The following is a 72,089-nucleotide window of genomic DNA, read 5'->3' on the forward strand; positions in this document are numbered from 1 at the left end:
GTGAGTGTGGGCCAATGGACCGGACAGGTCAGACACAGGTGTACAGCCCATGGCTGGTTGTGATCGTGCTGCGAATGAGGTCAGGCAACTGACTCATGCATCCACAGGACTGATACACATAACACTTGGCATGCATATGCCAATACCCCGAGCGGTCTTGCGCTCCTACATGTCCCCATACGGTCGGGTCTGCCCTCCTGGTGCATGCCACACTGCAACATCGACTACTGTGGCCCTGGTGGCGACAACACCCCAACACAGAGACACACTTACCGCACTTCCTGTCCAAGGCCAGGTCTGAGCCACGCCCTGCTCCCCCTCCCGAATCAGCACACCCCTGACTGACCTGACGTACGCCGGACCAGCACACGCCGCTTGTGCATGCAGGGGGGTGCGTGCACAGCTACATGTCCAGGGCCACTGCCAATGCTGAGGTGACATGGTAACGTCCAATGAAGACAGCACACTGTGATTAGGGGTGGGCGAGAATTTCCGTTCCGCTCACGGAATTTGCGACATTTCGACATTTTCGCGTTCCGCGCGGAACGCGAAAATGTCGAAACTTCCGCGATCCGCGACCGGAACGGACATATGCAGGTGCAGGACAGGATTCATTCTGGCACGATGCTCCTGTCACAAAAATTAAACCTCAACAGGAAGCACTTACAGATATAAATAAAGCAGGTGCCCGAGTTGGAGCTCAAATTCAGTAACGCATTAATCAGCACAAAACATTCGGGAGTAGCTAGGTCGAGGTTGGGCAGGTGTGCTTTTCTCCCCACATCTACCGTCAAAAATTAGCTGTGATCCTCGATGGAGCTCTGTGCATCCACGACTTTCTCGAACTCAAACCCCCGTGTAGCTCCTGACGCCAGGAGGTTCTGTCTCCTCGTCTGCTGCTCTGATCGGTCTCTGGCCCTTTATAAACAAGCGGCATGTGAACTGCATGGAAGCCTCGCTACACACACCAGCGGTGGGCATCGTCTTTCCGCCCTTTCCCCCACTATGATGGACAGCTGACTCACGGAACCCCGGGGCCCGTCGGCGCAGTGGCAACATTAAAGACACACATGGTCACTGTAGACAACTCTTCTGGCCCTTTACGCAGCTGTAGTGTAGGAAAAGCACTATACATTTACCCAACGAGGTAGCACTTACTGATTAGCCAGTAGAAAGTACTCCGAGTCCAGTTTTCTTATCTCTCCCATCAAAAATTAGCTGTGATCCTCGATGGAGCTCTGTGCATCCACGACTTTCTCGAGCGCAATCCCCGTGTAGTTCCTGACACCAGGAGGTTCTGTCTCCTCGTCTGCTGCTCTGATCGGTCTCTGGCCCTTTAAACAAGCGGCATGTGAACTGCATGGAAGCCCCGCCACACACACCAGCGGTGGGCATCGTCTTCCCGCCCTTTCCCCCACTATGACAGACAGCTGACTCGAGGGCACCCAACCGGAAGCACTAATCTCCGCGATCTCGCAAAATATCGCGAGATCGCGGAGATTTTGTGCCGTTTCGCGATATTTGGCGAAAGGCACTTCCGGTAATTCCGCCCACCCCTAACTGTGATGTTGCAGGGCCCGTGCCCATCATGCTGACTCAATGACCACACGGACATACTTGCTCAGATGGTGTGAATAGCTACTGGGCAAGTGCGCATGGCCACATTTATTAGCAGGCACACATACCGAATGACACCTGTGTTGGATGTGTGTGGAGTGGGTGCACACCAGCCAGCAAGGGCTGCCTGCTGCAGTCAGAAATCAACAACAGTGTACATTGTGAAGGACACAATCATTCAACCATGAAGGCTCCATGACTTGTGCTGCACAGAGTTAGTGGCCCCGAATGCACAGGTTCCTGCATGGGCCTACCGCCACGGGCCGCTGACTTGCAGGGCACTGGGGCTTGTCGCGGAGTGTCTCGGTGGACAGTGGAAGGTGTACCCCCAGGGCATGATGCAGAGGGCAGGATCACGCTGAAACAGTCTCTATGGTGGAGATGAATGGAACTGACACATGTGGGACACCAGGCCCGGTCCTGCCAGATGAAGATGCAGAAGACCACCAGGCCATGGACTCAGACGCCACCAAGGTCCAACCAGATGGTGTCCATGACTCACTGCGCACAGAGTTAGTGGCACCAGTGCTGTTCGGGGATACCGCCTACGTTGAGGTGTGTCCAATGGTGTGGAATCCTCCACATCTTACCGAAGACACAGTTCCACATGTGTGACCTACTGGACTGCAGTGTAGGCCTGAGGCAGCGGTCAGCACGGGCCATTCACTGAGTGTCGCCGGCTTAGGTTGGATGGCCCCACAGGCCTGCGTAGTTCAGGTTCAGTGGCACCATGGGACGCGGACTTGCGGCGAACAGGGTTGATGGCACCAGGTCAGTTGTTGATTTTTTTCGATCACCTCCGTGACTCTGATCCGGCTTTCGTCCGGTCTGAGCCGCATCTTCCTCTTACTCTTCTCCGTGCGTTCACTGCTGTGGACTCTGCCATTCATGATTTGCGACTATGTGCTGGATGTGGGACCTACTGGTCTGCAGGATATGCCTGAGCCCTCATTCACGTGCCGCTGGCTTGCGTTGAACACGGTTAGTGTCACCACGTGTCGCCGGCTTGCGTTGAACAGGGTTAGTGGCACCACGTGTTGCTGGCTTGCGTTGAACAGGGTTAGTGGCACCACGTGTCGCAGGCCTGAGATATGGAATTATGCCTCACTGATCAAAGGGAGTCTGGTGCTGTGGCCGCTGCCATACACTTGGGGTCACTGCCATTCAGGACTCAGGACACAGTTCCACATGTGGGAACAACTGGGGCAAAGGGGACGCCGGTGGAGTATGTCACTGAGAAAGGAGTAATGTCGGTCAGCATCGGGGTAGCCAGCGATGGTCTGCAGAGGCTGAAGAGGACGCAGGACTGGTGCCTTGAGCTTGCACCGGCATGTGGTGGTCCTCTCTGACACACGCTGGTGTAGACAGGTGAGTGGAGCTTTGATGATGCGCTGGGGCAGGCAAGATGGGTCTGGGGACCAGTGGCCTGGGGTGCAGCAGGAGCACAGGGACACAGGTCCTGCCACGCTCGGCGCAGGACTCGTGGCGGGCTGAGAGGCACCGCCCTTTCAGACACGTTGTCCATTCCGAATGAGAACCACTCACAGAGTGACAGGCCTTTTGTTCACACCCATATGCAGGCCTGGCATATGCAGGTCCAACCACTATGCACGCGCATGCAGGGGCGGACGTGATGTGAGACATTTCCGTGTTCTGCCCCACAGCCTGTGGGGACATGGTAGCGTCCACTGGCCACTACACTCCATGCACCAGCAGTTAATCTCCCCATGGCCATTTCCGTGGTTTGCAATCTGTGGTCTGTCCCGCACCTCCACGCCACACCTGGCAGTGGGTAGGTTCACATTCCTTAGTCACTTGCTGCTCTCGCACATGCCTGCTCCATGCCTCTCCTCACATCCTGCTATTGTGTGTCTGTGGTACTATGCCGTGTCTGGGTTGTGGGCATCGTCTAGGCAGGATTCCCAATGGAGTCGTGTTGTCGTGTTGTTGTGTCTGGTCGGTTGGCATATTGTGTGTCATGTTGTATGTCGTTGTGCTGTGAGCCCATTGAAAGTGTCGTGAGTTGCATGACTGTGGGCTGGAGGTGTGTGGTGTGTTTATTTTGGACTTACCAACGGGCACGGGCACTGCATTTCCATGTGTGCCATCCTGGGAGCGCTGGGTGATGATGGACTGTAGGGAGATGTGAGTTTCATGCACTCTATTTTTTTTTTTAACAGAGTTTTTTATAACGTGAACTTGACCCGAATCGGGTATCAGAGAGCGCTTCACATAGCATCAGTTGCGTTACATGAGGACACATTCAATTTTTGAATTTGTTTTTTAGGCACGGGGAGATTAAGTGATTTGCCCAGAATCACAGGATGTTTAGCATCATTGCCGAGACTCAAACCCAGTTCCCCAGATTCAAGGACGACCGCCCTCGCTGTTAGGCCAACTCCTCTCCCCCACTCTGCGTGGGGAGTTGGCCACGACATTGTTGAGGAGTCCCAGGCGGTCCACTATTGCCTGCACATTCATGGTATGCATGTGCTTTCTGTTGTGGTAGTTGTGTGCAGTGTGGGCAGGGGGTACGAGTTGTACATGTGTGCAGTTGTTTGTCCCTGACACGTGAGGGAATCCAGCTATGGCGTAGGGGCCTTGCTTGGTCTCCAGCTGCTCCTGCGCAATGTGGTTGATGTGGGGTTGCTGTGGTACCAGGCTGATGTTGGCATCCAGGACAGGTGTGATGATCTTGGATGGGGCTGGCTGTGTGACTCCTCCGATTCTGGCAGTTGTGGGTTGGATGGTACCAGAGGCCGGCATGTGCTGCGCAGCCGGCTGCTTTGTCTGCGGTGGGATATTGGTTGTCCGCTGGGTTGGTACCGTCAGCAGGTGGGGGATGTGGGTCAGGATGCGGGGGATGGTTGTTCTTTTGGGCATGTGGTCGGCAATGTCCTCCTCTGGCGTTGGGTCTGGGCGGCAGGTGCGTTTCAGGTGGGTTTGCTGGCTTTGTGTACGCTGCCTCTGTGGTGTTCCCAGGGGACGGGACGGGTCCTGGGGGTGGTGGCGGTCCTGGGGGTGGTGGCGGGCCTGGGGTGGTGGTGGTGGGTGTTGTGGTCCTCATGGGTATCTGCGTTGCATTATCATTGTGTCCATGGCATCTGTGGGTGTTCCGGTGTGGCTCTTGGCTGGGCTTCCTTTTATGCTGCAGGTAGTCATCCTGCTTAACACCAGCAAAAGGCAGGTATTAATTCCCTGCTGCTACCGCGGCTTATCGCCTGTTTTTGGATCGCATCGCAGATCTGGCAGTTCGTTGCGAAAGTGGTGTTGTGGTTTTTTCGTGTGTTTTTGCACGGGAATGCCTACTCTGCATCTCATTAGGGTTAGTTGGTGGTGTCCACCATGGAGATAAATTTTGGGGCAGTTATCGTCGGAATACTGCCATTGTCTTCAGTTTGCACCAGCTTGTGAATGGGGTGTTAAATATATCTCCTCTTTTGATGCGTTAAGGTGGAGACAAATTGGAGATAAGTCCTTGTGAATATCCCCCTATGTGTGGCTTACAGACACTTCACTTGACTCAGTAACTGGCAGGGAAGATGGAGGTAGCACGCCCCTTCTGTTACATATTTCTGTGTATCTATGTGCTTTTACTTCAGAGCCGTGTTTATTGTAGAGCCTGAGAGCAATTCTCCTACAGGGAATGGCCTTGGTTTATTGTTGCCTTACCTTGAAATGTGTCTGTTACTTGCTAATGGAACTGTTTATTGCGTAAAACTACGTGGCCATCTTCGGAGGTGTGGTCCAGGCTTCACAACAACAAAGTTATTCCAGTGCTGTGGTTGGCACATCACATGGGAGCTTTTCCAGAAGGAGTTTATAACTTCAATGAAGCACGGTGTAAGGCAGGTATTATTCTGGTGTCATGCAGGATGCCTCTTTAAATATAATGAATGACAAACTCGGTTTGTTCATTACTGTGCAATTTATTAATCCTGGTATAATACTGGTTTAATACTCTCTAAGTACAAAGAGAAACATGTACCTGTTGAAGATATGTACTACTTAGGAGATGTCTGCTAGGAAAAAGACGTATTGATAATAGATATGCGCCAATGCAGACGTTAAAATTGCAAGCAACATATATGCGCCAGTAATGAAATTAGTTTTAATAAACTATGGATTTCTCTTAATAGAAAATGTAGATAGGCACAAAGATTACTATAAAAAGATTTAGTAGCCTTGAAGGAATCCTTTATACATTCACAAACTGCACTTTTCTGTAAGTTTACACTTTTGAGTATTCACAAATTGACAAATGACACTTTTGTAGTAGCTTACACTTTTGTGGTAAGTCCAGCACTGTACATAGCCAACCATTGGTACTGCAACACCATAGTGTAGAAAACAATGGCTGCGGGGACTTAAAATAAAAAAATATTTGGAAAAAATGTGAAATTAAAGTATATGAGTTTAAATAAATAAAAATAGAAATAAAAATGAATGTAAAAATATAACTTGATATTAAATATTTGTTATTTCATTATAAACACCTATACCATTTTTATATGTATTTTTTACATTAATTTCAGAGGCACGTTGGATGTGGAACGCTGGGTTACACATTTTGCTTAATTTGTAAAAAAAAAAAACATTAGAGCCGGGCCCCAACATTTTTCTCAGAAGCACGTCAAAGCTATCAATGGTCAGGGCACTGGTTTAATATTCTTAGTAAGGCATCCTCTCTCGATTACCCCATTGCTGCTATAGCTTTAGACGCAGAAAAGGCGTTTGACAGAATAGGATGGGATTTTATGTTTCAGGCACTCAAATGGATAGGATTTCCTCCTAAATTAATTTCTCTTATCTCCATTTTATATTCCAGTCCTAAAGCTTCTATTTTTGTGAATGGCAAGATTTCTGATTATTTTCCTCTTTCTAGAGGAGTGCGCCAAGGCTATCCTCTCTCTCCTCTTATATTCATAATAGCGTTAGAACCCTTTTTAACCAAAATTAGACTAGATGAAAAACTAACTGGCTTCCAACTTGATACCTCTCATGTCATATTATCTGTTTATGCAGATGACATCCTTTTGTACTGTTCCAATCTGGCCACTTCCATTCCTTCCTTTTTATCTCAAGTCGATATCTTTTCTCAGTTATCTGGTTATCGTCTTAATTCAGATAAATGCGAAATTCTACCGTTATGGTGCCAATTCCGATCCGGTAAAACCCGGGTACAAATGGTCATAAGGAGCTTTTTCTCTGTCCGACTCGCACCCGGGAAAAACACCTTACAAACTTGCAAGTACGATTCGCACAGAAATACCATTTCCGTACGAGTCGTAAAAAACACTGACCGGCAAAAAAATACATACAAATCTGATTCTGGACGGCGCATACGCGACGTCCGGACGGAGTCAGGCAGCGTTTTACGGACCAGCAAGTACGATTCGTGCCTACGTCACTCCGCATGTAGCATTTTTTACAGGAGCCAAAAACTGCCGGGAAATTGAGGACGACGTGAACAAGGAGCACCGGTACGCGACGGACTGCGATGGACCCCAACCTACGCGTCATTCCGGCCCTCATAGCCTTCGACCTCGTGTTCAGAAACCGACGCAGACGCCGCAGAAGGTCAGAACAACCCCCAGCGGCAAAGGGGGGGGTGCAAGGGGCAGGAAACATAACCCACACCCCACAAAATACAAATACAACCTGCACAATAATTACCTCCATGGTCTGGTCACTTCGGCGGGCGTGTCCACCAATCCCACGTCCCGCCACAATGGAAGTGGACGCGTACCCGTCACCACCATAATGGTGGTACGGGACGTACCCATGCCCCTCAGAGCGTGGGTACGGTCCGTACCACCATTGTAGTGGTGATGTAGGGGTACGCGTGTACGGCCCGTACCCATGCCCCTCAGAGTGTGGGTACGGTCCGTACCACCATTGTAGTGGTGATGTAGGGGTACGCGTGTACGGCCCGTACCCACGCCCCCAGAGCGTGGCTACGGTCCGTACACGCGTACCCCTACATCACCACTACAATGGTGGTACGGACCGTTCCCACGCCCAGAGCATGGGTACGGTCCGTACACGCGTACCCCTACATCACCACTACAATGGTGGTACGGCCCATACCCATGCCCCCAGAGCGTGGGTACGGTCCGTACACACGTACCCCTACATCACCACTACAATGGTGGTACGGCCCGTACCCACGCCCCCAGAGCGTGGCTACGGTCCGTACACGCGTACCCCTACATCACCACTACAATGGTGGTACGGACCGTTCCCACGCCCCCAGAGCGTGGCTACGGTCCGTACACGCGTACCCCTACATCACCACTACAATGGTGGTACGGACCGTTCCCATGCCCCCAGAGCATGGGTACGGTCCGTACACGCGTACCCCTACATCACCACTACAATGGTGGTACGGACCGTACCCACGCCCCAAGAGCATGGGTACGGTCCGTACACGCGCACCCCTACATCACCACTACAATCGTGGTACGGACCGTACCAACGCACCCAGAGCATGGGTACGGTCCGTACACGCGTACCCCTACATCACCACTACAATGGTGGTAGGGACCGTACACATGCCCCCCAGAGCATGTGTACGGTCTGTACCACCATTGTAGTGGTGATGTAGGGGTACGCGTGTACGGACCGTACCCACGCCCACAGAGCGTGGGGACGGTCCATACACGCGTACCCCTGCATCACCACTACAATGGTGGTACGGCCCGTACCCACACCCACAGAGCATGGGTACGGTCTGTACACGCGTACCCCTACATCACCACTACAATGGTGGTACGGACCGTACCCACGCCCCCAGAGCGTGGGTACGGTCCGTACATGCGTACCCCTACATCACCACTACAATGGTGGTATGGACCGTACCCACGCCCCAAGAGCGTGGGTACGGTCTGTACACGCGTACCCCTACATCACCACTACAATGGTGGTACGGACCGTACCCACGCCCCCTGTGCGTGGGTACGATCCGTACACGTGTACCCCTACATCACCACTACAATGGTGGTACGGACCGTACACACGCCCCCCAGAGCCTGTGTACGGTCCGTACCACCATTGTAGTGGTGATGTAGTGGTACGCGTGTACGGACCGTACCCACGCTCTGAGGGGCGTGGGTACGGGCCGTACACGCGTACCCCTACATCACCACTACAATGGTGGTACGGACCGTACCCACGCCCCCAGAGCGTGGGTACGGTCCGTACCACCATTGTAGTGGTGATGTAGGGGTACGCGTGTACGGCCCGTACACACGCCCCTCAGAGCGTGGGTACGGTCCGTACCACCATTGTAGTGGTGATGTAGGGGTACGCGTGTACGGCCCGTACCCACGCCCCCAGATCGTGGGTACGGTCCATACACGCGTACCCCTACATCACCACTACAATGGTGGCACGGCCCGTACCCACGCCCCCAGAGCATGGGTATGGTCCGTACACGCATACCCCTACATCACCAATACAATGGTGGTACGGCCCGTACCCACGCCCCCAGAGCGTGGCTACGGTCCGTACACACGTACCCCTACATCACCACTACAATGGTGGTACGGACCGTTCCCACGCCCCCCACCATGGAGATACATTTTGGGGCAGTTATCGTGGGAATACTGGCATTGTCTTCAGTTTGCACCAGCTTGTGAATGGGGTGTTAAATATATCTCCTCTTTTGATGCGTTAAGGTGGAGACAAATTGGAGATAAGTCCTTGTGAATATCCCCCTATGTGTGGCTTACAGACACTTCACTTGACTCAGTAACTGGCAGGGAAGATGGAGGTAGCACGCCCCTTCTGTTACATATTTCTGTGTATCTCTGTGCTTTTACTTCAGAGCCGTGTTTATTGTAGAGCCTGAGAGCAATTCTCCTACCGGGAATGGCCTTGGTTTATTGTTGCCTTACCTTGAAATGTGTCTGTTACTTGCTAATGGAACTGTTTATTGCGTAAAACTACGTGGCCATCTTCGGAGGTGTGGTCCAGGCTGCACAACAACAAAGTTTTTCCAGTGCTGTGGTTGGCACATCACATGGGAGCTTTTCCAGAAGGAGTTTATAACTTCAATGAAGCACGGTGTAAGGCAGGTATTATTCTGGTGTCATGCAGGATGCCTCTTTAAATATAATGAATGACAAACTCGGTTTGTTCATTACTGTGCAATTTATTAATCCTGGTATAATATTGGTTTAATACTCTCTAAGTACAAAGAGAAACATGTACCTGTTGAAGATATGTACTACTTAGGAGATGTCTGCTAGGAAAAAGACGTATTGATAATAGATATGCGCCAATGCAGACGTTAAAATTGCAAGCAACATATATGCGCCAGTAATGAAATTAGTTTTAATAAACTATGGATTTCTCTTAATAGAAAATGTAGATAGGCACAAAGATTACTATAAAAAGATTTAGTAGCCTTGAAGGAATCCTTTATACATTCACAAACTGCACTTTTCTGTAAGTTTACACTTTTGAGTATTCACAAATTGACAAATGACACTTTTGTAGTAGCTTACACTTTTGTGGTAAGTCCAGCACTATACATAGCCAACCATTGGTACTGCAACACCATAGTGTAGAAAACAATGGCTGCGGGGACTTAAAATAAAAAAATATTTGGAAAAAATGTGAAATTAAAGTATATGAGTTTAAATAAATAAAAATATAAATAAAAATGAATGTAAAAATATAACTTGATATTAAATATTTGTTATTTCATTATAAACACCTATACCATTTTTATATGTATTTTTTACATTAATTTCAGAGGCACGTTGGATGTGGAACACTGGGTTACACATTTTGCTTAATTTGTAAAAAAAAAAAACATTAGAGTCGGGCCCCAACATTTTTCTCAGAAGCACGTCAAAGCTATCAATGGTCAGGGCACTGGTTTAATATTCTTAGTAAGTCATCCTCTCTCGATTACCCCATTGCTGCTATAGCTTTAGACGCAGAAAAGGCGTTTGACAGAATAGGATGGGATTTTATGTTTCAGGCACTCAAATGGATAGGATTTCCTCCTAAATTAATTTCTCTTATCTCCATTTTATATTCCAGTCCTAAAGCTTCTATTTTTGTGAATGGTAAGATTTCTGATTATTTTCCTCTTTCTAGAGGAGTGCGCCAAGACTATCCTCTCTCTCCTCTTATATTCATAATAGCGTTAGAACCCTTTTTAACCAAAATTAGACTAGTTGAAAAAATAACTGGCTTCCAACTTGATACCTCTCATGTCAAATTATCTGTTTATGCAGATGACATCCTTTTGTACTGTTCCAATCTGGCCACTTCCATTCCTTCCTTTTTATCTCAAGTCGATATCTTTTCTCAGTTATCTGGTTATCGTCTTAATTCAGATAAATGCGAAATTCTACCGTTAAGGTGCCAATTCCGATCCGGTAAAACCCGGGTACAAATGGTCATAAGGAGCTTTTTCTCTGTCCAACTCGCACCCGGGAAAAACACCTTACAAACTTGCAAGTACGATTCGCACAGAAATACCATTTCCGTACGAGTCGTAAAAAACACTGACCGGCAAAAAAATACATACAAATCTGATTCTGGACGGCGCATACGCGACGTCCGGACGGAGTCAGGCAGCGTTTTACGGACCAGCAAGTACGATTCGTGCCTACGTCACTCCGCATGTAGCATTTTTTACAGGAGCCAAAAACTGCCGGGAAATTGAGGACGACGCGAACAAGGAGCACCGGTACGCGACGGACTGCGATGGACCCCAACCTACGCGTCATTCCGGCCCTCATAGCCTTCGACCTCGTGTTCAGAAACCGACGCAGACGCCGCAGAAGGTCAGAACAACCCCCAGCGGCAAAGGGGGGGGTGCAAGGGGCAGGAAACATAACCCACACCCCACAAAATACAAATACAACCTGCACAATAATTACCTCCATGGTCTGGTCACTTCGGCGGGCGTGTCCACCAATCCCACGTCCCGCCACAATGGAAGTGGACGCGTACCCGTCACCACCATAATGGTGGTACGGGACGTACCCATGCCCCTCAGAGCGTGGGTACGGTCCGTACCACCATTGTAGTGGTGATGTAGGGGTACACGTGTACGGCCCGTACCCACGCCCCTCAGAGTGTGGGTACGGTCCGTACCACCATTGTAGTGGTGATGTAGGGGTACGCGTGTACGGCCTGTACCCACGCCCCCAGAGCGTGGGTACGGTCCGTACACGCGTACCCCTACATCACCACTACAATGGTGGCACGGCCCGTACCCACGCCCCCAGAGCATGGGTATGGTCCGTACACGCGTACCCCTACATCACCAATACAATGGTGGTACGGCCCGTACCCACGCCCCCGGAGCGTGGCTATGGTCCGTACACGCGTACCCCTACATCACCACTACAATGGTGGTACTGACCGTTCCCACGCCCCCAGAGCATGGGTACGGTCTGTACACGCGTACCCCTACATCACCACTACAATGGTGGTACGGCCCATACCCATGCCCCCAGAGCGTGGGTACGGTCCGTACACGCGTACCCCTACATCACCACTACAATGGTGGTACGGCCCGTACCCACGCCCCCAGAGCGTGGCTACGGTCCGTACACGCGTACCCCTACATCACCACTACAATGGTGGTACGGACCGTTCCCACGCCCCCAGAGCGTGGCTACGGTCCGTACACGCGTACCCCTACATCACCACTACAATGGTGGTACGGACCGTTCCCATGCCCCCAGAGCGTGGGTACGGTCCGTACCCGTGTACCCCTACATCACCACTACAATGGTGGTACGGACCGTACCCACGCCCCCAGAGCATGGGTACGGTCCGTACACGCGCACCCCTACATCACCACTACAATCGTGGTACGGACCATACCAACGCCCCAGAGCATGGGTACGGTCTGTACACGCGTACCCCTACATCACCACTACAATGGTGGTAGGGACCGTACAAATGCCCCCCAGAGCATGTGTACGGTCCGTACCACCATTGTAGTGGTGATGTAGGGGTACGCATGTACGGACCGTACCCACGCCCACAGAGCGTGGGGACGGTCCGTACACGCGTACCCCTGCATCACCACTACAATGGTGGTACGGCCCATACCCACGCCCACAGAGCATGGGTACGGTCCGTACACGCGTACCCCTACATCACCACTACAATGGTGGTACGGACCGTACCCACGCCCCCAGAGCGTGGGTACGGTCCGTACACGCGTACCCCTACATCACCACTACAATGGTGGTATGGACCGTACCCACGCCCCAAGAGCGTAGGTACGGTCTGTACACGCGTACCCCTACATCACCACTACAATGGTGGTATGGAGCGTACCCACGCCCCCTGTGCGTGGGTACGATTCGTACACGTGTACCCCTACATCACCACTACAATGGTGGTACGGACCATACACACGCCCCCCAGAGCCTGTGTACGGTCCGTACCACCATTGTAGTGGTGATGTAGGGGTACGCGTGTACGGACTGTACCCACGCTCTGAGGGGCGTGGGTACGGGCCGTACACACGTACCCCTACATCACCACTACAATGGTGGTACGGACCGTACCCACGCCCCCAGAGCGTGGGTACGGTCCGTACCACCATTGTAGTGGTGATGTAGGGGTACGCGTGTACGGCCCGTACCCACGCCCCTCAGAGCGTGGGTACGGTCCGTACCACCATTGTAGTGGTGATGTAGGGGTACGCGTGTACGGCCCGTACCCACGCCCCTCAGAGTGTGGGTACGGTCCGTACCACCATTGTAGTGGTGATGTAGGGGTACGCGTGTACGGCCCGTACCCACGCCCCCAGAGCGTGGGTACGGTCCGTACACGCGTACCCCTACATCACCACTACAATGGTGGCACGGCCCGTACCCACGCCCCCAGAGCATGGGTATGGTCCGTACACGCGTACCCCTACATCACCAATACAATGGTGGTACGGCCCGTACCCACGCCCCCGGAGCGTGGCTATGGTCCGTACACGCGTACCCCTACATCACCACTACAATGGTGGTACGGACCGTTCCCACGCCCCCAGAGCATGGGTACGGTCTGTACACGCGTACCCCTACATCACCACTACAATGGTGGTACGGCCCATACCCATGCCCCCAGAGCGTGGGTACGGTCCGTACACGCGTACCCCTACATCACCACTACAATGGTGGTACGGCCCGTACTCACGCCCCCAGAGCGTGGCTACGGTCCGTACACGCGTACCCCTACATCACCACTACAATGGTGGTACGGACCGTTCCCACGCCCCCAGAGCGTGGCTACGGTCCGTACACGCGTACCCCTACATCACCACTACAATGGTGGTACGGACCGTTCCCATGCCCCCAGAGCGTGGGTACGGTTCGTACACGCGTACCCCTACATCACCACTACAATGGTGGTACGGACCGTACCCACGCCCCCAGAGCATGGGTACGGTCCGTACACGCGCACCCCTACATCACCACTACAATCGTGGTACGGACCATACTGTCGTAAATTGGCTGCGATTAAATTAGCGTTAGCAGAATCCATCTGGTATTTACAGGCTATCCTGTACATTTTGTGGAATCCATTTTGTATTTCTGGCAGCCATTTTGTCTTCCCTTGTGCTCTGTTTAAAGGACTGGCTATACTTAGACTCTGCTACCCTGCACATGCGCAGGAATATCTAACTGTCCATGCATCTGTTTTTAGTCTGTAACTATCAGGTTGTTTCTACCAGAGTCAGCAACTGCTAGCTCCTCCTATACTATTTACGGTGCATTTCTGTATGACCATCTATGTATGTAACTCTTCTCATGTATGCTTGCATCGTCCTTTTCCTGACCCATGGTTCTTCTACTCTGGGTGCTACCTTCATTCAGCACCACAAGGTGCTGGGTGAATGTGGTTCCACCTCCTGAGGTTTAATAAACTATGTATTTTCTATTTCAGATTCTGTGCCAACTTCTTTCTAATAGTCTGAGGACTCTGTGCAGAGAAGGGCGAACCCCTTGCACTGGTAGGCCTAGCTGAGGCCTATTTTCTACAATTGGCGCCTCAACTTGGGGCTCATCGGTGACTCGGATGCCCAAAGGATTGGTCACGACGAAGGATTGGAATCTCGCTCTGGACGTGATCACTGCCCGATAAGACCAGAGTCTTGGCATCCACGGCGACTTTTCCTTTCTTTCTGATCTGACCATCCAGGTGGCACCGGTCCTCGACTGAGATCTCTTCTGTTGATTCACCGTGCAGTGACCATTTGGTCGATTTTAGAACTTGGCAGGATGAATCTGAACACCAAGTGATTGGTAAGTGTCTGCGGCGCTTGCTGTTGGTTTTGATGCCTGTGATTGGTAAGGTAGTTTAGTAACGCTTACTGTGGCTTTGAGTATGGTATATTTTGTGTTGGCCAACTTGGTTTGTTTTGACATATGTGACTTGCAATTCACATAGGCAGGTAATGAGGAGAATTTTCTCTAACTGAATTGATTTGAACGGCACATCGTACTAAAGGTACCTTAAGTGCTACTTTGATTATAATATTGCATATTCTGCACTATTTTTTGGCATATCTGTCTTTAGCACACTTCAAAAGATGTGTTGCCTTTGGAATGGTACCAAAATGAAACTTGATGAAGCACAACTGGCCCCCCCTCGGAGGGGACGCCTAATAGGGATATGTATAATAAGTATGGTCTTTCTTCTATAATGTACAGCGCATTATGGAATAAAAATACTTGTAAGTGGTGACTAGTACCCCGAGGAACTAAATATGTACATAAAAGGATCCTGGTCTGTGCACTTAGTAACATTCATAAGTGATGAGATGCAGAGCGTTTTTTTTTGGTGTTCTGCCAGCCAAATCTGGTGAATATGACTTGCAACTAGTATTTACAAATGGTTTGGTTTAAGTACAGTCTGTGGGCTGTCTTTTGTTTCTGTCTTAAGTGTTGATCTGTGGGTTAAATGTGTGTTTACATGTTATGGTGTGGTAAATTGTGTTTTGGATGTTGCTAGCACTGGAAAAAGCGTGTGATTGAATGACTGTGAATATGTGAAAGAATTCTGAGAAGTGAAATTGTTAAGGAGTAAATTTAATTTGGTCTCATCACCATCAATAAGTCGCAAAAGGAAATTGAGAGGGGTGTAGCAAGAGAAAGAGCAACCCCTGTGATTTGATGACACCCTTAATGTACAAAAGTATTAATGAAGAGTAATTAGGGACCCGTTAAAAGTTTAGCTTGGAAAAATTGTGGGTATTTCGAATTTGCAAATTGTTCCTATGCAGCTTTGTGTTCTTGGTGGTTCAGTGAGCCAATGTGCTGGGTCCACAGGGTTGTAGGTTCTAATTTAAGCTGAACCTGCTAATCTGAGAATTGAACCTAAATTTATGACCCTTGAAAAGAAATTGTATATTAAAATAAATGTTTCCATAGGGCAAATTATTGCAGTTTAGATAACATTAGGAAGGCTTTTTGTCTTTGACAGCTTCAGGGCTGTGCAAGGCAGATTTTGACCTTGCAGCTTGTAAGGTGGGGGCTAAAAATAGAGGAGTGAACCAGGAGGTGAAATCACTGCTTAGAAAGCTTCACTGACATGAAAATGTGTAATGCTTGCAGCAGGACAGCCTTGGAGAAAGGTGGGGGCTAGGAGCACTCGCTGTGGCCCGGTTCTGCGCTGAGGTTTAGCTTCTCTGATGAGACAGGGCAGCTGAGGAACGAAACCCAAGGAGCCTTCCTCTGCCCTATTTTGTGCAAAGACCAGTTAGACTTTCCATAGAAAACTGTTTTTATTTTTTTTTTAAAACTGTTGCATTAATCCTACACAAAAAGTAAAATGATGCTCTTGCTTGAAATTTTAAGGGCTATATGCCTATATAAAAACGATTTTCCAATTGAGAATTAATTTTCTCAGTGGAAATTGTGGCGCAAAATTAACATGGATTATCGGATAAGAGTTTTACCTTTAGAAAGTTAAAATTAAGATGACCTGTGTAAAGAGAAAAACGAAATTGTGTGTTTTACAATAGACTAAATTCAGATACAAAATGTCACAGCATTTATCTTTTGTATAGGGTATTCAAAGGCATTCACATTATACAGCACGACAGATTTGTGTTGGCTTGAAGGGTTGACTTGCAAGGCGTGTGAATTTCGACACCTTTACGTGTTAAACAGCTGTGTCAACAAGACCATTTCTATTTCGGACTCCGGCTACAGAGAATAGTTGAAGTCAAAAACACGGAGTAAAATTCTGCATTTCAGACTGCTGTTTCCAAAGTTAGAAATGTAGTTTCATTATTTTTGCAGATTGACAGTAGGGATTTCTTTTCTTAATGCCTTTTTTTTAAAATAAGGATAAGAGTGGTTTTTGATGTTCAATAATAATGGCTGTCCTTCATTTAAAAGTGGCGCAGACTTAAGATGTTTCAAGATAAGCTTCTGTGCTTAGGGCTAAGAATTAATGTGTTTCAATATAATAGGCAAGGGATGCAGCTCGCTTTTCATATGTAGACTCATCAAAATGATTAGATTTATTAACAAAAAATATATTTTGATTATATAAAAAAAAAAATGTTATTTCAAATAGGTGCAAAAACAAATTCGTTTTTTACTATTTATAATGCCTAATAATGATACTGTGACCTCCTAGCATCCAAATTGCATTTAAGCCGTGCTATACAGCAATAGGGGGTCAATTACATGTGAAAATGTTACTTTACCCAGGCGTACAAAACTCATTTTTATAAGGGTATACATTATACATTTTTGATGCCACATCTCTGGGATATGTAGAGGACATTCTGCGGATGACTATTATGCAAAAACATTGTAGGATGTTAATTTTTAAGTGCCCTGAAAATCAAAGTCGAAATTGGGTAAAAATTCACTATTTAAATGAGTTTTCTCCAGTCAGATCAGTTTTTAAACTGCCTTACGCCCCAGTAAATGCACATATGTAAGCATAGACCATCTATACTGCTAGACAAACGCTTGGCACACTGCTTATACATATCAATGTACAAAAATTGGCAGAAGTTATTAAGCTTACCTCTGAAATTGCTGGTAGACACACAGAGTGGGTTTTGCTGCTCTTTCTTCGGTCTTTAGGGTCACTTTGACTTGGAAGCACCACATGAAAACCTTGCATGCATGCTGGGGAACAGCTGCATAGGTTATAGGTCAAAGTCCTACATTTAGAAGCCTGTAGGGCTCAGCACAACGTTGCTTTGACATTTCGACATTTGAAAGACGAAATGGCAGGGGAAGAAAGAGGTTTTTGCTTACCCTTTTTTTTTTTTTGGTAAAAGCAAGTTTTTGTGTGCACTCAATGCACATAGTATATGTGACCTCTCTTTAAAGGACAATGGCTCTGCCATATATATAGTATAAATGTTTTTAGGGTTGAATTCAGGAAGCAATGGGATTCAGTTTGACTTCATGCGGTCTCATGTTGCACTAGTACATTTGCTAAAGGAATATGTTCTTTGGCTAGTTGAAATGTGCTATTTCGCTCCTCAGAGTTTGTTTATGCCCAGTTGCTACAAATTGGGGTTGATAGTGTTGACAGAATGAAACCTGGTACAGGTTTCTTACCGTCAAAACTGGGGAGTGGAGGCTAGCTCCTCTACAAATTAAGGGTAGGCAAATTTATGTGTTCTCTCTCTTTTTCTTACTTTTTTTTGAGCCTGTCTAAACTGTCTGTGAAATAACCATGAGACATTAAATTGGCTATTCAGTAATACTGTTTTAAACATTATTAGCATTAATAAAACGAATAAATATATTTTGCTATGTTACTACCCATCCTCTCTGATGGAATTATGAGAGGATGAGTAGTCTAGGTTGCTGTTTCCTTATTTGATCTTTAAGGGGAACTAGCTGTGGGTAGTTTTTGTTTGAAAATTCTCAGGTGACAACACCACTATTGTTTGTTATTCTCATGCTACATACAGTTTTGCAAGGGCATTGCTAGTTTTATTAGCTAGTCTGTGTAAATAAACTGACAGTCCTTACTAGAACTAATGTTGCATAGTTTGGATTGTGAAAATGTAGAATGCAGGGAAGAGGTCTATGTGATCCTTAGCAAACATTTTTGAGGAAAATATTGTTTTACAGGAGTCTGTTAGTCACAAGATGTTCCGCTGGAGAACATGTACCCATTATGTTGAAGTTTTTAGTTCTGTATGTAATAGGAATCCCTGTTAAATTAGCAGTGTTAGATTTTCCTGTTGCTCCTATAACATGAGAGCATGGTCCTGAGTATACAATATAGGTGCTTTAATTAAGGAAAATCATTTTAGAAGTGTCTGCAGTCCTGTACAAATAATGCAATGTTTAGGAGTAAAACGTGTATAACATTTCCTTTTTCTTGAGGGTCTTTAGAAATGAACACAGACTTCCTTGACTGCTTGGCATTGGGTGACGTATTACTCTTGTCAGTTCACTAAAGAGTTTTTATACTTGCTAATAGGTCCAGACTGTTGTTTTATTTACTCTCACATATATGAAAGTGGTTCCAGGGTGCCTTGTTAATATATGGGGCGTCCCTGGACTAGGAAGTATTCTGAGACTATCCTCTCTGTTGATAGATTATTTTTGTGCCTTGTCTAAAGACCTTTTGTTCTGTCCACCAATAGATATTTGCTGCTTTACAACCATTGCCAGAGGGGCGCGTACATCAGATCCAGCTTGAGGAGTCAGCACCAGTCCAGCTTGAAGTCAAAGTGAAGGTAACCTGCACAGGCACTGCTGGCAACCAGGACCTCAGTGAAGGTAGAAGGCCGGAAGCATTGTGATGAGCGTACCCCTGCTACTATCTTGGGCGAAAGACGGGGTCACAAATCAGAAAGGAGAAATCGTGGATCAAGCTTTTGATGCCCAGCTGAGAGTCACAGACCGACCAGGAAGGGAAGAAGGTTTTTGCTTGAGGTAACCCCCTTTGAAACAAGGGTTGCTTCAGAGATCCTAGCATCAGGCCTCTGAATCCTGGTCCCAAAGTGGCTGTAAAGGAGATACCTGGGCACACTGAATGCAATCCATGGCCCCAACGAAAGAGCAGTGTGCCAGCAGAGCAATACAGGAGTTAGGGAAGGACTTGAGTTCAGGGTACAGGTGCTGTGTCTCTGGTGCCTGTTAGATTGAAATGAAGAAAACTGGTGCACTGCCTGAGACACTGGACAGGATCGCTGAGCGCATTTGCCCTGGTGGGTGATTGCCCTATCCTGAAAGAAGAAACTTTTCCCTTGAAACTAGGCCATGATTCCTGAGTTGCGAGTTGTGCAGCTCCACCGTGGGAACAACAAGAGCCTGCCTGTGAGGCTCAAACGGACACAGGGAGAAGACTCCCCTCTGGTTGGTTGTACAGCGGCTTTAATTTCCCAAGGACTTCTTTTTCTTTTTGTTGAAAATGTACCCCATTGATCGTCCCATTTTTGAGGAGGAGCAACCCTTTGCAGCTCTTCGTCCTAATTCTCATGGTCCTCCTGGTCCCCTGGATCCAGGATCATTTTTGTAAATAATATGTCTGACTGCTTTAATGTTTGTATTGGGTATAATGATAGATACTCTAGCCCTCATAAAGGAAACACTGGAAAAATCTAGCGAAAATGTTTTTATTAGATATGTACTGTTGGATACTTTGATATTGAAACTGATGGTAACTGAAATGCATAGGAACCTTGAAAATGTTTTTACTGGATGGTTCTAGGATTTGCTAAGGACTAGAAAGCTAATAATTCTGTTTCTGATAATAGTAATTACTCTCTCCTGCTATCTGTATGACCCAATTCTCTGTTCCCTTTGTACTTCTGTTTATACCTCATACATACCCGCTTAACAATATTTAGAATGAGAAATGCCCACCTAGCAATGAATTAGGAAATTTATGAAAAGAGAAAAAAAATGTTATTAAAAATTAATATGCATATTTTTCATTTTTCCTACTGGATTATGGGAGATGTCTTCAGCTAACGCTAAAAGGCTCGTCTGTCGTAAATTGGCTGCGATTAAATTAGCGTTAGCAGAATCCATCTGGTATTTACAGGCTATCCTGTACATTTTGTGGAATCCATTTTGTATTTCTGGCAGCCATTTTGTCTTCCCTTGTGCTCTGTTTAAAGGACTGGCTATACTTAGACTCTGCTACCCTGCACATGCGCAGGAATATCTAACTGTCCATGCATCTGTTTTTAGTCTGTAACTATCAGGTTGTTTCTACCAGAGTCAGCAACTGCTAGCTCCTCCTATATTATTTACGGTGCATTTCTGTATGACCATCTATGTATGTAACTCTTCTCATGTATGCTTGCATCGTCCTTTTCCTGAGCCCCTGTGTGGGTATAAAAGACCCATGGTTCTTCTACTCTGGGTGCTACCTTCATTCAGCACCACAAGGTGCTGGGTGAATGTGGTTCCACCTCCTGAGGTTTAATAAACTATGTATTTTCTATTTCAGATTCTGTGCCAACTTCTTTCTAATAGTCTGAGGACTCTGTGCAGAGAAGGGCGAACCCCTTGGACTGGTAGGCCTAGCTGAGGCCTATTTTCTACAATACCAACGCCCCAGAGCATGGGTACGGTCCGTACACGCGTACCCCTACATCACCACTACAATGGTGGTAGGGACCGTACAAATGCCCCCCAGAGCATGTGTACGGTCCGTACCACCATTGTAGTGGTGATGTAGGGGTACGCGTGTACGGACCGTACCCACGCCCACAGAGCATGGGTACGGTCCGTACACGCGTACCCCTACATCACCACTACAATGGTGGTACGGACCGTACCCACGCCCCCAGAGCGTGGGTACGGTCCGTACACGCGTACCCCTACATCACCACTACAATGGTGGTATGGACCGTACCCACGCCCCAAGAGCGTAGGTACGGTCTGTACACGCGTACCCCTACATCACCACTACAATGGTGGTACGGAGCGTACCCACGCCCCCTGTGCGTGGGTACGATCCGTACACGTGTACCCCTACATCACCACTACAATGGTGGTACGGACCATACACACGCCCCCCAGAGCCTGTGTACGGTCCGTACCACCATTGTAGTGGTGATGTAGGGTACGCGTGTACGGACCGTACCCACGCTCTGAGGGGCGTGGGTACGGGCCGTACACACGTACCCCTACATCACCACTACAATGGTGGTACGGACCGTACCCACGCCCCCAGAGCGTGGGTACGGTCCGTACCACCATTGTAGTGGTGATGTAGGGGTACGCGTGTACGGCCCGTACCCACGCCCCTCAGAGCGTGGGTACGGTCCATACCACCATTGTAGTGGTGATGTAGGGGTACGCGTGTACGGCCCGTACCCACGCCCCCAGATCGTGGGTACGGTCCGTACACGCGTACCCCTACATCACCACTACAATGGTGGCACGGCCCGTACCCACGCCCCCAGAGCATGGGTATGGTCCGTACACGCGTACCCCTACATCACCAATACAATGGTGGTACGGCCCGTACCCACGCCCCCAGAGCGTGGCTACGGTCCGTACACACGTACCCCTACATCACCACTACAATGGTGGTACGGACCGTTCCCACGCCCCCAGAGCATGGGTACGGTCCGTACACGCGTACCCCTCCATCACCACTACAATGGTGGTACGGCCCATACCCATGCCCCCAGAGCGTGGGTACGGTCCGTACACGCGTACCCCTACATTACCACTACAATGGTGGTACGGCCCGTACCCACGCCCCCAGAGCGTGGCTACGGTCCGTACACGCGTACCCCTACATCACCACTACAATGGTGGTACGGACCGTTCCCACGCCCCCAGAGCGTGGCTACGGTCCGTACACGCGTACCCCTACATCACCACTACAATGGTGGTACGGACCGTTCCCATGCCCCCAGAGCATGGGTACGGTCCGTACACGCGTACCCCTACATCACCACTACAATGGTGGTACGGACCGTACCCACGCCCCCAGAGCATGGGTACGGTCCATACACGCGCACCCCTACATCACCACTACAATCGTGGTACGGACCGTACCAACGCCCCCAGAGCATGGGTACGGTCCGTACACGCGTACCCCTACATCACCACTACAATGGTGGTACGGACCATACACATGCCCCCCAGAGCATGTGTACGGTACGTACCACCATTGTAGTGGTGATGTAAGGGTACGCATGTACGGACCGTACCCACGCCCACAGAGCGTGGGGACGGTCCGTACACGCGTACCCCTGCATCACCACTACAATGGTGGTACGGCCCGTACCCACGCCCACAGAGCATGGGTACGGTCCGTACACGCGTACCCCTACATCACCACTACAATGGTGGTACGGACCGTACCCACGCCCCCAGAGCGTGGGTACGGTCCGTACACGCGTACCCCTACATCACCACTACAATGGTGGTCAGCAGACCGAGAATGATTAGGGTACTATGCACAAGCATTTTCGCCATCTTTGGGTGAAGAAATCACCCTGAAATCATAGTTTCCGTTCTGAACCCTCGGTTTCACTTGAACGACAGCCATTTTGTGATTGCCCTCACATAGGCCAATGACTAGGCCAAAAATCGAGTCTGAAGGACACATACACCTTTGCTGACTCCTCTGTGACCTGGGCAAGCTGACTCCACTGCCTGAAGCCAAACCTGTTCGGCCAGTTCCTTTCCCAGTGGCCGAATGAGATTAGTATCAAGGCACAACATATCATAAAACCTTTTCATCACACACAAACCATGCTAAATCTTACACACACCTGTCCCTGTTTCTTACTTTATGACTTGCTTTACGAGGAGGAGGTGCCCGTTTTTATTGGGGGTCCGTCGATATCTGATGAAAGTACTGAGCCTTGCCGGATACTTGATTGAGGGCTGGACAAACTGAAATATGGGCTTGTCATCATGACTCTGCTTTTTCTTTGTAGTGAAAATATGTGAATGGTCAACTGTAAAATAAGGAATGTTTGCCTAAAGCACAATATTTTGTATAAAAGGAGAAGGCTGGCTTTGTAAGTTTGAGCAGTCTCCTGAGAATATACACCGTGTTGTACTTCTAGGATACCTGTTACTGGCTGCAGCCAATAAATACGATCTTTGACTTCACCAAGAAGACTCTGTGTTTCTGTAGTCTGAAACAGGAAGGACTCGAAGTCTTAGGGTGTGTTCCCTGGCACCGCTGGGTTTTGAAAAACCCAGTACTTCAGTACCCCTACATCACCACTACAATGGTGGTACGGACCGTACACACGCCCCCAGAGCGTGGGTATGGTCCGTACACGCGTACCCCTACATCACCACTACAATGGTGGTACGGACCGTACACAGGCCCCCCAGAGTGTGTGTACGGTCCGTACCACCATTGTAGTGGTGATGTAGGGGTACGCGTGTACGGACCGTTCCCACGTCCCCAGAGCGTGGGTACGGGCCGTAACACGTGTACCCCTACAGCCCCATTACATGATGGATACAAGGCGTACACACGCCACGGATGCAGGTGAACGGCTTGGTGCAGCACATCAGCTGTAAATTGGGGGTGGTGTATGGCCAGGACAGCAGTGTACCACAGCAAGGGCGCAAGTGGGTGGGTGGGTGCAGAGGAATACCAGCAGTGCCCAGACATATGAGGGGTGGGTGCCTATGACTCCCAGCAGTGCCCAGACATATGAGGGGTGGGTGCAGAGGACCCCCAGCAGTGCCCAGACATATGAGGGGTGGGTGCAGAGGACCCCCAGCAGTGCCCAGACATATGAGGGATGGGTGCAGAGGACCACCAGCAGTGCCCAGACATATGAGGGGTGGGTGCAGAGGACTCCCAGCAGTGCCCAGACATATGAGGGGTGGGTGCCCATCACTCCCAGAGTGCCCAGACATATGAGGGGTGGGTGCCCATCACTCCCAGCAGTGCCCAGACATATGAGGGGTGGGTGCCTATGACTCCCAGCAGTGCCCAGACATATGAGGGGTGGGTGCAGAGGACACTCAGCAGTGCCCAGACATATGAGGGGTGGGTGCAGAGGACCCCCAGCAGTGCCCAGACATATGAGGGGTGGGTGCAGAGGACTCCCAGCAGTGCCCAGACATATGAGGGGTGGGTGCCCATCACTCCCAGCAGTGCCCAGACATATGAGGGGTGGGTGCCCATCACTCCCAGCAGTGCCCAGACATATGAGGGGTGGGTGCCTATCACTCCCAGCAGTGCCCAGACATATGAGGGGTGGGTGCAGTGGACCCCCAGCAGTGCCCAGACATATGAGGGGTGGGTGCAGAGGACCCCCAGCAGTGCCCAGACATATGAGGGGTAGGTGCAGAGGACCCCCAGCAGTGCCCAGACATATGAGGGGTGGGTGCAGAAGACCCCCAGCAGTGCCCAGACATATGATGGGTGGGTGCCTATCACTCCCAGCAGTGCCCAGACATATGAGGGGTGGGTGCAGAGGACTCCCAGCAGTGCCCAGACATATGAGGGGTGGGTGCAGAGGACCCCCAGCAGTGCCCAGACATATGAGGGGTGGGTGCAGAGGACCCCCAGCAGTGCCCAGACATATGAGGGGTGGGTGCCTATCACTCCCAGCAGTGCCCAGACATACGAAGGGTGGGTGCAGAGGACTCCCAGCAGTGCCCAGACATATGAGGGGTGGGTGCCCATCACTCCCAGCAGTGCCCAGACATATGAGGGGTGGGTGCCCATCACTCCCAGCAGTGCCCAGACATATGAGGGGTGGGTGCCTATCACTCCCAGCAGTGCCCAGACATATGAGGGGTGGGTGCAGAGGACCCCCAGCAGTGCCCAGACATATGAGGGGTGGGTGCAGAGGACCCCCAGCAGTGCCCAGACATATGAGGGGTGGGTGCAGAGGACCCCCAGCAGTGCCCAGACATATGAGGGGTTGGTGCCCATCACTCCCAGCAGTGCCCGGACATATGAGGGGTGGGTGCCCATCACTCCCAGCAGTGCCCAGACATATGAGGGGTGGGTGCCCATCACTCCCAGCAGTGCCCAGACATATGAGGGGTGGGTGCCCATCACTCCCAGCAGTGCCCAGACATATGAGGGGTGGGTGCAGAGGACCCCCAGCAGTGCCCACACATATGAGGGGTGGGTGCAGAGGACTCCCAGCAGTGCCCAGACATATGAGGGGTGGGTGCAGAGGACCCCCAGCAGTGGACAGAGACATGGGTGTGGGTGCAGAGTACCCCCAGCAGTGGACAGAGATATGGGGGGGTGTACATCATTATCAGATGACCACAGCTCCATGGGTGAATGTAAGTATCCCTAACTTAGGACAATGATGATAGTGCCATAACAACACATCACTGACAGCAGTGTCCCACTCCCAGGAGGATGGATGTCTTTCCCCCACTGCATGACACACCATATGTGGGTGTGAGGACAAATAACACATGCATAACCACCCCGGGCAGATGCAGCACAATACACACACTGAGATCATGCCACAAGACTGTATAGTCATGCCACTGCCTAATAAACTAAGAGAGCCAAAGAGAACACACACTGACAAGCACATCCCAAGACTGATAGGAATGTTCAGGTGCTGGGCTAGCCACCAAGATGTTGTCTGTCACGGAAGGAATCGGGTGGAGTTCCCACAGATACAAAGGCCACAATTGTGAATCAGGTGTTCAAATACCCAGCAGGACAAGTACCATGTGTTTACTAGGCTGGGATTACACACATGCATTGTACGGAAAAGGGACAACGTTTCCATGAAGGCATGGCAAAACACTCTATACACAAGTACAGTGAGTACCAAGGATGGCACAGACTATGCAGCCGGACACATTGCTGAGCATGCATGGCCAGAGTTGAAGGGATCCATCACCAGCAAAGGAAATGTAGACACAGGGCAACACAACAATTGTGCAACTCTCTGCAGGGGAGATGTCAGGTGACACAGAGTAAAGAACACTCCTTGGGACAATGTCTCCAAACGCAAAGAGCATACACGACACAGAATCTTTGCAGAGACCTTGTGATGGCACGCATATACCAGGTTCCACCCCATGAGCAGCAGAGTACAACATGTCCCTGAAACATAACACATGCCCACAACCCCAACGCCTGTAGCATCAGCATCAACATCAATACCTGAAATGTAAGACTTTACAAACGGAAAAAAAATGCTTTATTCAGCATGAAAATAAGAATGTGTAAACGAGACTATTCACAAAGGCCAATGGCCAGTCCGTATCATCAGTCCTTGGGGGGGGGGACACATGGCCATGCGTCTCCCCTAGCTTGCCTGCACATCACAAGACTGTTTTGTCGACTGGGGGGGGGCATCATGTGGGGAAGGACCAGGCACCGCAGGGACAGGAGGGGGAAGGGTTGGTGTGGTGGGTGCAGGGACGGACGACTCCACCACAGGGGGTGGGGCAGCACCAAGGTGGAGGCGAGCTCGGCGTTGCACACTTCTGCCAGTTCTTCAAGCGTCTCCCCTGCACCCGGAGAAACAACAGGCCCCAAGGAGGGGGGGGAGTCGGAGGGATGGGTTGCAGCACTACTGGGGGAGGTGGTGGATGGGCTGGGGGACTTAACTCCTCTACCCGTGGAGTGCCTTGACCGTTTGCGTCCAGGTGAACTAGTGGGGCTGAGGCCCAGCCCAGCAAAGTGGGCCTCCTTCTCCAAATCTGGGGCAGGGGAGCCAAGGGGAGTGAGATCGGAGGGACTGGGGAGTGAGTCATGTGGACGAGGACTGTGGCTGCGTGCCTGCCTGTGTGCCCCAGACCCAGTGGGTGTGCCTGCTTCCCCCTGAGTATGCGTGTCAGGAGGTGTGCGCTTGCCCTTATGTGGTGGTGTGCTGCTACTGTCTGGTGGGGTGCGTGTGTGTGGATGTCTTGGTGTGCTTGGGACAGGCATGGGTGTGGGACTTGTGGATGGGGCAGGGGTAGGGGGGGACGCAGCGCTGCAGGTGATTCGCTACTGCCATCAGTATCGAGTCCAGGGACCTCAGCAACCTCCGTTGGTCAGACATCGCTGATGACATGCCCTCCATGTACGACACCATCTGGGTCAGCAGTCTGGTGTGGCCATGGAGGACAGTCAGGATCGATGTCTGCCCAACTTGCAACTGCCGCTGAATGTCCACAGACTCGGCAGTGAGGGCAGCAGGGGGGACAGGGGCAGGGGGTGCGGTGCCTGGCACGAAGGAGACATGGTGTGGCCTAGCACGGACAGAAGGGACCCGAGCAAGTGGGAGGGCGGTGATGGGAATGGAGGGGGCGGCGAGAGATGTACTGCTGCTTTCAGCTGTGGGATCAGCCTCCGTCCCCTCTGGGAGCTCAGCCTCGGACCCGTCTGCCTCGTAGTCAGTGTTGGTACTGGGCAGGTCCTCCGCCTCACTTCCCTCGCCCTCCGTACCACTAGATTCCGCCGACTCCTCAGCAGTGGTGGCACCAGTGCTCGATCCCTCCTCCATGTCCGTGCCGGTGTCTCCCTCGGTGTCCTCCGATGATGCTGTGGGCAAGGTGAAGAGACAGGAAAAAATCAGTCACCTGTATAAATCTGACACATGAGTCCAAACAAAATAGGCAACAGTGCATAACAGGAAAGGCATCATGAGTAACATCTAGAATACTCCCCACATATGTAAGCCCTGCACTCCCCAGTTGGTTGTCCCACCATGCCACTTGGAAAAAAAGAATATTAGGACACAACAGCAAAGAACTTGAAACACCAAGATCCTGAGAAGCTAGTGTCTGGGATCAGTTGAGCACAGCAAGATTATGAAGGCATGCCACCTCTTCTTCACTGTGAACCTAACAGTAATGTCGCACCCAAGGCCAAATACCACATGCCAATGCAGAAGGTGTCCCCACACTCTCAGAGCTGTGAGTACTTAGGAAACCCCAAAGGAATACATTGTGATTCCTGGAGAATCACAACCCTTTACACAATGGACATGTCTCGAATGTGTGAATGTGCCACTTTGGGAACAGAACACACATGTGTCTGTATAACAGAAGTCACACAAGCAGGTGCACACCAAACTACATGTACACAGTCATTGTCTGAGCTGCCAGACTCATTCAAATAAGCCACTGTTAGCCAGAAATGGGATATCAGTAAGTACATATACATGGCACCACGGTGGTCTGGATGACTTGACACTCGTAAGTTGGTATCGGCAACAACCAAGGACTAACCCAAATGCAACCACACTGTGGGAACATGGATATGTATGAACTCCAAACAAGTTTTGTTCAAACTGTGCCTTACTTTAAAATGTGCCAGCGGCTCCCAGGAAAGTGTAAAGGTGGTGTCTTGTGCACTTCCTTGGGACACATCTGTCATGCAGGCACATTATTGTCCTTCACAACACAACAACAAGGTCAAGCATATGAAACATTGAGAGATGTTGACAGGTGTAGTGATTGCCAAGGGACAATTTCTCTGAGGAACAACTTGAATAATGTAATTTGTCACATGGCTATCCGTCACCTGATTACACAGTTGGCTACACATATGACCTACTGACTGTCATCTGGAGTGGCACACATGTCCACACCCAGGACAACGAATAAGCTAATGGGCCTGCAATTGTTTTGTAAAAAAGCCTAGCTGTACTGTGGGGACACCCTCATGGCAAGCCAGAATGTACCCACAGATGTCAGCACACAAAGTCACAACTGTGTAGCATCTGAACCACACACAGGTGCAAAAAATGTACAAGCAGGATACATGATTGTCAAAAACTGACCCAGGCTACGAAGCACGAACATTAAGCACTGGGCAACATCACGGGGGCACTGCACGATGACTTTCTGTACTGCGAATCATCACACACAAGTCAGAACTGGCAATGAAACATCAGGGTTGAACATGTACGCCCCTCCCGCACACACCCACCCATACCTGAGTCAATGTGACTGATACCGATCAAGAAGTTAAACCTCTTATTCAGGGTTACAATAACTGTGCTTGAAAACTAGCTTCATTAACACGACATCACCTTGTAGGGCTGGCAAAACATATTGGTCACAAACAAACATACATCAACAGATTGTTGTGAAGAGCCACACAGGCACTGCCCAGTGTGAGTATGCACAAGCAAACTGGTGTATCCCTGTCCAGTGGGCAAATGTATCACACATGTGAAAACTACTACCTAGTCCAGGGAACAATGCCACAGAGGCAGAGCCATATGTACCCACAGTGAATGTGCACAGTGTTGGATGACACACATGAGTAAGAGGGCAGGCTGGGTCAGGGGACTGTAGTGTGCACACTGCTCCATGGTCCTGGAATGAGCTGACTGTTACAGGAGCAACCATCCCGGCACTATGCATATGTCCCACTCATGCACATCATGTCTGAGGCCACAACATTGGTAATGCATGCTGCAAGTCTGTTCATTTTCACCCTCACACTCCTATGTTGAGACTCAGCATCAGTGCCAACAATTAGCCACCCCCAAATGACCGAACAGGACAGAGCACAGGCAGACCACCCCCACACATGATGCTGAAAGCAGTGTGCACCTTGATAAACTGGCAGCCTAGATGACCATGTGCAATAGTGATGGCACACAGACCAGGTAACACATGTCAAGGAGGGGAAGGGAGGAAGAACAGCACAGGTTGACTTTGGGGAACAGGATATGCACTGCACATATATAGCCTGGCAGTGTATGCAGGTGACTGAGCAGATCCAAAAGCTGGCGACACACATCAAACACACATGTACCTACCCCCTTCCTGCTGCTGTAACTCCTGTATCCGCCCATCCAGGTCAGGGAAGACCACCGCCAGGACACGCCGCATCTGGTGGGTAGGGCGCCAGCGCCCACCATGCTTGCGAGGAGCCTCCTCCTTCAGCATGACCCGGGCGATCCTCCGGGTCCTGCACCGGATGTCCTGCCATCTCTTCCTCACTTCTGGCAGGCACCGCCTGTGACCCTCTACCGATTGCACGGCCTTGATGGCATCCTTCCAGATCTTCCCCTTGTGGTAGGGGGATACCTGTGTGTATGACAAAGTGGGACAACATCACTACACCTGCACCATGTCACAGAGACACACATTTGAACATCTTTGATTTGTTGAACAGGGCATAGTATGCTGGCAAGTAATAGCACCTTAGTCATAGGGAATTTTTCCACTGTGGGCGCACCAATGTACAACATGGCATAGTAAGTGCACAGGTGGCATGAGGGGTGCGAAACAATCCCTGATCATGGCACACACTGTGCATCCCAAGCAACACAAGGCTGATGGACAGCACCGAAAATCAGTCACATGCCCCAGGCCACTGACAAAACCTCAGCAGAGTACACAGACACACACTGGCACACATCAATCACCTGCCATTGCCAACTGCGGATGCACACCTCACTCTGCACATGTGCCACTTGCCAGGGGGGGACACAGGTGTGGGGCTAGCTCAGCAAGTCAGACACACAGCACGGCTTACTGCACACATCAGATGGATTGAGCAGTTGCCTCCTCCATTGAGCTGTGGTGCAACACTCCACATAGACACTCACCCACATGACAAGAAACATTCACACACATCAATGTCCAGGGGGCGTGCACATCATTTGGACACTCTCACCACTCTCACCACAGCTCCACTCAACTCTCACACACATCTGTGGGTGCAGTCACCTGTCACACCGGGGTGACCACTGAATCACCGAATGACAATAGAACAAGAATGCCCAAGAGGATTAGGCTGGCGGAATGTGCCATGCACTATGCAGTGAATGTCACAGTAAGCACAATGCAAGTGAGGAGTGCACACACGAACTACATCAAGCCCTGCATGAGAGACATAAGCCATCCTCCCCCCCTGGGACCCACTCCAACCACCATTGCATGTCTGTCATACCTGGCCACAATGCCAGAAGTGACAGACACAAGAAAGGTGCACAGGCAAAGGTAGTGGAGTCAGCCCTCACCTGCTCCCCTGGTCGACCATACAGCATGGGGTACTGTGGGAGGATCACATCCAGGAGGGCCTGGTTCTCCTCCTGGGTGAAAGGCTGGGCCCTCTCGACAGTCCTTGACATGGTGCCAGAGGGAGACAATACAGCAGCAGTGGTATCGACTGACATGTTGTGCAGGCAAGTGCCCTCTCATGGGTTCTGGCTGCCTTATATCTGCCTTGCTGGCCTATTTCATTTACAGGAGGACAGAGTGATTGGTCAGACTCATTTGCATCCTACGTTTCCTCCAATCCCTTTACACAGACATCAGTGACAGCCTTTGCATCTTTTGATTTTGCAGCATCATGTCAAGTCAACAACCACTTTGCAACAATGTTAAATGTGGCCAACTGCTTTTTCCAGACCACATGATGTAAAATTTTGAACGTGAAACTTGGTATCCATGACAACCAGCATGCATTTAGGCCCTAATACTTGTCCCTCATGTGTCCCCATTGTAATTCTTAAATCCCCACACATGTACGGTGCGTTTCACACGTACCCCTAGGGCACCATCACTGCAGTGATACGGCCCGTACTCACGCGTGTACGGCCCGTACATGTGTGAGTAAGTGCCTATCACTATAGTTGGGGGTACCGTAGGTCCTAGTGATATGGGCCGTACACGCGTGAGTACGGCACGTATCACTAGGACCTACGGTAACCCCAACTATAGTGATAGGCACGTACTCACGCGTGTACGGGCCATACACGCGTGAGTACGGCCCGTTTCACTAGGCCTACGGTAACCCCAACTATAGTGATAGGCATGTACTTACACGTGTATGGCCCGTACACGCGTGAGTACGTGCCTATCACTATAGTTGGGGGTACCGTGGGTCCTAGTGATACGGCCCGTACTCACGCGTGAGTACAGCCCTATCACTAGGACCTACAGTAACCCCAACTATAGTGATAGGCATGTACTCACGCATGTACAGCCCGTACACGCATGAGAACGTGCCTATCACTATAGTTGGGGCTACCGTAGGTCCTAGTGATACGGGCCGTAGTCATGCGTGTACGGGCCGTATCACTAGGACCTACGGTAATCCCAACTATAGTGATAGGCATGTACTCACGCGTGTACGGCCCGTATCACTAGGACCTACGGTACCCCCAACTATAGTGATCAGCACGTACTCACGCGTGTACGGGCCATACACGCGTGAGTACGGGCCCTACACACGCCCTCAGAGTGTGTGTACTGCCTTTCACAGTTTACACTGGTGATAGGAGGCGAACACGAAAGGAATGGAGGCATCAGACTCGCACAAGGCTGTACATCAAGTCATTGTCAGTGCAGTCCTTCATGTGCAGGGCCTAGGTGTGTCAGGCAGTGATGTGGCACATGTCTCCTCATGTTATGGCACAGTAGATGTGTGATGAGCTGTTTACACATGTCATGTGTGATGGGGCACTATGTGGCACACTTCCCATTCACACTTTACACATGTGTGCATGTACGACACACGTGTCAAGTACTGCATCACTGGTATGGCACAGTCAGCAACACCCGCAACTGTCCCCTGATGCCAGGTACATGGATAATTACACCTGACATGTGACTCCCAGCGTGCCACGATGTGACTATGTCAAGTGTGTGTCATGTGTTCCCATGAGCTTTCCGTTGGTGTTCCGTCAAATCCATCTGCTGTTGCAGCATCCAACAAGTGTCTGTGTGCATATGTGCATGACACACATATACGCACACCATGCCACATGTGGACTCACACGTTACATGTGTCATGATGGTTCGAAGATGACTTCCTGACATGAGGCAATATCTGCATTCTCTCAATGTCTGTGTCATCAGTTTTTGACATGTACCCTTTCATGGAAATGTGTGTTATCTGTCCTTTTCAAGATTACATGTGACCTGTGCGTCTAGACTCCCGCCAGCTGTCTGTATGAGATGACATCCTTCAAATGCTGATATGTGGATGTCTGTCACTCATGTAATGTGTCTGGCTTTTCACTTACACTGGCCCACAGCTATTTTAATGGCATGTCACGTCAACATTGCCATGCAACTATTGTGGCTGGCTCTTCGTAGGAGTATCACCTGGCTGGCCTACGTGTCCTGGATGTATTGCACAGCACAGATTCTGTATTAAGCAGATGTGTATTAGCTGTTGAACATGTGCTCACCTCCGTGAAATTGGTGTGGTAATGTACTCACTCTTCGTTATTCCTTCCAAATCTCTGCAGGGCACCGCCTCTCCCCAGACGAATGCCAGACCTGGATGCCATGCGTGAACATGACTGCATACGCAGATACCGCTTCTCCCAAGAGTTGATAGAGGACTTGACCCGCCGGCTTGCACCACACCTCCAACCACAACACAGGTATCCTACAGCTCTGACCCCCAAGATGAAGGTGAAGGCAGCCCTACATTTTTTTGCCACCGGCACGTTTCAATTGACCATAGCTGATGTCGGTGGCATGTCCCAGACAATGTTCAGCCGTGTCCTTGTCGTACTTTAATCTCTGCGACCGCGTAGGGGACAGGGCCCCACCCCTGTCTATCCTGGTATTAGCAAACCGCAAATGGTTAATGCGGTATGTACGAGTGCTTTATATATCGTTCTAGCTATGAATGCACTGTGTACACGTTATTCTGCTTCACTACGCGGGTTCCATTTTGGAGGCAGTGGCCATCTTGTGATTGCCCTCACATAAGGCTATAATGAAGCAACTACGGGCCTTGCAATGCATGTGCCTTTCCATGACTCTTCTGTGACCTGGGCAGCTCGGTTCTACTGCCCCAGGTCAAACTGGTCTCACGAGCTCCCCTTCCTCCGGCCACCTGTGATTAGCATCAGGGCTCAACGCACCATAAAGTCCTTTCATTACACACAAGCCTCCGGCTAATCACTTTCACACCTGCTTGTTCCCGCTTTATGGCTTGTTTCCCAAAACAGGAGATGCTCATGTTTATTGGGGCCTATCAATATCTAATGTGGGATCTGAACCTTGCTGTGTAAATAATTGTGGGCTGGCTTAACTGGAATGTGGGATGGTCATCATGACTCTGCTCTTTCGTTTGAACTGTACACTTGTTTATTGCCGTATCATAAAACCTAGGAATGTATGCTTGAGGCAGGAAAAAGTGTATTTAAGATGAAGTCCGTTTCTATGATTTTCAGCAGTCTCCTGAGAACATACACGCTGTTGTACTTCTAGGATACCTGTAATTGGTCTGCAGCCAATAAATGAATCTTTGACTTCACCTAGAAGACTCTGTGTTTCTGTAGGTCTGGAACAGGGTGAACCCAGAAGTCATAGGGTGTGTGCCCCTGCACCGCTGGGTCTAAAATACCCAGTACTTCAGTTTAGCGCCCAACTCGGGACAATTTCAGCGGTACCAGTCCAAGCCAGAGGTTCGTGAGGAGCTTCGTGTGGAAATTCCGGAGGAAGGCCGCCACTTCATCGACCCCTGCATGTCAACGAGGTCCGAAAGTCTTTTCTGCGAGGTTCTCCGCGTCCCGACGGCTACGAAGGACTGCTGCCCTGATTAATCGACCTGTTTTGGACCCTTGACGAGTTTGAGAGAGCGAAACAATCGAGAGAGTCTTCTGGTGACGCCATCGATCAGCAATATTCAGTTAAGTATAAGTGGAGCGTCTCCCATTTGTTTGGTATCCCTCGGGATCGTTTTGATTTGGAAATTTGGAGTTTGCAAACGCCAAAGCCAGAGGACTCATGTATTCACGAGACTATCGTAATCGATAATCCTTTGACGTTTAGATCTAGACTAGTGAGCGAAGATGCCTGGTTCTAGAATATTTGGTAGACTGTTCTGTTTGGGTTGTGGAAGAGATTTCCAGCTGGAGGAATCATGTCCGGTTCCTCCGGTTGGAACTCCAACTTATGAGCTCTATGTCAAACATGGCGTAGGCCCCATTGCATATAACGAAGTATGGATCCACTACACCAGAAAAGATGGTGTTTTAAAATGGCCCCAAAATGGTAGTTTCGATACCGATATTTTAGATAATTTGGAAATTAAATTGTTTAAAAAGAAAGCCCGGCCGGCGATGTTTGATTCTTTCCGCTTGTGGCGAAAGGAAGCCAAACAGAAGGAAATTAAGCTAGCGAAAAAGAATAAAAGGGAGAGAGGTATGACAGTAATGCAAGCAGCTGTACAATTCAAAGACAATGAGGAGGAGCAGATGAATGAGCAATTGCACAGGCAGCGTAAGTTAGGGATCGACAAATGTTACCCAGCTTTACCACACTCTAAGCAGAATGAGTTAGAAGAAAAGGAGAAAGATCCCCTGATGTCGCATTTGTTGAGTTCGCCACCCCCGTATGCTCAGAATGCCACGGCATCTCCCCAGCTTGTGAATATGCCACCCCCAGTTAATGTGCTGCAAGCCTTGCCACAGCCGCCAGCCGCTTTGCAGCCGGCTCTTATCCCTATAGCGCAGCCCTCTCAAGGGCCGCCAGTTGTGTTTTCAACTGCCCCCGCGCTTCCTGAGACTTTGCCTAGCATATTGACTGCCTCCCCTGACACTCTTCCTTGCACCACTCCAGTACCTGTTTCTGCATCCTCTTTTCTCCCCTCTGTTTATCCCCCTGTTTTCGCCTCAGCTTCTCCTTCAGCACGACAGCGATTAGCTAATGTGGTTACTACATTAATGTCTCCTCTCTTTGAGTCATCTGGTGCGACTCCTGGTTTACAGCGTAAGCAATTGCGCAGTCAATTGCCTAACCCCGATGAGAAAAAGGTAATAGATCGCATGGCGCGTAGATGGATTGTTTTCCCTTCACTGTATGATGTGGAATCAGTTGTCAACATTTTCCATCAATGGGATGCCCCAAAACAGAGATATGTGTTTGAGAAAATGTGCGAAATTCTCTGTGAAGAATTGGAGGATAGTGGTAAAGACCCGAGCCCGCAGGAGTTGTGTAGAGTGAGGTTTGATTTTGGAACTGGTACAATTGTGGATCGCGAGGTAGATAAAGCAGTTGCGGTTGTATTGTCCTTCAGGAATGATGATTGTCAACAGTCATTGTTTGAACAAGATGTCCTTGTGGGGAAAAAGGTAAAAGCGCGACAACACCCCATGAGAGAAGTTCCCCCGGTATGGAAGGAAGCAGTTGCAGCTGATGCCGGTGCCGGTATCGCTGCTGTGCCAGCGCATTTCCAGCGTGTTTGGGTGCATGTTCCATGGAAGCGTTCTGAGGTGCTAGCGCTTAAGCAGACATTGCCTGATCCCCGTAAAAACCCTGCAGGATATTATAAAGAGTTGTCACAGACGGCAGGGTCATGCGTTATGAATCTGGCCGACATAGACATGTTGTTTGGTAATGTTGTTCCACAGCCCCTATGGGGATCAATTCGTAATGCAGATCACGATGCAGAACTAGGGGGGAACAACCTTTACAACGCAACTTTTACAACGCACTACCTTTACAACGCATTTTTTACAACGCATAATCCATTACAACGCATGACATTACAACGCATGACACTACAACGCATTTTTAAAAACTACCTTTACAACGCATTCCATTACAACGCATACTACCATTACAACGCATACCATTACAACGCATAATATTACACTACACTATCCAACACTTACCCTACTGTTGCACCCCCTGGAGTTAGAATAGTAATTTTTACCCCTATACTATCCAAGACTTACCCTACTGATGCACCCCCTGGAGTTAGAATAGTAATTTTTACCCCTATACTATCCAACACTTACCCTACTGTTGCACCCCCTGGAGTTAGAATAGTAATTTTTACCCCTATACTATCCAACACTTACCCTACTGTTGCACCCCCTGGAGTTAGAATAGTAATTTTTACCCCTATACTATCCAACACTTACCCTACTGTTGCACCCCCTGGAGTTAGAATAGTAATTTTTACCCCTATTCTATCCAACACTTACCCTACTGTTGCACCCCCTGGAGTTAGAATAGTAATTTTTACCCCTATACTATCCAACAATTACCCTACTGTTGCACCCCCTGGAGTTAGAATAGTAATTTTTACCCCTATACTATCCAACACTTACCCTACTGTTGCACCCCCTGGAGTTAGAATAGTAATTTTTACCCCTATACTATCCAACACTTACCCCACTGTTGCACCCCCTGGAGTTAGAATAGTAATTTTTACCCCTATACTATCCAACACTTACCCTACTGTTGCACCCCCTGGAGTTAGAAAAGTAACTTTTACCCCTATACTATCTAATACTTACCTTAAATGTAATTTAATATTATGCGTTGTAATGGTATGCGTTGTAAAGGTAGTATGCGTTGTAATGGAAATGCGTTGTAAAGGTATTTTTTAAAAATGCGTTGTAGTGTCATGCGTTGTAATGTCATGCGTTGTAATGGATTATGCGTTGTAAAAAATGCGTTGTAAGTGCATGCGTTGTAAAAGTGTGCGTTGTAACGTCATACATCCAGAACTAGGTGCTACATGGGCTGACATTATTGCCGCTGACGCTAGACAAACTGGTGGCGCGAAACCTGAGCCATTAATAGCAGAACTCCCTGGTAGAATCATCACATACATGAAGACAATAATGCCTGCGATGCGCGTAAATTGGGACAAGCTATCTGCATGCAAGCAGAAGAAAGATGAGACAGTGTCAGACTTCTTTACCAGGTTTGAAGAAACGTTTATTGACCACAGTGGGCAAGATATGAGTACTGAGGGTGGCCAACGGTTATTTGTGGATAAGTTTGTGCAGAATCTACTTCCTGACCTGTGTAAAAAGTTAAAAGATTCAGAAAGTTCTTGGGCTGTTTCCTCTTCGGCGCAAATACTGGCTACTGCACAGTATTATGAAAACAGAGATAAAGACGAAAAAGATAGAACAGATAAGAAAACGAAGGAACTAAAGACGAAGGTCCTTTTGCAGCAGGCTTACCCGCCACGTGGAGGTCAGAATAATTATAGGCAACCCCAAGGTGTCTATCACCAACCCCAACAATTTCAGAACAATCAGCAAATGAATGGGTATTATCAACCACGTGTCCCTGTAGGTCCCAACCAATGTTCATACTGCAAAGAGGAAGGTCATTTTAAATATAGTTGCCCTAAATTAATGCAGCGGAACGGTAATGCGTATGGCGCAAGAGGTAGGGGTGGTCAGCAAGCTCCTAGAGGCAGAGGGCGTGGAAATGTTCCCCAGAACGCGCGTCCTCTTCCGCCTCAAAATACCATCAATAGCTTTGATCAGCAAGCCAACGCGACTAGTAATACAGCTCAGTATTGCAATAATGATTATTATGCAGAGGACGGCGATGCAGAAAATAATAATTACTAGGACAGCCGTAGACAGAGAGAGGGAGTTGTTTCAGTGCCAGTGGATCAGAGCGGACCGTATGTTAAGGTGACTACAGCAAATGTAACGAAGCCCTTTCTGCTAGACACTGGTGCTGCAAAGAGTTCAATCATGCATTCAAAACTCCCTGGCGCGCCTTTGTCTGGCGATATAAATGTTTCAGTAGGTTTTTCTGGCGCCCCAGTTAGGAACCCGATTTCTAGTCCCATGTCACTTTCTATTGGACCTTGCGAGCTGAAAGCACCCCTGATTCTAACAACAGGTTGTGGTGAGAATTTGCTAGGGTTAGATTTGTTGAAAAGATTGCATGCTACACTGTATTGTTCACCGTCAGGGGTACAACTTACATTAGGCAGGAAAGTGATTTCCCCGATGTACTTGTCTAAAAATGCAATGCCACCTGAATTGTCATCCCTTCCGGATGTCCTTTGGGCTACTGGTCCCAATGATGTGGGCCTCTTGGAGATACCGCCATACGTGGTAACTTTAAAGGCTAATGTCAGACTGCCACGTATTCCCCAGTACAAGATCTCTAATGAAGGCCAGAAAGCATTGTTAGACATTGTCAGCGATTTGATTAATAAGGGTGTAATTGAAGAGACAAGAGGCAACGTTTGCAATAGTCCGATTTTGCCTGTCTTAAAACGAACGGACCCTTCACAGCCACCTGTTTACAGATTTGTGATTGATCTTAGAGAGGTTAATAAGATTGTTGTGCCACAGTTTCCAGTTGTCCCTGATATAACTGCCTTGTTAACGATGATTCCAGCCTCTGCTGCATGGTTTTCAGTGATCGATTTAAAGAATGCTTTCTTTAGCATCCCAATTGCAGAAGAGAGCAGAGACATTTTTGGCTTTAGTCTGGGAGGCCGAAGCTTCCGCTTCAAACGCGCTCCCCAGGGCTACTGTGAGAGTCCATCCATATACAGTCAAGCTTTGAAAGCGCAGCTTGATGCACTTGTTTTACCTAGTGGCGCTATTCTGATTCAGTACATGGACGATTTACTAATCGCCGCGGATACTGAAAAGATCTGCAAAGAAGCCACATTGTCATTGTTGCGCCATTTATCTGCTTTCCATCATAAAGTGTCTCTCTCAAAGCTGCAATATTGTCGACAAGAAGTGACCTACTTAGGTCATCTCTTATCGAAGGAGGGAAGGAAACTGACCCCAGAAAGAATTCAAGCCATTGCGCAGTTGAGTGTGCCAAGAACACAGAGAGAAGTGCGTGCTTTCTTGGGCATTACCTCATACTATAGGCACTGGATCCCAAATTTTTCCTTGTTGGCAAAACCTTTGTTAGCCTTAACATGCAAAGACACACCGAATCCTATCCCATGGTCTGAAGAATGTCAGAAAAGTTTTGTGGAATTGCGCAATGCATTGTGTTCAGCACCTGTGTTGGGTACTCCTGACTACAGCAAGCCTTTTACATTGTATGTTCACGAGAAAGATGGTTGCACATTATCAGTGTTAACACAGCCTTTTGGTGACAGACCGCGCCCATGCGCATATTTTTCATCAACCTTGGACCCTGTAGCGAGGGCATTGCCAAGCTGTCTGAGAGCGACAGCTGCTGCAGCTATGTCTATCCGACAATCTGCTGGTCTGGTAATGGACAACACATTGATCGTTATGGTTCCACATGCTGTAGACACATTATTAAACAGAACCAAGACACAACACTTGACTAGTGCGCGATTATCAGGCTATGAGCTCACACTGTTAGCAAATCACATACACATAAAGAGATGCAACACGCTGAATCCAGCTACGTTATTGCCAAATCCAGCAGACCCAGATGAGATTGAGCAACATGACTGTCTGTTCAGAACAGAAGAAGAGACGAAAAGGAGAGTAGATCTAAAAGATACTCCACTGGCTGAGTGTGATGGTACTTTATGGGTGGATGGTTCGTGTTTCAAGCTCCCAAATGGTGACACGACTGCTGCATATGCTATCACGACATTACACACGGTCGTGGAAACTGCACGAGTGCCACATAATTCGGCCCAAGCAGCAGAATTAATCGCCCTCACAAGAGCATGCGTGTTGTCTGAAGGAATGAGAGTGAATATCTACACATATAGCCAGTACGCCTTTGGCGTGGCTCACAATTTTGGACGACTGTGGAAAGAACGTGGGTTCCTGACGTCGCATGGAGCTAAAATTCAGAATGGCAAGTTGGTGAATGATCTCCTTGAATCACTGACCCTACCATTGCAAGTTGCGATTATGAAATGCAGTGCGCACAGGAAAATCACAGATGATGTTGGACGTGGGAATGCGTTTGCTGATGAGATCGCGAAAGAAACAGCACAGAATGTAAAGACTAGAATGTATATTGCAGGCCCCGCAAGATGGGTTGATGATGTTGGGATGTGTGAAAACACAATAGAGAGTGTGAAGTCGCTTCAAGCTGAAGCTACAGAGAAAGAATTAAGCAAGTGGAGAGAAAGTATGGGTAAGTTGGATGAGAATGGTTGTTGGATTGATCTGACAGAACATAGGCGATGGTTGTTGCCTGATGCATATGTGCTTCCAGTAGTTACAATGGCACATGGGATGGCACATATCAGTACGAAAGGAATTTGTAAGTTGTTGGCTCCAGTATGGCAGAATGCTGGGATTCCCAAGTGTGTAGAGAATGTGGTCAAGAATTGCATGGTATGCTTGAAGTACAACCCTGGTAGGGGAACCCCAACTCCAGCTGGTCATTTTGCACCCCCATCATATCCATTTGAAGTTTTGCAGCTGGACTTTATTCACATGGAAAGGTGCAACAACCTGAAATATGTGTTGGTGGTTGTTTGTGCTTTCTCCAAATGGGTAGAGGCCTATCCTCTGAAGGATAACACTGCCCTATCCACAGCCAAAGCCCTTGTGAAAGATTTCTTCCCTAGGTTTGGAATGCCAAGAATGGTGTGGAGTGATAATGGAAGTGAGTTCGTGGGTAAAGTGATGAAGAATGTGTGTGAAGGGCTAGGAATAAAGCAGAAGTTTCACGCTGCAAATCACCCCCAATCAGCTGGATTAGTAGAACGCTATAACGGCGCTCTAAAGCTCAAGCTGGCCAAAATCCAGGCGAGCACCGGTCTTAAATGGCCTAATGCTCTGCCTTTAGCACTCCTGTCCACCAGAATGACCATACACTCACGAGTGGGACTTAGTCCCTATGAGGTCGTCTTTGGCCGCCCGGCTAATGTATGGGGCGTGCCAAGACCGGCGAAATTCAGTGAGATCGAGCATCCAGTACTACTCGATTACTTGTATGATTTGACTGTTAAACTGCGTGTTTTACATCAACAGGTGCATGATACTCTTCCTCAAGCTTCTGAAACTCCTGGATACCCTATCGACCCTGGCACATGGGTGCTGATTAGAAACTTCCAGCGCAAGAGCAACGACGAGCCTCGCTGGATCGGCCCTCACCTTGTACTTTTATCAACAAGATCAGCGGTGCGAGTGAAGGGGAAGAAACACTGGATCCATGGCACCCACTGCAAGGTAGTTCCCTTGCCCCTGCCATATGACCGGTGGGTCCAGGAGGGTATCGCCGACTCTGAGACAGACACTGTACCTCGTTTTGTACCATTCGGTGATGCACGCATAAAAGGCACAGTTTCAGACCAAGAGAGTGACAATATTCTGCAAGAGGCTGTGCCACTGTCAAATCGATTGGACACCACAGAGCCTGAACTTTTATTTCAGGATCAAACAGCACCTGGCCGTCTCCGCTATAATTTGAGACCAAGACCTATGGACAAATAAAGATTTCCTTACTATTTCCTTTTTGACATTTTAGCTCTCCCATCTGAAGGACTTTCTTGATTTTTGTTTTTCGAACCACAATCCGGGTTCAGCCGCAGGGTCGCGGTGCCAAGACTTTGGGGTACAGGCCGAAGACGTTAGGTCAACGGTTCTGGTTGGTCTAGGGCGTTTCCCTGGACTGACAGGCGTACTCCTTAGCAGAAGAAACTCATCCGCCGCGAGCGGCCCGATTAGAGGATGGAGTTTTTTAAGATGGAGAGACCCGTTGAGGAAATGAACTTTAAAGCAAAGATATGTAAAATTATGAGAAGTAAATGTTTTGTATTTCTGTGCCTATTTATACTGTGTAGTATGATAATGTTTACTGTGGGATTTGTATTTTTCTCTTTTCAAAAGCCCATTGCACCCACTGTACAGCCTATACCTCTTTCTACTGCCTCCTTACACTCTTTTCACCCTTTTCCTGAACACGAACAGACCAGACGATCAGAGTTTGTAAATAACTCGTCTATTCAGCTCTTGCACCAACACCAACTGGTAATGAATACAACCAATTGCTGGGTCTGTGGGTTAATGCCACATACCATTAACAAGGGTATTCCCAATTTGGTGCTGCCATTTATTTACAATGGATCGTCATGGGCATTCCAGACCATGTTTCTCTATGCTCTAGATACGTACTCCCCGCGACAACCGCGTTCCATCAGACCTAGTACAAATAATAAAGCCTTAGTGAGAGGAGTTGCCGATATGAGCAGAGATATCGATGCATACTCATCCATACCCAAGGATGAGTTAAGACCTTATGTAGGGTGGAACGCAACGGGGTATAGTATTAGTCTGGGAGAAAGACAGCGAAAAATCTCATCTCCAATCTGGGTCGTACCCCACATAGGTCGGTTCTGCTTACAAGGTAATGGTCAGAATCCTAGAGCTCAACTGGGAAGAAGTGACTGTACTGAAACGTACACTTTCCCGTCACAGTTTTCCCCTGCGTTTTTGGCTGCCAAGGGTACATATTTCATCTGCAATGACCGAGCATACACATGGTTGCCCCCTGATTTCTCGGGCACATGTTATATTGCGAACTTGCTACCGCCAACATTTACTGCTGCCGCTGACTATCACAAAACCAGAGTTGTGAGAGGCGTGATTAGTAAGGAGGATACTGCCGGTCAGGAAGCGGGAGATTTCTTTTTGGGTTTCCTGCCGTTTTGGGGACCTATGGTAAATAGTAGGAACCTGAGACAACTGACTCGTGTGGTTGAATCCACTGTCAATGTAACGGCTGGTGCCCTTGGTAATCTGACCGCTGAGCTCCAAGCGGATCGCCTTATGACTTTGCAGAACCGCATGGTTCTAGACGTTATTCTTGCAGACCGCGGTGGGGTATGTAAGGTTATCCAATCCAGTTGTTGCATTTTCATACCAGATAACGCTCCAACAGTCTATCAAGCCATCTCCAAACTCCATAAAATATCTGAATCCATACACGTGGATAAGGGAGACTGGTCACTGGTGGGGTGGTTCTGGGAACTGATATCTGCCTGGGGTTGGAAAGTTCTAATGGTCATTGGAATGATCTTAGCCATTCTTTTCCTGTTCTGTCTATGCATACAGTGTGCTCCTGCGATATGTGGCCTCTGTGCTACCTTATGTGTAAGGAAACCTGTATCGAGGGACGAGCTAAGTAATAGGATGATGCTACAGCAACATCTCCATGACTTTGTGAACATTGACCTAGACTCGGATTCAGATGAGTATAGTGATTGCCTATGTAAGGGCAAAAGGAGGGCCTGTTGTACTTTAATCTCTGCGACCGCGTAGGGGACAGGGCCCCACCCCTGTCTATCCTGGTATTAGCAAACCGCAAATGGTTAATGCGGTATGTACGAGTGCTTTATATATCGTTCTAGCTATGAATGCACTGTGTACACGTTATTCTGCTTCACTACGCGGGTTCCATTTTGGAGGCAGTGGCCATCTTGTGATTGCCCTCACATAGGCTATAATGAAGCAACTACGGGCCTTGCAATGCATGTGCCTTTCCATGACTCTTCTGTGACCTGGGCAGCTCGGTTCTACTGCCCCAGGTCAAACTGGTCTCACGAGCTCCCCTTCCTCCGGCCACCTGTGATTAGCATCAGGGCTCAACGCACCATAAAGTCCTTTCATCACACACAAGCCTCCGGCTAATCACTTTCGCACCTGCTTGTTCCCGCTTTATGGCTTGTTTCCCAAAACAGGAGATGCTCATGTTTATTGGGGCCTATCAATATCTAATGTGGGATCTGAACCTTGCTGTGTAAATAATTGTGGGCTGGCTTAACTGGAATGTGGGATGGTCATCATGACTCTGCTCTTTCGTTTGAACTGTACACTTGTTTATTGCCGTATCATAAAACCTAGGAATGTATGCTTGAGGCAGGAAAAAGTGTATTTAAGATGAAGTCCGTTTCTATGATTTTCAGCAGTCTCCTGAGAACATACACGCTGTTGTACTTCTAGGATACCTGTAATTGGTCTGCAGCCAATAAATGAATCTTTGACTTCACCTAGAAGACTCTGTGTTTCTGTAGGTCTGGAACAGGGTGAACCCAGAAGTCATAGGGTGTGTGCCCCTGCACCGCTGGGTCTAAAATACCCAGTACTTCATCCTGCATGATGTTATAGAAGCCATGTTTGTGCACCTGGATGACTTCATCCATTTCCCCACTCGTGAGCAGTTGACAGGTGTCAAGAGTGAGTTCTATGCCCTGGGAGGGATGCCTCATGTAATTGGGGCCATTGATGGGACACATGTGGCTTTGGTACCACCACAGGCACAGGAGGTAGCCTTTCGGAACCGCAAACATTATCACTCAATTAATGCCCTTGTGGTGTGTCTACCTAACATGTGGATTTCCCATGTCTGTGCCCGTTTTCCAGGGTCAGCACACAATGCCTACATCATGAGGCGTAGCAGGGTGCCAGAAATGATGCTTCGGCTGCACGACGAACGAGCATGTCTTGTTGGTGGGTATACTCTGTTGGTCCTGTGTTCAGCGCTATCTTTGTATCTTACGACATCTCCTGACCCACTTCTTCACATGATGTTTCCATGTAGGGGACTCTGGCTATCCCAACATGCCATGGATGATGACGCCTCTCCGCAACCCCAGAACAGCCGCAGAACACCGGTACAACGACACCCATGGGCAGACGAGGCGCGTGATTGAGAGGACGTTTGGACTCCTGAAGAGCAGATTCCAGTGCCTCCACAAGACCGGCGGTGCCCTCCCATATGCCCCTGTGATGGTCTGCAAAATCTTCATTGTGTGCTGCATGCTGCATAACATGGCATTGGAGAAGGCTGTGCCACTCATCCTTGTTCCGGATGAGCAGGATCATCCACCCGTGGAGGATGAAGGGCTCCGGCACGGGGCAAGTGAGGATGAGGATGAGGATGAGGACATCCGGAGTCAGCTTATCCGCAACTTCTTCTCATGATGGTGAGTCCCTGTGTCTCAGTGTGCACGCTTTGAGCCTTGTGTGGCATGTGTTGCAATGTGTGTGTCAAGCTGACTGTGTGCTAAGTGACTTGGAGGTGTGTTCTGATGTGTCATTCAAGTGATGATGTCAGTCCACACATTTTAGCTGGGACACTTAATTTATTAAGGGCATGGTGACAACATCATTCCTGTAGAGTACATGTACATGTCTGCGGATTACTAGCTCTTCGCTGACTTGTTGTGTGTCTGTCTTCCCCAGGTTCTTGCGGCTGTCGTCTGCTCATGTCATCATTGCCCTCCTGCTATTCCTCATGAGTATTGCAAGGTGTGCTGGATCGGATTTACATGCACAGACATGGTGAAAAGTCATTTGGGGTAAGGAGTGCAGCAAGGCATTTTTTGGGTGGTACGTGTTTGTGATATGTGGGAACTGCTCCTGTGCATGTAGTGTTACCATGCATACATGTCGACTCACCATCGGCCACATGACGTGTTGCATGGCTCCCATGAATTGATAGTCACCCTTCCTGACAGTCATCTGTCATGGTTTGTGGATTCTGATGAAGACATCAATGTGTGTATAACGCCCCTCAGGCACATACGGGATGCTAATGGTGGACATAGTGTGGGACATCCCCATATGAGGCTCAATGGGGAATTTCAGACTCTCCGTGTGCAGCAAGGGGTGTTAGGCTCAACCCCTTCACTTGTGTGCCAGCTCAGTAGGATTTACCACATCTGTGTGTTGAAGGGGGTGTCCAGTGTAGGTCACACATGGTCAGCCAAATGACCTGTGAGTCTGTTCCAATGGATGCATTTGCATTAGTGTGAGGCTGTGTAATAAAGGTGTTAGTCACACTTCAAGGTGCCTCATCTCTGTCAATGCAGGTCTCTTGCCACTTTGCATGCGGCATATCTGGCATAGTTGTGGAAGATTATGCATAGGAGTCCATGTGTAGTTTAGCAACATGCATGCAGTAGCTCATGGATTAGGCTCCCTATTTGGCATGAAATACATGGTCGTGTATGTATTTTGGCCTGTTGGTCCACACAATGGGCCATCAACAGCTGCTGAGGGTGTGTCTCCTGTGCGCAGGTCGGCCTTCTGTTTCATGATCCGGTGTCATGCTTCTTTGGTGATTGTGCATGCATTGTCTCTGGGTGTGCCATGTGACGATGGACACTCCTTACTTTTCACACGCGCCTGTTGCAGTTGTCCTTCTGACATCCTAGTCTTTGTGTGCAAATTCTGTCATTTTGCAAGGAGATGCTGCCTGCTTCTGCGGCCCCTGCAGCAAGGGCCCACGGAGTATCCAGATTTGGCAACAGACACGCCTCCAAGATGCTCCTCACTTCCTCCCTCCACCCTTTCATTTGGCTGTCCTCAGCTTGTCTATGCCACTGTTGCCGCCACGCGGTGCCAAAGGCTGAACCATCAGCACATGCAAGGTGCACATTGCACCACCATCCTGTCCTTGCATAACCCACATCACACTACAGTCTGATGTATCAGCCACACTCCGAGCTATGTCCATCCGCACATCTAACGCCTGCTGTCAGACATACCCTGGGCACACACACGACACCTTTGCATGCTGAGTGTGCAACTCCAACTGCCTACACTGCGCTGCCCCGCCTTCCAGGCCCTGTCACACCAACCAGGTCACTTCCCTAATACTCCCCACAGGCTCTGTACCCCAGCAAGGGCATGGCAGTGGGACTCAAGGCTTCAGCATGTAGTATGGTGTCATCGTCTGGGACATGGCACAGGTATCATCTCTCAGCATGTTCATCTACAGTGTCCAGGACCCCCCTCTCCACCATCACATGCGCACAGCACCTCATCATCAGCTCGTATGCCATTGACAGCCAGGTGCTCCTCATCCTCAACAAAGACACAGACATTGGCAGTTCCATCATTCAAGTATGCATGAGATCCATTGATGAGTGGCTGAACACGAGCCACCTGAGGCTGGACTTGGGCAGGGCTGAGGTGAGCATCTGAGGATTGTCCCCTTCCAGCTGGATCAAGTGCCTGTGTCCCACCCGCAAGAGCCCTGCACAAGCACCCAGTGGCCACAGACACAAGATGGTGTGCATCATGTTTGGCTCGCTCACATATGCCATGCTAGTCCACAGCATCTGTACCTCATGCTGCAATGCCCTCTGCATTATGCACATGATCCACAGATAGATCCACTCCAAGTAAAGACAGACCATCCCCCAGGTCCATGACAACATCCGTCTCAAATACTGCCCTGCCCTCTACGGAGCAAGTACATCCAAACTCCCAGGAAACTGGTCCACTTCCAGGGGGCATCTGCACACCTCAGCTTCAACACCCTGCGCCCCAGCCACCTCACCGTCCACCATAGATAGCTGCAATGGATCACTGTCTGCTGCAGGATGACCTCCACACTCCCCACCCACACTCAGGAGGCAGTCCACAAACCCGACCCCACACCAACCCTGTACGTCTGTCATCCTAGATCCCGTTGGGCCATCTCCGTGCATCCAACCTTGCCCTGGCCACCGTTCTTCACATCCACCGTACTCCAGCATACAGGACATTGTTCTCCCACCTGGCCACACATACCTGGGACTCTCTCCCCGGGTACCTCCACATGAGCCATGACCTCTACGCCTTGATGATAATCTCCCAAATAGGTCTCTCCGTACAGTTTAGCAAGCACCCCCTCAGCAGCCAGAGGCCATCACAGGTGAATGTTGTGCTCCATGCCTACATTGTATGATACCTTGTGACCCATGTGTGTCCTGTACCAGACTCCGATCCCAGGGTATGGATGGCTGGAGTTAGTTCAACACTCAGGCATAGTTAGACATTTCCACACACATATGTCATTGAATAATGCCAAATGACAGCAACATCTCATGAGAAGAAAAAAAGATTTTATTTTTGGTTTGGTGGGGTGAGTCTTTTGGTAGATGTGCTAAGGTGCTCTACCGGGTGCATAGAATCCAAAGTTCACAGGGGGAGATGGCATCCTTGTCAGTTGGAGTCATCAGAGTCCAGAGCACAGTGTTGGTCATCATTGGCCAGACTGTGTCCAGCAAGTCCATGTGGCAGAGAATGTCATTGGATGAGGTGCTGCTGTTGCGCCAGAGGGCCAGGTGCCAGGCCAGGTGACCTGGGAGATGTGGATGGTCCGCTGACTCTCACGGTCTTTTCCGTGGACGACCCACCTTCCTCCGGGGACCCTCAGATGCAGGCCTTGACGATGCTTGGGACGCTCCATCAGACAAATCCTCCTCCTCCTCCTCCCTCCCTGTGTCTGGTGCTGGTCTACGCCTGGTGGCACAGGGAGGGTTGCCCATGCTTTTGGCGATCTGACGGAGTGATTGGCTCACGTCCCTGTGCACTGCCAGGAGCTCAGCCAGTCTTGCCTCCATCCGTCCTTGGTGTTGTTGATGACTGGCATGATGCTCGACCTGCAGGTTCTTAATCTCGAGGGTCCCCTGCATCTCGGAGAGTCTTGACACGACTTGGTTGATGCCTCTGGTGTTACGCTGGTATGAGTCCAGGATGTTGCGTATGTGTGACATACCGGTGTCCTGAGCTGGCTGGTCAGATTCGCGCCTCCGCCTGCCTCCACTCCCACCACCCCTGCCCACTTGAGGCTGGCCTGCCCTTGTGGGCACATTGGGTCTACGGGACCCCTGAGGGATGGCATTTGCAGGGTTGCCTGCCTCCTCCTGGGTGCCCGGAGAACCTTGTCCCTCCTGGTCAGACTGGCTATGTTGTTCAGTGTGAGCAGGGCTCCTGGGTGTGTCCTGGGATGTGGCAGGAATGGGGGTGGTGGTTGGCACAGATCTACCTGACGCAAGTGCTGCAGGGGCTTGGGCACCAGAGGGTCCAGGTTGGCCGGGGTCATCCACGGAGTGGTGAGAGTCGTCGCTGCCGGTGGGATCGTCTTCACGCGGAGCCTGGGACTGTGATTCTTCCCCCCAGTGTTGGGGGGAGATCGACGACGTTGCCCTGTGTGTGAGAGAGAGACAATGTTAATAGTGTTTCATGCGACATCTATGTTTCATACATATTCAAGTTGACACAGTTCCTCCAGGTAGTTGGATGTCCCTAGCATTTCTCTCAATGTCCACTTGGGGATGGGTATGTTGCGGGGGACAGATTGGGATGTTCTCCTGAGTGTTTGACCTATAGATTGTTGGCTCTGATGCTTATTTGGCTCTGGATTGGTCTTGTTGTGTCACATGTCCATTGTGGGAGTGTGTAAATCCGTTGCCTGCCCCGGGGGTGTGTGCTTGTGTTAGGGGGGGGTTGTGTGACCGGACGTGCTTTTGTGTGTAGTGTGAGTTGTCATTGGGTCTCCCAGGTGATGTGTCTGTCCCCTCATGGTGCATGCTGGCATGACAGTGAGTGTGAGTTCCTGTCCTAGATACCTGTGCTTGTGGAGTTGGTGTTTGAGTGTACAGTGGTCCCAGGAGGGCCTTGTGCTGCATACAGCATGGCCCAGTGTCAGCTACCTTGTCAGTAGTTTGCCAGTCCCTGTGCATTGTGCATGGGTATGTACCTATGCCATATGGGCTGAGGGCATTGTTGTCTGCGTCTCATTTCCACAATGTGTTGCGTGGGGCCCAGCCTCCCAGCCTCCCGGACATACAGTCTTGTGTTTGTGGTTGTTGTAGCCTTGGACATGGCCTTGCCTTGATTTGTGAAGGATGCATGGAGACGTTAGTGGCATGAGTGTGGTTTTTGAGTGTGGTTGTGTGCGGTGAGTGCTTGGGGGAAGTTGCGTGCATTTGGTGCATATGTGGTGTAGACCCCATTGCCCCCATGTTACGTAAGTTGTTTGTGTACTCACCAGGCTCTGCGACTCCTTCAACTCCGTGTACTCCCACTGGCAGTAGCAGGGCCATCACCTTCTCCTCCCAGGGATGGTAGTGTATGGGTCTGCGGGGCGGCCCACCTCCAGTGATGTTACTCTGGGCATATTCTTCATTCATTTTCCTCTTGACCGCCCGGCGCAGATCGTACCACCTGGCTTGGCATTCATGCCTGGTCCTTCGGATGGGTGCAACAGCATTCACGTTATCGACAATCCTCTGCCACATGGCAGATTTTTCAGATATGCTGGTCTGTCTGACCAATGTTCCAAACAGCTGTGGCTCGACTCTGATGACTTCGTTGACAAGGAGGTCCAGCTCCGCCGTTGTGAACTTTGGATTCTTGTCTGTGGGCATGGTGTGGGTGTGGGTGTGGGTGGTTGTGGGTGTGGATGTGAGTGTGTGTGTGTGAATGTGAAGAGGGGGATGTTTGTGGAGGAGGTTGTGTGAAGGTGTGTGAGTGAAGGTGTAGTGAAGGTATGATGTGGAGTTGTTTCTCTGTGGGGTCTGGCAGCAGTGGGTCTGTTGCAAAGGCTCATGGGTTGTGTGTGTGGGCCCTTTTTATTGGTCAATTTTTGGGTGTGGCTGTGTTTGAATTTTGGTGGGTGTGTTATAAGAGGTGGTTGTGATTTGGGGCCTCTTTTTGACTGTTTGGATGTGCCAGGTCAGTCATTGAGATGTATTTTGTCTTGTAGACGTGTTTTGTGGTGTTGTGCGAGTCGAATTGACCCTCCTTGTGCTGTTTTACAGTGTCCTGGTTCTGTATGAGTCTTTTTCGCGTAGGTACGATCCGTACATACGCGATGCTGGGTGAGGGTGCTGGGGTACGGTGTTGGAGTGCGGCGCGTACATACGGTGGGGGTACGGTGCGTACACGTGCGGCCCTGGGGTACGGCGCGTACATGCGGAGGTACGGCGCATACAGGGGGGGGACGGTGCGTACATGGGGGGTGCGGTGCGTACATGCGGTGGGGGGGGCAGGGGGTTCGGTGCGTACATGCGGTGCTGGGTTACGGTGCGTACATGCAGTGCTGGGGTACGGTGCGTACATGCGGTGCTGGGGTACGGTGCGTACATGCGGTGCTGGAGTACGGTGCGTACATGCGGTGGGGGGGCTGGGGGTACAGTGCGTACATGCGGTGGGGGTACGGTGCGTACACGTGCGGACCTGGGGTACGGCGCGTACATGCGGAGGTACGGCGCGTACATGCGGGGGTGATGCGCGTACATGGGGGAAGGCGCGTACAGTTGCGGGGCTGGGGTACAGTGCGGACAGGGTGGTGTACTGTGCTGACAGATTTGGGGGTGGGGTGGCTGTACGGCTCATACACGGGCATGGGTTTACCCGTGTACATGTGTGCTACTGCGTTAGCTCCGTACGGGCCATTTTCCGTGCGATTGTGTATTCGGACGGACGGTCGGGATCATACTTGCGCGCTCGGACTTGTGTTTTACGATTTGCACGTAAAAATGTCCGGCTCACTCTCGTACACTTTTCCCGACGATATTCGGACGTAAAAAATTTCCGACGCACTCTCGTAGACTTTTCCCGACGCTACTCGTAGATGTTTTTCACGTACGAATCGTACTTGCCCGTTTGTACGGTACTTGTGCGACTCGTACATAAAAAAATACGGATACGAGTCGTACGGTTATTTTTTTTAATGGATCGGAATCGGCACCTAAATGTCTTTTGTCTTAAGCAAGATTTCCTACAAACAGGATTTTCTTAGCAAATCTCTAAGATTAAATACTTAGGCTTGTGGTTCTCCTCTAACATTCCTGAGACATTAAAAATAAACTTTGATAATTTGATTAAAACTTTATCTGATTCTATTGACCGCTGGCACCCACTATTTCTTTCTTGGTGGGGAAGATTGGACTCCATCAAAATGATGCTCGCCCCACTGATTCTTTATCTACTCTCTATGATTCCGGTTCACATTCCTATTCTTTATATTTTGAAGATTGACTCTATATTAACCAAATTTCTTTGGAAGAAAAAACCCCCTCGAATCGCACTTTCCACTCTAAAAGCAGATAAACTATCTGGAGGTCTTAAATTCCCTGACTTTAAATCTTATCACCATGCCTTTTCTTTAAAACAGTCCTCTCGCTGGCTCTCTGAAGATCAACTGATTCATCCTCCTATTTGGTTGAATATAGAAAAACATTTTATATCTCCTTTTGAATTCAAGGAATCTCTTGCCTTCACTAATAGCATTTCCCTTTTTCGCTCTCCTATTATTTCCCATACACTTAAAATCCTTTCACCTCTTCTACCTTCTTCTTATCCCTCTTTATCCTCATTAAATCAACAGACCATCTGGCATAATAAGCTACTACGTATTAATAATCGCACCCTTTATTGGAAATAGTGGAGACTTAAGGGATTAATCTGGATCTCCCAATTATTGGTTAATAACATTCCTATATCGTTCTTAGATCTTCAGTCAAAATTTTCCATATCATCCTCCTATAAGGCTAAATATGTTTTATTGTGCTCCTCTCTTTCTCAATATCTTCATTCCATACCATCTCTACCCACTCCTCCTACTAAATTTTCTACTATCTATCCTTTAATAACATCCTCAGCATCAGCTTCTTCTTTCTATAGATGTGTATATTTCTCTCCTATTAGGAACAAAGGAAAAGCTGAATTGGCTTGGGAAAACGATTTTGATGAAAATTGGCCTATATCTCTCTGGGATAAAATATGGCTGAAAATTCACAAGACATCCAGAGCTGCTAACACCTCTCAAACCCTATTCTTTATTTATAAACATATTTTATTCACTCCTGCAAAGTTAGCCTCTATTTCTCCAGAAACTTCCTCTACTTGCAGGTCTTGTCCTTGTTTAATGGCTCATTTAAAACATATGCTTTTTACTTGTCCTCCCATTTCTCGCTTCTGGCAATTAATTTGGTCTCAAATTAACAAAATAATCCACACTCAGATTCCCTTTTCCCTTGTTAACATTTTCCTGGGTTCTTTATCACCTTCATGATCTTCTACTTCGCATGCCTCTAAGTTAGTGGATTTATTAATTGCAAAAGCTTTCCACTTGATAACCTCTAACTGTAAACAGGCAGACAAAGTCACCTTCAAAGCATGGTGGAATGCTGTTTGTTTTCATCATAGACTGGACACTAGTTATGTTACTCCAGTATCTCTTTCCATTAAAAGGGATATTTTATGGCTTCCTTTATCCTCCTACCTGACACTTGCTGCTTCCATTAGCTCCACACCAGTTAACACTTCCGATGAAGTTTTGAAACCCCCCTGAATTACCTGTTGGTTTTCTATTTTTTTTTTAATCACATTATGTGTTCACGACTACTCCTTTTCGTTGTATTGCTAATTACAACTTTACTAAATATTGCAAAACTTCTCTTTTCAATTCTTATGCAGTTTGAAGTTAGGTGTTGTCCTTAATTTTGAACTTTTTCCCTTCCCTTGTTGCTTTTTTCCTCCCCCTTTTTCCCCTCCCCGTTTTCCTGACCTTTTCATCCCCTTAAATTAGCTTTGCTGAAGATTATTAGTTCATTATGTTTAATGGTATTTATATATGAAGTTATGTTCCATCATCTTGTTTCAATAAACATTAAACTTAAAAAAATAAATGGTCAGGGCACTGGAAACCAAGGCTTAAGAGTCTTGATTACATCTCATGTTTCTTTAATCCATTACCAGACACTCCCTGCCTTATAATCTCATTCTTACAGGTTTCTTCTTTCTTCCTTTGTCATATTTTTTCCTTTTTCTCTTCCTCCTTCTTTCCAGATTGTGTGTATATCCTCTCTCAAAGTAAAGTTTAATGAGGAAAAATGAGTGACAGTATAAAAATGAGTGCCGGTGGGCAACACCTGCAATCACCAGCTCAAATTAAGCAGACCCTGACTAGAGCTATGATGAAGATCATTTTAGCAGCGTCATAGTCCTTTGACATATGTATTCTCATTAACAACAGGACATGTTAGACTCCTCTTTGCAGGAGTGAATGACCTTAATCACTCCCATAACAAACTTCATATCACTAGGGATGGGCTGCACTCATGTAATTTTTTGTAGTGTAGTCACGCAGAATTATCTAAGAAATCCATGATATTACACAGATTCATGGAAGAAGAGTAATTCTGCATTTTGTGCTATATTTTAGCACAAATATGTTGCCTCCCATCCGTTCTGAATATTAGCGGGCATTTCTGCTCTAAGAAGTAGTGCAAAATGCAACAGAACACATTTAGCAAGTGTAAACAGCCACTCACTCTTGCTAAATGTGCATTTGGGGAAGGATTTTCCATCAAGTTATTCCCAGCATTTAGTACTATTTTCCAGTCACAAAAATGCACCGAGCGCCCAAAATGGATGGAAGAAGGCTAGCTGTGGCTCCTCCACTAAGGCGGAGGAGCGTCGCCCCACTGCTTTTCAGTTGTGCAAAAAAATGAAAAATACAATAATAATAACACAATGTTGTTATCATTTTATTTTTCAGTGCGAGTCAGGTTAGGGCAGGGCTGGGCTGTCAGAGGAGGGAGAGGAGGAAATATGTGCACTTAAGCATGCATGACGGTTTGGCAGTCATGGGCACTTGGCATGTTTTTCACTTGGCTGTATTGTGTTGCCTGGGTGGAGAACATGCACAGGCTCCCACTCCCTGTCTGAGTGCCGGACCGAGCTGCTAAGACCAATCATAACAATGCTGTCACGCTGCTGATAGCAGCATTGGGATTGGCTTTGGGGAGCCTGTGTGCTTTCTGCATTCGAGAGTCAGGAAGAGAAGCAGAGGAGAGACTATGGAGGATAGACAACGGAGGAGAGACGGCGGCCATCAGATGTAAATGTTACATATATAAACCCCATCCCACCACCCCAGTTCCTTACTAGCTGCCACTGGATAATGCATTTATGCATAAGAAATAGTGCTAAAATCAACAGGGTTAGCGAGCACCAGCTGCCGAGAGCTAATGTGCTCTTGCAGTAGGAGTTTTTCCCCCACATTACGTAAGAAGGAGTAACCATGAGGCATATCAGCAACAACCGGCGATAATTATCGCTAAGCGCACTTAGCTCTAGGATAATTATCGCCGGCTAACGTGGGTTTTTATCGCTGAGATAGCGTGCTATTAGCAACGCTTATCTCAAAAGCGATAAAAATCCTAGCGCTAAATGCCTAACGTGAGATTATCGCTGGAAACCCAGCGATAATCTCAGGAAGTGTGGCGTTAGCTTGTTGCGAGGGCTTCACAAACTTAGCCATGATATTCACCTTCCATAGGATATCATGGCTAAGTCAGTCTTGAAGCAGGCGTAAGGAAAGTAGCGATAACAGGGGTTATCGCTACTTTTCCTGCCGCTATGCTTCATAGCGTGGGGCTTGATGATAGGAGAAATGTCGCTTAGCGACATTTCTTTGTCATGTCAGGTCAGGAACGCCCACTTTGCATCTCATTAGAGATGCAAAGCTGGGCGTTAGGAATCACGACGCTAATGCAAGGTTTCACGCGTTAGCGTGACCATGCTAATCAGGCGATAAAATTATCGCCGCTTTTCGGCCGAAAACGGCCGCAAAAGCGGCGATAATTTTTTATTCGCCAGCTTGTTGATAGGCACCCATGTAATTATGTGAAATTCAGCATAAAAGAGTAACGTAGAGTTACGAAAAATTACTCCAGCATTATTGAAATTAGGCCCTGGCCTACATAAAAACTGGCCAACCTATGCGGAGTCCAGGCGAGTCTCACCACTGACGTCAGGCTCAGTCCCTGTGTTCCACGTCTGCCTGGTTTCTATTATAGAGATTCGTGGAAACAGACGGCTCGAGACGTCTGGATCTAATGCATGTTAAGTGCAGAGAAATGCCTCTTTCCATGTCAGCCAAAGGCTTCTTCCAGAGACCATCGTGCGCAGAGCTCTTCCCCCGAGAAGAGTTCTTTGGTGGGCGCCATGTCGGCAGCATTAGCGGCTATCGAGGCAGATGTCCCAGAGCTGCTGTGATTCACAAATCACTTTGGGTTGGAGCCAGTCATGTTGACGACCTGCAGAAGCACTTTAACTGAAACTGAGTTCCATCCTAAGAGCTGCACATCACTGCCTTGTAGATGGCATGGAAGCCAGAATGCAGCAGTACAAGAGCTCTGGTTGCTGCCCTATGTTGGAAAGAAAGTGCATTCAATGGATGTTTAATGGATGTTAGTCTAGATGTGCATTTGTAAATCTCCATGTGATGGTCAAGAAACACAAATAGGTGACGGAGAAGTGGTGCAATGTTACAGCTCTGCTTAGAGAGCACATGCTAGAATAAGTGAATAATGTCAGTATGGGACATCTCTGAGAACAGAAACTGACTCCACGACTTCAACCCTGACTCATTAAACTCCCTAGAAGATTTCCCATCTATCTCCAGGTTGATTTATATTGTATGTAGGGGCTTGCATAGGGAAATATCTGCCATGCACTCATTCTCTTGTCTCTGTCGTACATTAGCCCAGAGTTGTGGGTTTCCATACTGGGCATCCTGATAAGAGAAGTTGACCATTACAGCCTGCCCCTAAACCCATGTAAGAGAAGTGAGATTATTTACTTCTGGGTTTCATTGCACTGGATGCTGTTGTTGTACCTGTTTTGTACCTGTTGGTGTTACGGATACGAGAGGGACTGTTGTAGTTGTGTATTAAGGCCTAAAGGGTGGTCGAGTGAGGCAACCACCCACCACACCTTTTTAAGTCAAATTATTGGAATGTGTTCAAAAGATATTTTTGTTTACTGTTTGTTTCTGTGAATCTTGGTAGGGTTAGGATTTTTTAAGTAGCCAAGTGAAGTCTGGTGTCTGTAGGTTTCCTACAGTAGGAGAGGGAGGTTGGGGTTAGGTTTAGCAATTTGACTCACCATCCATTGTATGCGTGAACTAATGTTATTGTATTCTGTAGCTATGGCTCACCTTGCCCCTAGGTGATGTGGCTTGAGGTGTATGCATTGTCCAGGCAATCTCATGGCCCTGTTTTCTGTTTTCCAATGAGTCTGCCTCAGTATCAGTGTCTTTGTCAACCTGCCCCAGTGTTGGTGTCGCTACAGTTGTGGCCCTATGTCATTCGCTATACTGGTGTCCACATGGCAACTCGTGAAGTGACACTCTGGTGTATCTCCTGATGGTTAAGTGAGGCTCCAGCTGTCATTCACGTTTCCTCCAGCTCCTGCTAGCCAGAGCAACCGTAAATGATGGGCTTTTAGGTGGGAAATCTGCAATACCCCTGCAGACAGCTGCTCAGGATAAAAGGAGTGAATGTATGCGGGAGCCACAGCTGGCATGTGTCTGAGGGTTAACATACTTCACCAGAACACTGCAGGGAAGAATCACTAGGAGCGACCCGGACCTCGGATTCAACTCAAGAATAGCTGCCGGATCCCAAAACTGACTAAACCCCATTCATTTACAGCATTGGGGCTTTGTAATTTGCCTCACTGTGGACTAATCCCGTTGCTACATCCTTCTAATGTTTGTTATATTTAAAGAACGTGAATCAGGATTTTCATTTTTCACAAATATATATATATATATATATATATATATATATATATATATATGTATATATATATATATATATATATATATATATATATATATATATTAATATATTATTCATACACATGTGTATGCGCGTGCATGCACACACACACACATCCCCTCCGAAGGCAGTGAGAATGCATCTGGCTCAATAGCAAGTAATTTAGAGCCACTGTACTACTGCCCTAATGAATACACATTCAGAAATGTATTACTACAATGCAAAGTTCAAATTCGAGTTTATTAACACAGGACAGCAAAACTGACATTATACAGATATCATGGATGATGTGCGCCTATTAGTATAAGAGTAAATTGATTTAACATTAAAATAGACACATTTAATGGCATTTTTCCTTTTGTAGACAGCAGGGCAGCCGAGAGACCTATGTTCACCATTAACCATGCAGTGCCACCAAGCCATGGAACACTTGTGAATAATTATACCATGTGCCAAAAAAACAGCACATTTAACTCCGGACCGACAACTTACTGTGGACAGTGCCTGTGTTCCTCAAGTCCAGCATTTCTCAGTAGCAAAGATCTGATTTGGGTTGCTGAGCACCTGCACTATTTACATTTCAAACATTGACGTTTTTCGATATCAAGTGGTACTAGCCAATTTGCTATGACTGGGTGGCGATTCCTGTCAGAATCTAGCTCGCGCACAGACCTGTTTCTGTCAGAATGTTGGGGCATATCAACAAAGCGGCAATATAAAATTATTGCAGCTTTTGCGGCCGTTTTCATCCGAAAAGCGGTGATAATTTTATCGCTTTATCGGCAAGGTCACGTGAATCCTTGCATTAGCTTCCTTTCCCTTAACGCTCAGCTTTGCATCTCTAATGAGATGCAAAGTGGGCGTTCCTTCCCAAAATAACTGGAGAAATGTCGCTAACCGACATTTCTCCAATTCTCAATGGACACGCTAACAAGCATAGCGATAAGAAAAGTAGCGCTAACCGCGGTGATCGCTACTTTCCTTATGCCTGCTTTCAGGTTGACTTAGCCATTATATCCAATGGAAGGTGGATATAACAGCTAAGTCCACTCTACCCTATCAACAAGCTATCACCAAATGTTGTGCGATTATCCAGTGATAATCGCACATTTGGCAGCTTGCCCCTGGAATTTTATCGCTGCTGAGATAAGCGTTGCTGATAGCACGCTATCTCAGAGATAAAATTTGGCGTCAGCCGGCAATAATTATCCTAGCGCTAAGTGCACTTAGCGATAATTATCGCCGGTTGTTGATGATATGCCCCGTAGTTCTTAGGACAATAACTCCTGCACTCTAGGTGCCTCTAGTCCTGTGAAAGGACAAGGAGCCCTCCTCTCCTAGTCCCTGCAGCCCCTTGTTCTGTGCAAGGTTGGTAATTCTACTTCATTTTTCTATAGAATTGTAGTGCTGCCATGATGACTTCTTTTTCCTTCAGATATCCATTCTTTTGTCAGCAAAGAATCCAACTTCCTCCAGATACTGATGTTCTATGGTGGGGTAGTGAATACTTTATATTGGGCAAACTCTGGCTAAACAGTGATGCAGATGATGTTTTAATTATAGCAGACCCAGATTCTAGGTGGCTTAACGGGATAAAATTTTCTGGCAAACTTTGGTTGTGGACGAGGGACAGAGGACAGTGATTTTTGGCGGTGGTGCAGATACCGTATGCTTTTTTGCAAATCTGCATCCATGGCAGTATATGAAACATCAGGTTTTCTGGTAGATAATGGGACTGTGATGGTCCCTGGCAAATCTTTTTCAGCAAAAGGCCAAGGTTTCTTAATGGTGCTTCAGAGGACACCTGCTCTCTGGACAAATCAGGCATTGTGAAGTAGCAGGAGAAACTTGCCTTCAGGTAAACAATGGCTTGGCACAGGTGCAGGGGCCACTAGCTTTCTGGTTCATACTGTCCTGTGGTGGTCCATGGGACAGCCAATATTTTCCTCACTCTGCGGTGGTGACTGCGCTATTTTATTTTGCAGAAATCTTCATTATTACTAGGTGCTAGTTCTGTGGAAATACAGGGGGTACCTGTATGCTGTTAGACTCTGATTTTGTGGCACTAACAGCTTCTCTGCATCCCAAAGAACACTTTTTCTGTTGACTTGCCCCATTGTCAGCTAAATAGTAGATGGATTCGCCTCAGGCGCAATGGTTGTAATGGTGGCAACCAAAGACTTTTCTAATAAGTCTCTTGTACAAGTAAGGCTCCAGGAGCTGCACGTAAGCTGGAAAAAGACAACCTAAAACCTCAAGACTGCAGGTTACCTTTGCATTCCTACTTTAAATGGTGTAAGCGTCTGAGGCCGCCAGTGTCCATCCAAATGCAAATGACAGCGCATTTCAAGGCAGCGCATTATTGGATCCCCGTCCCTCGCCCGGAGATAAATGTCTCACCCATTGCCTTAATTTAAGGATGTTTTCCTCTTTCCAAATTGGAAAGTATTGATTCTCATTAAAAAACTGCCTCTAGCGACCGGTAGTCAACATCACTGCGTGCCACATAAGAGGATGCGGGGGCGCACCTTACTGAACCCAACTAGCATGCCTGGTGCTCACCTTCTGCCTGTAGTCTCTCTTAAAATGCAATTCACCACAAGGTTGTGTTACGATGTAATACTACACAACCTCATTGCAATGATATTATGCTGACGAATTTCCTTAGCGTGCTATAGACTGCTTTCAATTTACCCAGCTGACTACGATTACATTTGTTAATAGTACCACCTGATAATTACAATGCTATGAAACTATAAAGCTAAAGTAGCAAATCCTGCATACAATTTAATATTATTGTTAATGTTATTATTATTATTATTATTACAATAATGATAATAATCATAATATTAGCATTATTATTGCTATTATCATTATAATTATTATAATAATAATAATAATTATTATTATTATTATTATTATTATTATAATTATTGTTATGTATAATACCACTAATATTAACAGTAATAATAGTGATTTTTGTGATTGTTATTATTAATATTATTATTATTATTATTATTATTATTGCTGTTCTTATTATTATTTTAACCCCTTAAATCCTGCTGTCGGCAAATAGCCGACAGCCGCACTCCCTCCCCAGTTTGGGGGTCGGCCATTGGCCAACACTGGGGAGGAACATAAAGTTCACTCTGCCGCTCTGCATCAGGTGGGAGTCTTTTATTTTTTTTTCACCAGTTTTTGGGGTATTTTTTGTTTACTGCAGTGATGATCGGCTTGCAGGGCGTGCTGACATCATTGAAGTAAAAGTGAAAGTAAAACTAGCTGATGGGCTTGTTTTACGGTGCTTGGGGCATATCTCAGACCCCGAACAAAGATTCTCATGGGAGAGGTATTGTTGGAAAGTAAGAATCTCCCCTTTCCAATGGTACCTCTCCCCAGTGGAACCCTGCTTGGGGATCGCCACAGTAAAGCAAACCCCAAGCATGTATTCACCTGCTAGCCACCAGGGATAGGGGGATGGTTCCTTGGGCAAGTGCTTGTGCTCACCAATGAGGACATTTGTAGTGACAGTCTTTTTGCCCCCCTGGGAATGTCCCATTGGCCTTGGTTTGATCCGTTCCTGTTGCAGGAACTAGGTCTAGCCACACAAGCGGTGCAGCGTTTTTATCGGCACTAGTGAGGTAACGTTAGGTGGTAGGAATGTTGTGGTTTCCTGCAGAATCTGGAAGTTTCAATCACAGAAATGTAAGGAAAATGAGTGATTTTAGGGAAAGTTTGAGGTTTGCCAGGCATTGTAGGTAAGACAACCTCATGGGAACCATGCAAGGCACATCAACCTGGACATACCCAGGTGTCTAGTTTTCAAAACTGTGCGGTTTGCTACGCTTCCTTTAGTGCTGCTTGAGGTAGAGCCCAAAGTCCACAGATACTCACTTTGCAAAAATAGGGCAGTTTTGAATGAAAATATGTGATGTATCCACATTGCATTGTGGCCAATTTCCTGTCCCGGACAATAGGCTAACTCGCAAAAGTGAGGTCCCATTTTTATCGGAAGACGTAGGGGAAGGCTGGGTGGAAGGACATTTGTGGGTCCCCAAAGATTCTAGAACTTTCCATCATAGAAACTTGAGGGAAAATGTGTATTTTAATTCAAAGGTTGAAGTTTGCAAGGGATTCTGGGTAAACAAACCTAGTGAGAGCCACGTAAGTCACCCCACTCTGGATTTCCCTAGGTGTCTGATTTTGAAAAATTTCCAGATTTGCTCGATTTTCCTAGGTGACGGCTGTGCTCAGGTCCAAAATACATAGCTACCCACTTTGCAAAAAAGGGGCAGTTTTGAGTGAAAAAATGTGATATATGCATTTTTGCATTTTGGGCCATTTTCTGTCGCAGGCAATAGACCTACTCACAAAGGGCCTCATGTAGGTAAATAAATGTTACCGGTTCTTAAATACCGAGCCGTACCGAATCGGTAAATTAGAATCGGTAAGTTATATGTAGGTAAAAATTCGGTAACTGTTACCGATTCGGTAACATTCGGTAATCACGAATCGGAATTCACCGAATCGGTGAATACCGAGGTGGTATTTACCGAATCGGAAAATACCGAGGTGGAATTTACCGAATCGGAAAATACCGAATCGGAATGTACGGATTCGGTAAATAAAATCACATGACTGGACGAAACAGCTAATCCTGTGCAACGACAGCCCACCCAACCAGGAAGTGCCCACACCCAGGCAGGTGTACATAATTAGCCGAAGTGGCCACACCCAGGCAGGTGTACATAATTAGCCGACCCTGGAGAGGCTTGGAGTGCAGAGGAGAGGCAGGGAGCCGTTGCATGTGCGAGCGGGTAAACGAACAGCATGTCCAGCCAGAGAACACAGAAAGACGGAGGGGAAAGGAGGAGGAAGCTGAAATTTAGCCCCAAGGAACTCCAGGTGCTGGTGGAGGAGGTGGTGAAGCAGCACCAGAAGCTGTTTGGAAGGCAATCCCTGCAAGTGCCTGAGGCGGAAAAGCGCAACATATGGCTGGCCATCCAGGCGCAGGTCAATGCTGTGGGAGTGACCCACAGGGACATTGAGGTCCTCAAAAAGCGCTGGTATGACCTGAGGATTGTAACCAAGAGGAAGATGGGCGACATCCAGAAGGAGGCCAGCCAGACCGGAGGTGGAACCAACAGGGCACCTGCCCTCACCGAACTGGAGGAGCTGGTGGCGGCCACAATCCAGCAGGAGAGCGTCGTGGGACTTGGGGACGCCGACAGCTCTGCCAGAGCCGCAACACACCAAGGTAAGACGAAAGCACAGCAATGTAGCCCCCCCACCCCAATCCCACATCCCCCATTGTGAAACGAGAATCACAGTGCAGTCCACACGTGTCAGTGCAGACAGGCAATGCATTCCGGGAGATGTAGTCAGGGCAACACTAACCATGCCGTAAATGTTACAGGGCAACAAGGCATGTCACGCACTCGAGGCACAAGGAGACAGAGGACATATTGGAATGTGAAATGTGTTATTGTGACGCTTGCAATGCAGCCCTTCGGGGACACTGAGCCAATGTTGTATTTCTGTCCACAGATGTGACATCATGCAGGACAGGGCATGCTGCAGGAGAGACGGCACACCTGCCACAAGTATCACCTCTAGCCAGCACAAGTACAGACCAGGGAGCAGGCCCACTGGCAGCCGCACCACCAACACAGCCAGCCTCGCCGCACCGAGAGCCAGCATCACCTCACCGAGAGCCAGCATCACCACAACCAGAGCCAGCATCACCACAACCAGAGCCAGCATCGCCACTCATGTTCGAATCACCGGCCACATCTCCGCTTGCAGGTGTGAGAATGAGGAGGCGTCCAGCAGCCAGGCTACGAGCCTTAGACACCTCGTCAGACGACAGCATGGGCCCAGAAGACCGCACCGGGCCCCAGGAAGGGAGCCATGCCACTGTGCCCCACATCTCACAGGCAGCACAGACGGGAGCAAGAGGGCGCCGCAGGTCGCGTGTCCAGAGTCCACCAGCACCCACTGACGGCCATGGTGTCTTCTTGGGTCTCGAGGGCCAAATGTTGAAGCAACAGCGCCTGCAATCAAAGGCAGTCATGTCAGTCCAGAGGCACATGCGGGTGATGAGGACAACATTAGTCAACATGGACAGTAACATTAGCGGCATGGCTGCGGGCATTCGGGACATGTCCCAGTCAATCCAGCAGTTGTGCAGCAAATTAGATGCTGACATCGAAGCACGGCGCCGGGAACGCCAGAGAAGGGACACTACCAGCAGGGCACTCAACCGTCTGGCAACTGCGACTTCTCTACTGTGCCGGCGCTCTGTGACGATGCAGGAGGGCCTAACACAGTGCTGCAGCGACCTGTCTCGGGGGATGGTGCAGGTGACAAGTGCACTAGGGGTGCTATTGACTAGTCAGGCGTCGACAACTGCTGCAGGGGATGCTGCGGAGAGCATCGACACCAGCAGCAGCATCACACCCCCCGTCCCAGAAGCACGCAGGAGCAGCAGGCGGCTTGGGGTTGGCTCTAGTGAGGATGCACAGGCCGTGCAATCCACCACTGCAGCGCGTATGCGCAAACATTGATGTAGCCCTGCTAAGCCACTTCCCATTGGGTGACGTAACCCTGGACATACTCCTTGTATAGATGGTATATTGCCTGATTGGCCTGTTCATGTGTTCATGGCGTGGTGCCACATTAAAACTACGTCATGACTTCTCACAACTCGCTGTGTCCCCTCACTTACTCAGAAATAGTTGCATGTGATCTCTGCCCGTCTCTCTCTCCCATCGATTGCAGTTGGCACTCTAGCTGCGTTGCCCTCTGGCTGGCCTGACTCATCCTCGTTGTCCTCAAAATATGTTAGTTCCACATCTGTACCTTTTTTCGTGGCAAGGTTGTGCAGCATTGCACAAGTGGCAATAATCTTGCAGCAGGTGATGGGTTTGTACTGGCGTGCGCCTCCGCTCTTGTGCAGGCAGCGGAACCTGCTCTTCAGTAGTCCAAACGTGCGCTCCACCACATTGCGTGTTGTTTTATGTGCCACGTTGTATCGTCTCTCACTCTGGGTTGCTGGGTGTAGGTAGGGAGTGAGGATGAATGACCGGCATGCATATGCACTGTCGCCTGGATGAGTAAAAGGGAACCATCAGTAACATGCCTCTATACACTATGATTTGCAGGTTTCAAGGGGCGTCACTGTTACTTACCTAGCAGGTATCCCTCTCCGAATTCTCCGGCACTCAGTCGTGTGTAGATCCCACTATTCTGGAAGATGTAAGAGTCGTGGGTGCTCCCAGGAAACTTAGCAACAATATCTGTGATGATGTTCCCTGCATCACAGATCACCTGCACATTGATGGAGTGGGTGGACTTCCTGTTCCTGTAGATGTGCTCTGTATCAGCTGGTGGACAGATTGGGATGTGTGTACCATCAATACAGCCGATGACATGGGGGAACTGTGCCATGTGATAAAAGTCTGTTTTTGTTTTCTGCAGTGCAGCCTGTGTGTTTGGGAAGCTTATGTAGTGGTGCATTCTCTGCATCATGGCATCCAGGAACTTCCTGAAGAAACGTGACAGGCAACTCTGGGATACCCCACCCACCGCAGCTATCACCACCTGATAACTGCCGGATGCCAACAGATGTAGGCTGCAGAGCACCTGCACATGTGGGGGTATGGCGTGCGCCCTTCTTATTGGCTGGTCCAGGAGTGGGTGAAGGTCCCTGATTAAGTCCATGATGGTTTCGGGGTGTAGCCTGTACCTCTCATGTATCTCTGCATCAGTCAGCTGGAATAGTGTGATGCGCTGTCTGTAGATTTGTTCCTCCCGTCGCCACACCCTCAGTCCTGCTGCCTGTAGACGTAGGCGCCTTGCAATGACGTACATGGCAGCCATGTTGTCCACGCTGTTGCATTTTGGGTTTGCCTATATGCATTGTTGATGGTTACCACCTGCTTTCAATCCGTGTTAATTACCGACTCTTATTTACCGATTTTCCTGGATTTCTTAATTACCGAGTGCTCCTACATGTCATTTTAAATTTTACCACTTCATATTTACCACTTCATGTTTACCGAATCGTTAATTATGTATTCGGTAAATCTGATTCGGTATTTTAGAATTCGGTAAATATGATTCGGTATTTACCGCCTCATATTTACCGAAAAGTGGTTTTTGGACTCCTACATCTCACTTGTCTGAATACCGGTCGGTAACGGCATATTTACCGAAAATCGTCCGTTACCGACCGGTATTTGGCTACCTACATGAGGCCCAAAGTGAGGTATACCATTATTATCGGGAGACTCAGGAGGAATGATTGGTGGAAGGAATTTTTTGACTCCTCACAGATTCCAGAACTTTGTATCACAGAAATTTGAAAATAATATGTTTTTTAGTCAAAGTTTGAGGTTTGCATGGGATTCTGGGGGGGGGAAACTAGCGATAGCCATACAAGGCACCCCACTCTGGATTCCCCAAGGTGTCTAGTTTTAAAAGAATAAACAGGTTTGCTAGGTTCCCCTAGGTGCTGGCTGAGCTCTGGCCCAAAGTCCACAGCTATCAAGTTTGCAAAAGCAGGGGCTGTTGTGAGTGAAAAAATTTGATAATTTATGTCGCGTTTTGGGCCATTTCCTGTCATGGGCTACACACACAAGTGATGTACCATTTTTATCATAAGACTTAGGGATATGCTGGGTGGAAGGAGGTTTGTGGTTCCACACAGATTCCAGAACTTTTCATCACCGAAATATATGGAAAATGGGCATTTTTAGTCAAAGTTTGAGGTTTCCAAGGGATGCTGGGTACAAAAACCTGATGAGAGCCATGCAAGTCACACCACCATGGATTCCCCCAGGTACCTAGGTTTAAAAAATGAGGCAGGTTTGCTAGATTTACCTAGGTGCCGGCTGAGCTCAGGTCCAAAATCCACAGCTACCCACATTGAAAAAATGGTCAGTTTGTATTGGAAAAATGTGATGCATCCATGTTGTATTTTGGCCTGTTTCCTCTCACGGGGACTAGACCTACCCTCACAAGTGAGGCACAGTTTTTATTGGAAGATTTGTGGGAGCACAGAATAGTTAAACGTTTTTATTACCGATTGCATTTTGCTGCATTTGTGCCTTCCAAATGTAAGCCAGTGTGTAAGAAATATATGGAAAATGGGCATTTTTAGTCAAAGTTTGAGGTTTCCAAGGGATGCTGGGTACAAAAACCTGATGAGAGCCATGCAAGTCACACCACCATGGATTCCCCCAGGTACCTAGGTTTAAAAAATGACCAAAATGTCTTGGTTACCTTAGGTGCCAGCTGAGCTCGGGCCCAAAATCCACAGCTACCCACTTTTTTAAAAAAGGGTCAATTTAGAGTGGAACATGTGATGTATCCATGTTGCTTTTTGGGCCATTTCCTTCATGGGCACTAGGCATACTCACTCAAGTGGGGTGCCATTTTTATCGGAAGACTTGGTGAAATGATGGGTGGAAGGAAGTTTGTGGCTCCCCACTGATTCGAGAACTTTCCAGCATAAAAATGTGAGAAAAATGTGTTTACTCTTATTCAAGGATTGAGGTTTGCAAGGGATTCTGGGTAATAAACCATGGTGAGAGTGGTAAGTCACCCCAAACTGGTTTCCCCTAGGTGTCTGGTTTTCAAAAAGAGGCAGGTTTGCTAGATTTACCTAGGTGCCGGCTGAGCTTAGGTCCAAAATCCACAGCTACCCACATCGAAAACAAATGGTCAGTTTGTATTGGAAAAATGTGATGCATCCATGTTGTATTTTGGCCTGTTTCCTCTCATGGGGACTAGACCTACCCTCACAAGTGAGGCACAGTTTTTATTGGAAGATTTGTGGGAGCACAGAATAGTTAAACATTTGTTATCACCGATTGCATTTTGCTGCATTTGTGCCTTCCAAATGTAAGCCAGTGTGTAAGAAATAAAACATTTTGAAAAAGTACCCGCTAAATTATATGCTAGTACGGGTAATCACAAATTTAGAAATGTACACATAACCACTGCTTCTAAACTCCATATCTTGTGTCCTTTTCAGAAATGTCAAGGTTTCTTGTGTAACCATTTTTCACTCCACACATTTCACCATGTGAATTGGTCTTTACTAGGTGATACAGCTCAGTTGTTGGCTCTGTGTGCCTTGGTTTCTTGGAGAACCTGCAGACCATATATAGCCCCACAACCAGAAGGGCTTGGCAGATGTAATGCTATATTGCTTTTGTATATTCACCATTGTGACAAAAAGGTACAGAAGAAAATGTTGTCACAAGTGGCCATTTTTTCCTACTCATGTTCAATATTTCTTTATCTATACAAATGACTTGCTACATTCAGACTTTTGTCTAATTTTCTGAAATGTATAGCTTTCCTGAATCACACAAGGGTTTCACACTGTTTCCACCCCAAGCTCTAAGTTAGCTAGGAGCACAAAAAAATAGGAATACTGGGATACCTCTTTGAAAAATACTAAAAATGTGGTAAACAAATTGATTTTTATTCAGTTCTGCATCGTCCCGAAAGCTGGTAAAATGGTAACTGTAGAACAGAAAAACGTTTCTTGATGCTATTTTTAGGGAAAAAAGACACTTGTTTTTATCCAGATGATTTTTTTTCCTATTTTTCCAAAAAACTCATAATGTAGCTATGTTTTGCCTATTCTCTCAGTTCTCTTCTGGGAAATCCACAAACTCTCAGTAGCTTTAGAATCCACAGGATGGTGGAAAAAAGGGCACCTATTTGGCGTGTATACCATATGTACCCCAAATAGCTAATAAGAGGTTCAGCACTGGGCGGGGTAAAAGGCCCAGCAGGTAAGGGGTTAATAATAACGACAACAATAATAATATTAAAAATATTGTTTTGTTGTTTATGTTCTTAGTGTTATTTTTGGGAGAGGAGTTGGCTTAACGGCTAAGGAGGTCGACCTTCAATCTGGGGAACCGGGTTCGAGTCTCGGCAATGACGCTGAACATCCTGTGATTCTGGGCGAATCACTTAATCTCCATGTGCCTAACAAAAAAAAAAAATGAATGTGTGCTATGTAAAGCGCTCTGATACCCGATACCTTTGGGTTAAGTTCGCGCTATATAAAACTCCGTAAAATAAAATAAATAAATTGTTATGACATCAGTCTTCCAACTTCTGCCGCAAAGGCTATGAACAACTCAGTTATCACTCTAGCCCACCAGAAACTGAACTAAGGGGACATGCTGGACCGACCTCTTTTTATGTCACAGGCACAATCCATAAGATCTTGCTTCCAGAAATATCATCTCCCTTCAGCTAAGCTCAGCACCCTGGACCTGGACATTATGCAGCTTTGGATGGGACTTCTCAATTCGTCCTTACAGGAGGAGCACGTTCCACAGCCATGGAAACATGCCATGGTTCTGTCGCTCTTTAATAAACCTAATTTGTATCCTTATAACTGGTCCAACAACAGGGCCTGAAACCATGAAATAAACATGGAGAAACATGTCAACAAACAACTCTCCATTTTTGTGAATTCACAAAACTCTCTACATTCCTCTCAGTCAGGGGTTAGAGCAGGACACAGCACTGAGTGCACCATTCTATGAGTCACAGAACAACTTAGGCGACTTGTGGTAAATAAAATCTTCTTTACCGGACTGAATTTCATACGGAATCTTAAAATAAAGTAAAATAGCTCAAAATAACAAGAGGCAGAATCCGTGGTATAAGAGGTTTTCTAAATGGGCTTTATTCCATCAAAAATGGCCGACTCGAGTCGCGGCCTTCAGGTTCCGTCACCACGAGGGTTCAGGAAGTGAAGTACAATACTTTATTGACAGACATGCATTTTTATAATAAGTACATTACAATGAAACGAATGTAGAAGGCGTAACATTTGATAAGAAAAGTGACATAACAGGTACGTAATCGAAACTAGGCGTAATAAGGAATAAAAGAAACATGATTGGTTAGGATTATCAGACATAGGTGGATCTATAAGATAATACTTGGCATGGATGCGCGCGCAGCAGCATGACGTGTGAGTGACGTGCAACTAGGGGGTGAAGGGACTTGACATTTAGCTCTACATGTGGAGACGAGAAGTCTGGGGGGTCAAGTCAACCTAATCCCAAATCATATCTAACATCCTATGTTTAAAGAACTATGTTATCCACAAGGAAGGACTCTCGGACAGAATCTAGTCTATACTGACTGTGTGCGTGCACAAACGTCTAAGTGTCTATATGAGATGCGAGGGGCAGAAAACTTTCCATGGCAACAGGGCTATGAATCATTTGCAGGAGGACGGAAAGGCTGAGTCCTTTGCTTGTGAGCTAAAGGAAATGTTTACCTAAATCACTAGACAGGAATGCATCGGCTGGAGAGCAAAATAGATAATTCGAAGGTGAAATACAGCTTCTTGGCCGGCAGGCGAAAACTGGCCGAGGCAGGCACCGTTAGCTGCACAGGGAGTAGGACAAAGTTCATGGATACAGATGCGAGCTCAAGCTGAAGCTGTCAGAGACAGAGAGCAGGGAAAGGCTTTGAGGACAGAATCGGGCCTACTTGCCTGAACTGTAAAAATGTAGTAACTTAGCCATATAAAGTCGGTGGCCTTTCATACTTAGGAATCGAATATCCAGCCCATCGATGGCGGATCTGACAGAGAACATGTCGACGGTAGACACACATATGTTTGCGTCTTAGAAACTGGAACTGGAGGGAACATACATGTACTTGTAACATGCATATAGAACCGTTGGGGTCCAAGATAGGGGACATAACTGATCAGGAAAATCCACATTTCCACATTCCCTCCTTGTCCCCTACTTGCCCTTCAAGAGATATCAATCTTCATCATTCCATCGATTTGCTCATGGAGCATCATTTCTTCTTCCTTCTTCTTCCGGTATTTTGAACGAGAACTGTGATATGGAATGCATGATGTGGCACACAGACCACAAATCGCTGGTCCACATTGCAGGCATAAACAACAACTGAAGAGCATAAGAAGGCCAATACCTAGGAAGGATAGAACTCTCCATCCCCAGGCTGATATCACACTCCAAAACCACCCGGACCACGTCCAAGTGCCTGGATTTTCGTGTATCTGGCTTACAATCTTATGAAGGCGTGTTATAGCTTTATATACAGATGGCGAATTTTCTGGTATGAATATGCAGCAGCTGGATCCGATGACCCTGCAAGCTCCGCCCCTATCGGCCAGGATGACGTCAAGGACAAGACGATTCTGGAGAACAACAATTCTCATCACTGATTGTTCCTCTGTCAGATTGCCTAGGGCGGCTATAGTCTCGTTTACTACAGCTTCAAGAGTCTTGGTGAGTCTGCGTATCAGCTTACTATTTGATATGGTACCTATATAGGGAAAGATACCTTTATTGAAATCTACATACTTGTCCCATGCCGTCTCAGTATAATCGACAACTGGGAGATCTCTACGCTCTCTTTTGTGTACTAAATGAACATTTCGATAATAATCAGGGGGAGCTAGGAAAACAGGTGGCAGAAGGAATGCTATGTAACAGGTACCATCCCAATCTAGAGGCAGACGCATATAT

Source organism: Triturus cristatus, chromosome 1_2 (genome assembly GCF_964204655.1).
Source record: "Triturus cristatus chromosome 1_2, aTriCri1.1, whole genome shotgun sequence".
Lineage (NCBI taxonomy): Eukaryota > Metazoa > Chordata > Amphibia > Caudata > Salamandridae > Triturus > Triturus cristatus.